We start from the raw sequence: 72,089 nt of genomic DNA on the forward strand, positions 1-72,089 counted from the left end.
TGCTTTACTTGGAATACTCTCCGTCCATCCCTAGGCTCTTACATGCCATTTACTATGCTAAAATCTTCGGAATCTTATTCCTTAAAGTGAACCTCCATGATTCACCTTAAGGTTAAGACACTAAGACTTCCGTCTTATTCTTCTATCAACCACATGTCGACGCATGACTTATGACTTAGACTGACTAAGTCATGCATCCCAAGCCTAGACAACTTATCCATTACTATTTTCATGTATCCTAGCCAATACTCAATCCTCATTCCCATCCAAACATGCCAAACGACTTTAAGCTAACTCTGGGGCTAAAACACCGTGTAACTATGCTAAGAACAGATTATCCATTATATATGGTAAACCTGTCCGGCACACGTGTCTCGCAAGAGGCACATGTACCTTATCCCTTTATCGCTTAAGACTACACACAGTCTATTGGTAACCTGTTTATATGAATAAGCACCATACTCTAATACTAACTCACTTAGACCCGGTCGATAGGACTCTTCCTACTTCTCAACCATTTACAAGTTTATCCCGACACTTAACAAGAGGATTGCATCCACAAATGCACCTCTATCCATCACATAGCTAGAGATAAATCCCGAGTCACGTCACGATGTCCATCATGCTTTCGCTGTGCTACTCTTACACTTTTCCACCACTTCACACATACTCTAAACCAGAAGTCAACCAATAGGTGACACCCGTCATCTCGGAATACAGGCCATGTCACTACTATGTTGGGACGCTGTTACCTGGTTCCCGACGTTACACAATACACTCTATGCTTCTCAACTACGCAACTATCTTTTTATTCTCAACAATCCATACGGTGCATCGCTACACAACACAGAGCACATGCCATATGTACTCTCTCCACTCTACGCCACACGTCACTATGGTGCACGTCACATAGTGGTCAGAATTAATATGATCAGAGGGATGCATCCATTTAGTTAAGTACATAAGTAATTAACAAGAGAGTTTCTAAATCATGATTTAATTAATATATAGGTATATACATTCGTTTAGAATATAATGATCATCATATATAGGGAGATAATTAAGTACTCATGTAAATAGCTGGTTTCTTGGATATATTGATCATATATTGTGATCTGGTGTTTGCACAAGGACAAGGTCGAAAGTCCATTGATTATTATCCATATATATATATATATATAGTGGTAAGAATATTAAATTAGAGATATAATATTAAGTATAAATGTGCATCGCATTTTCTTGCCTTGGTGCTAAGAACACGTTTTTTACCACCATGGTGGTACGGTGTAACCCCGATAAGAAGGAAGGTCACAAGCGCCCCACCTAGAAACATTTCACGAGTAGTACTGCGCACGCGGCACCTACAATCCCACCCATGTACATTTTACGTGCAATTCCATATTAGACCTAAGAAAAACTTTATTCTCAAACTAGTGTACAGCACATGACTTAATAAAGTGTTTAAATGATATAATTTGATTTGAAAAGTAAATTTTAAAATTAAAACCTTATAAATAAAACCATATAAGTTATGTAAATAATATACTCTATATATACACCAGCTGCTTGATAATAGAATAATTATAAACACAAAATGATAGAATTGGGTGGCAAAGAAGTATCTAGATAAAGGATATATAGGACAATTACTAATGTTAAAGGTCCACAGACCACCAATCATATAGCGACACATACATGACGTAACAATAGCACTTTAAAAGACGATGCATGTATAAAAGGAAAAAATAATAGATTATGTATATATACAATCTCTTTCAGCAAATACGCCTTGAACTTTCTAAGAATATCCATGGCCTCCATCTTATAGTATTCAAATTAGTTAGTCATACGAGCATATTCTTCCGAAATTATTTCGAATTATGCAATACACGTACGGCATGACAACATATATATATATATACACGTAAGAAGTTGAAAACCATGGTTAACTAATAGAGAGAATAAAAAAAAATTCATGCATATATATAATTATTGATTAGGGTTATAATAACTAATAACGTGTTGATTACAACATTCAAATATGATTAGGAAATGGTGCTTTGACTCCTTAATAATAGTTTAATCACTATGATGGCTTCATTTTTGTTTCCTTTTCCTTCTTATTATAATAAATAACGTGTGATCTAACACCAATTATTACTGTGTGGGGGATAAGTGTCATCCTAAATCTTCACTTATGTGAACCTTTCTCTTTCACTACTATTGCTTAATTAATTACAACAATTCCATGTAAGCCAAAGTACTATAATAGCTACAAATTAAAGGAAATTGTGTAACTATCAATATCATTAATGTCATTACAATGTGGATTAATTGGACTAATGTGTGAGCAAGAACATATATAATTTCTCGATCTATTGATTTTCTTTCATGTTCCATGATTAGAATGATATTAGAAGATAATGCTCATGTGATAGAATCAATGCCGAATAAAGATAGATAGTATCAAGACCCAACTCAAGAGAGTAAAACAAATATGGATCTTTCAAATCTACCCATAGTTTAGGTGGGAAGGATTGGTTTAATTTGATTGACATTCTGTATGCGTACCTAGCACTCAATTAAACATGACTTTTACATGAGTCAGATAACCAAAAGTTTGGATTACTATATGTAATTTGGATAAGTATCTCTCATTATTTAAATATAGACAAATATTGGTGGAATATATAAAAAGGCGAACATAAAAGGAAAAGGAACCATTGTTTTTATATTTCTGATCTCCTACAGGACGAAGTGGCCAAATTGTATGAGAGGTTTACAAGTCCTACGTACCATTATTGTAGATTGACAACAAAGGGAAGCTAGCTCGATCGAAACAAAGACTCATTGACATATAAGAATCCTTAAGTCCTTAGTTTCATCAATTGTCTGTCTTGGACAAAGTAGTATATGGAATTGTGGAGATATCTTTACAGTTTTTGTTAAATGAAAGAGAAAAGATAATCCCACATCGATTAGTTTATACAACCAATTATTACGTAACCCTCTAATAATTATGTGGCCTTGCCACTTTACTGAAAAATTTGAGAAAAGATAGTCGGCTCTAAAATATCAAACTTAGTTCTAAAATTTCAAACCCATTTCAAAACCAAAATGCCCAATCTGTCTCCCCAAAACCGTCTAACCCAAACCCTCTACCCTAAACCCTCTCCTACACCACACGATGGCGCCAATCACCGCATCTTGATATTGCCACCACCAACTCTGCTCTCCATTATTCTTCACTAATTAGCTTCTTTGTCTGATTGAGTCTTTCGTTGTACATTGCCAGCTCAATAAGTCCTCTCTCTCTCTCTCACCCAAAAATCTCTCAATTTCTCTCTTTCCTTGTAAAAATAAATAAAAAATAAAAAAGTTTTTTATGAATGAAATATGCTCACCTTGAATCCCTAATCTATCACCTGAAAATCCACTCATACAAAAATCTTAAAATTTCCAGCAAAAGCATACCCTAAATCTCTTAAGTGGAAACCCAAAACATCTAAAAGCCATATTTCTTAAATGAGATCAATTACATTCAAAACCATTAACAAAAACCCAAATCTCAAGAATCTCAAGCCCAAAATATTGGAAGCCCTACTTTATGATTGTAGGTGATTTGAGTCTGTTGCTCAAATGTTTTAATTCATGAGCAAGTTGGTTAATTTTGAAATGTTGACATTGGTGATTCCTGGTCGGGGTGAGCAACAGGTCACCTAGATTTGGGGCCGAAGGGCAACTCACCAAAGGTGGTGGGGCAACAGGGCTTGAGAGAGATTCTGACATAAGCAACTAGAGGGCTAGGGTACCTATCACCTACTAGAGTATATATATATATATATATGCTAAAAAAACCTATTTTTTCCCTCTTCTCTCAATTCTCTTCCAATCGCTCTCTTTTTCTTCTTTTTTCTTTTTCTTCTATTCTTTTTATCTCATCATTCTCTTTGATCCAACCAAGGCTCAAACAGGAGAGCAACAGTCATGGTTCTCTAGTGTGATGAGCCACTAGTTTGACCACCCAAAAGGTTCAACAGAGTTGCATGGCATCTCTAATTTGAGACATCCGTCCACCTATTTTTAGTAGAAAATGAGAGAGCCTCATGAATTGTCCAAGGCTCATCATCATCTTGTGGAACTACCATGAAAGCTTTCCCTTCAATCTCAAAACGACGACGAGGAATACTTTCACATATGCTTCTATGTGGTCAAGGTTGTTGTGGTTGATTAACAAGTGGTATGCTCCCACTCAGAGGCAAGTCACTCACAATTTGTAGAAATTTGAGGAATTTCTTCTTCATTCTCAACTAGACCACTTGAAGTGCCTTCCTCTTGACCCATTCCAAAGTCCTATAAATCTCACCCTTACTTAGAAACTCATCCTCTATGAAATCCATATCTCTTGACTCAATGTCAAACACACTTCCATTAGATTTTTCACATATTAGCACATAACCTTTAGAGTGTTCTAGGTACCTTTTAAATATACACTTCTTTCCTCTAAGGCCTAGCTTCTCATATTTTTGATAAGTATCTTGAACAAAACTTGCTTAGTCTCATGGCTACAAGTTACTCAAATTAGATTTCTCACTAGTCCATAATTCATATAGGGTGGAAGGTACTCATTTGGAGGGCACACAGTTAAAAATGTAAGGAACAATCAAAAGTGCATCCCCCTCTAATATAATATAGGTAGGTTTACTTGCGTCATCATAGACCTAACCATCTCAAGCAGTGTCCAATGTCTCATTTCCACTATGCCATTTTGTTGCAACGTACTTGGCATCGTCAGTTGTTTCTTGATTCCTTTTTCATCACATAGCCTTTTAATTGCTCAGACAAATATTCACATCCGCAATCAGTACTCAGAGTTTTAAAACTTTTGTCTAATTGATTCTCAACCATTCTAAGGTATCTCCTAAAGCACTTCACTGCTTTAGACTTATGAGAGATAAAGTAGATATGATCATACCGTTACAAATCATCTATAAATATGATAAATTAGATATCCTCATGTCTTGCCCTCACACTCATTAGGCCATAGATGTCTGAGTGAACTTATTGCAATGGAAAAGATGCTCTAGTGGCTTTTCCAAACGGTTTCCTCTTAACTTTTCCCATCAGACAATGTTCATATGTGGGCAACGTAACTTAGTGAGATCGCCTATAAAATCTTCTTTAACTAATATAGTCATTCTCTCTTGACATATATGGTCAAGTCTAACATGCCATTTATATTAAGAGCAATGCTATATACAGTCACTTTTGCGTACTCCCTGCGCACTCCACTGATATGATTGGCTGGATTAATTTTTTTTTAATATCCAACCAATCATATCACTGGAGTGCACAAAAGAGTGCACAAAAAGGACTGCACATAGAATTTTTGTTATATTAATCCAAATTATCAAATGCAAAAAGAAAAATAATAGTCTCATTCATACTTGAGTAATCCAAATCAATTATCATAAAACCGTATGATAGAAAAATGCAACCATAAAAAGCATTGCCCAAATATAAGGAAACACCATTGTTTTCAAAGACAATCAGAAAACCATGTTTGAAAACCAAGCCCTAATAAAGTAATTGTAGAAAGTAAGTTTCGTCGGATCTCAATAACATATATCACATCATGGAGAAATAGAGTGCGGCCACCCCACAAGTCCAACTTGTAGGTACGAAGTTCTAGTACTTCCACACTAGCTTGATATCACAACTCTTAACTGGAATCCAATGATACTCTACAAATCTGACTCAATCTTGCGTTATGTGCTCGGTTGCCTCTAAATCAACAGTCCACACAGGATAGGAATGAGCAACCATCACATAACTAGTTATAACAAAGCAAGAATGGTCAGAGTCTACCTTCATTGGTTCAGTGCAGTTACGAGTGAAGTGGTCTTTCTTTCCATAGTTGAAACACTCTAACTTGGACTTGTTCTTCCCATGCACGCTTGCCTCTCTTGCTACTCTAAGATGATCCTGACCCTTTTTTCACTTGTCCAGTAGCTACCCTTATCTTGAACTTCTTGTGTTTGGGCCTAGATGCCTTGCGTGAACCAGACTCAACCATGTAGGCTGAATGTTAGGGCTTAGCAACCTCTAGGCACTCAACCTCAAGTCTCAAGTGACATGACACATCATCAAAATCTTTGATGTCCTCATTGTGCATCATAATATGACTTATTGTCTTCCAAGAATTTGATAGTGAGCATATTAGCACCTAGACTTGTTGCTCATTAGTCAAGTTGTTTCTTGCCATTTTAGGTTCGTGGATCATAGTTAACATTGTCCTAAGATGTTGATTCATCTTGTGTTCAAAGTGCATCTTGTAGAAGTCAAAGCTCATACTCAATCCGCACAACCTCATAGCTGAAGTTCCTCCAAACTTCACTTTGAGTGCTTGCCACATCTCATGAGTAGTGTCATAGGTTTTGAATTCACACATGAGATCATTGTGCATGCCACTTAACATGCACGCAACGGTTCTTCCAAAAACATAAGCTTCATGATCTTTCTTGTATTGGTCCTAGTTCCCCTTCTTAGGCTTAGTTAGTAAGTGAGTTAAGACCTCCAAGACCTCTTGCTCATCTAAGACTTATTGGATCTTGAGATGCTAAATGTCAGTTCTCCCCATCCAATTTCTCCCCCTTGTTCAAACGACAATTTTACTATTGGATGACATTTCACTACAAAATATGCAAATGGGATATTACACACACACTAAGAAATATGTCACATCCATCTGAGCTAGAAGAAAAATAATACAAACATGCCATAAGATCAAAAATATGCTAGGCTTCATAATCATCTTTTGTGCCACGATGTCTAATTATTAATTCCTAACCCAATTTTTGAGCAAATTTAAAAAATTATATGGGAGATCAAATCCTCCTTAATCTCAACCATATTCCCACTATCTTAAGTAGTCATCTATCCCTAGTATGATGACCAAGAACTTTTGCTAAGCCTCTTATTTATTTTAATATGTATTACTATATTGGGCCAAGCAAAAAGAATAACCCATTAGGAAATTAGGATGGAATAGGAAATATATGAGATCTTGAGGAAAGCCCAAGCCTATGAGAAATTTGGCCTTGTAGTGGAATTAGGGTTTGGAGCCCATAGGATTAGGGCACATGCCTAACCCAGGGAATGAGTCATTTCTTGCCATATGTCATACATGCAAAAAGGCTTTCTTGTGAAGTAATAGTGTTGTGACACTTGTCATTATGAGGGGTGTTTCTAGAAGGAAGATGAAGAGGTATGGAAGTTAGAAACTAAGGGAAGCTAAAGGGTATGCACGGCAGCCATGGAGAAGATGATTTGGGTTTTTGCCATGTGTCATGCATGCAAAAGGAAGGTGAAAAATCTTATCTTAGGAAAGGGCACAATCTTGATTGGGAAGAGAATGCTTACATACCTACAAGGGATTCTAGAAGAATCTTGTAGAAGACCACTTGAGAGGGACGGCTAAGGCAAGTAAGTTGGGGCACTTTTGCCACCCTTGTGACCAATCACGCAATGTCCAATACATTGGTGGAAAGAAATATTCTTGGGAAAAGATTGACCTTTCGGCCACCATGCACGCACACACACTTCTTACATGCCACATGGCACACATGCACACTTGTACGAGATTGAAAAAGATCCTAATTAGATAAAAGACATTTTTGCTAAGAGGTTCATTGAACCAAGACACAAGATGAAGGAATATAGGGAATGGAAGTTTTGGTTTTGGAGAGGGAGGCGCCGCTTGTCCAAAAAGCTCTCTTGTGTTGCCAACACAATCAAATGATGGAGAAAGGGAATAGGCTTAAGGGTGAGCTGTCAAATGGCAGTTAGGTATCCATGCAAGGAAGTTTGGCTTGTGCAATAAGCCTCTTATGTCTATAAAAAGGAGAGGATGCTGAAAACCATATCTTTTTTAGTCACTTAGAGGATTTTCTTATGAAGTTTTCGACCACCGCCTTTCTTTCTACTTTCCATCACTTTCTCACCATCCAAACACTATCCACACCACACTCATTTCTTTCAAACACCATTTTGAGGGCAAGCAAAGTTAGAAGATACTTTCTAAGGAGGGAATCACATAAGGTATGAAGTAAAAATCACCATTTCTTTACACCACATACACGGCCATGAGAAGCAAGCTATTTCGGTTTTGGTAAGTTCACCATGAACTCATGCTCATGTATACACATGTGCTAGAGGAAGTTAGTTTTCAGTTTTGGTGGAGTTTCCCACTTAAGCTTACACATACACACACAGCTAGATTAGGGTTTTTCTTCTAAAGGGATGATGGCTCAACCCTACTTGCTTTAAGATCAAAAGCATGATGTTTTGAGGAAAAAGTGTCATGATTTTAATGTTTATTTTGAACTAGGGTTTTAGTTTATGAAAGGTTCAAACTTGAGAAATGGAGGTCTAAAATGTGGGAGCTTTTTCTTAGAAAAGATGTCAAGAGCACACACTCATTCACACGAATTAGGGTTTTGAATAACCGAACCTAATGATTGTTATATATATATATATATATATATATTCAGCTTGCTTACTTATTGATTGTGGATTTTGTAAGTAAATATCTAACTTGTACTTGATATTTTATGTAAATGCAATGTGAACTCACTTGTTGTTTGGTTGCATGATTATGCTTGATATAATGATGTTCTTACATGTGTTATAATTGGATCCTTGTGTGAATGTTCAACTTATGATTAAGTGGTTATTATGGTTAGTTTATATCATGAAATGGAATGAAAGGCCACATTTAGGATTTCGGATTTTCCATGATTCTTATCATACTCGTGGAGGTTGTTGCATTATTGAGTCTTTTATAAGATTGAACTCAAGAAATACCTGCTTTTTTCATAAGCATACTCACTTATATGTTTTCGGCTATACATGATGATTCATGAATAAAGTTTTGTTAAAAACATTAGAAAATTTTAAGTTCATGAAAGTCAGTGTAATGTATATTTAGGAATAATAAATTTCGGCCATGACCATTGATGAAGGGTTAGTATAATGTGATTAAAGGCATATGCTCTTGCATGCTAGTTTTTATGTGTTTCGGCCATTGCATGATGCATGTGAAGTTATGAATGTTCGCTTCTTATTTGTTGATCAAATGCCTTATAATTTATGACTAAGAAGATGGCTGCATGTTCTAATATTTTCAAGCCATAACGCGAAAGGTGCATGGTTGTGCTTGATTTCTCAATGTATGGTTATGATTGAGTTTCAGCATTTGCATGTGTCCAATGAAAGCACGAAATTTCATAGTCCATGTCACATGCTTTGGATTTTGTGAAACTTTTCTAAAAAGAAAGAAGAGTCTTTTAAAATTTTGTCATAACCCCAAATGCTAGGACGGGGGAATGCCCTAGTGGAACTCCTCTGTCCACTCAGGAGAATCTAAAATTGAGTGGTAACCCTTGAGTCGATGAAGCATAGTTAGCGAAGCTCAAATGATTCATAAAAAAAAAAAAAAAGGATCCCAGAGCGTGGTTGCACCTAAAGCAAGTGGGTAACATGCAGTGAAAGCGAAAATATGAACTGTCGTTATATTTATGATTAAAAGTAAGACATAGTGGTCAAAGTGCGCCAATTGTTGATGCAGTAACTGGAGGGAAATACACTATGCTTTGGGGAGCCGTGAAGTATCTAATTATATGTTAAAGTCAAAGATTAAGGCATTGAGCTCTAAGACAAGTTATGCTATGTTATGACCTCATATGTATGTTTTAATGTACAAGAATTAAATAATGAAAAGATGTTTTATGAAATAGGGAATGAAAGTTTCTGATGCATTTGGTATTCTTTAAAAGTCAAATGCATAAGTAAAGTTTTATGTCCATACATTAATTTTGGTTTGCTTTCATATGCGTACGATATCTATTACACCTTATTTGTTTACTTATTGAGATTTTTCAAAATTTCATTGTTGTAGTTTCCTCTATCATTCTCTCACTCAGAATGGTAGAAGTTGTGATAGGTACGCGAGACCCTACGAGATTAACAAATTCGTGGAGGACGAGTTTATTGTGGAAGCTCACCACCACTTCACTTTAAACCTACTTAAGGCCACGACTTAGCTACTCAAGAAAATTTTGGCAACCCTTAATGAGTTAGGTGCCGGGATGTTGCTTCTAGATCCTAGGAAGATTTTACAGTTTAAGGACAATATGAATTTCATGTCAGTATACCTTAAGCAAGCCTAAGACTCTACCGTAGAGGCAAATGAGGTCCTGCGGAGTTAGGGCTATTAGAACCAAACCCTCGAAAAATCAAGGAAGTCTTCTTGAGTTTAACGGAAGATGGGACTTTGGTTTTGGTCCACAGGACCTTTTGATGATAGATAGTTTGTTTTGATAACACTTGAAATGATGGTCACATATTTTGAGAGTTCTTTTGGAACAATTAAGTCCTTTGAAGGTTTTTATGAAAACTATTGTTTTGGGATTTATGTACTTCAGTACCATGATTTCTGTTTTATTTTATTTGACCTAAGTAGAATTTTCGCTGCGATATACTGCATACTACTAGATCAATAAGTGCATTGCATCTTAACTATTATGTATGAGCGGTATGTAGCCTTGTGTTATATGTCTCAACGCTTCAGTCACCATTCAATCACAAGCGAGGGTTGGGGGCATCACACCTAGTTACACATAAAGACAAATCCTAGTAAAACTGCAGTAAGCTTTTAGGCTAGTCTACAAGGACAACTACTCAAACTGCGATAATCTATTGGGCCAATTAAAAGACGGCTACTCAGACTGCAGCCACCTATTGGGCCAATCTACAATTATGGTTCTTTTAAGATAACTACAATCCATTTTTCTTATCTATCAATGCATTTACATTTCTTAATGGGGCCACAATAATTCTTTGGCTATACAATGTATTTAAGGGCTCTGTTTGGATCCCCAACCAAGCCCAATGCAGTTTACTTTTTAACATCTTCTCCCATCCAAACAAAAACTTGAGCTGCATCCGATTTGATTTAAGTGAGTTTACACTATAGATTGATTTATTGTTGCTGCCAAATGCCAGAGATACCATGCAAATTGTCAAAGTGATGACTGCAATAAAAAAGAAATATTTTGTCCATTTTGCCCTTACTTTACTCCATTCGGTTGGCTGTGTGGATCCCACAGGAAAGTTTTTTTTGCCCTTTTGAGTAGTTGATGACAACTGACTTTTTAATATGTCAGATGAATAGTAGAAATTAATGACGAGATCTATTTATATTACAACTTCTTATAAATATATATAAACTCATCTTAATATCCATACACACTTAAACTTATCTTAAGTAGACCCCACAAAACTCCATCAACCATCTCAACTCACTACTATTTATAAAAAATTCAACTCAACTCAACTCAACCTTACATCCAAACACATCCTTACAATTCTGGCTGGGGTCACCGTAATCACCTGGCTATACAGTATGTTTATAGTTCTTACTAGAGCTACCACAATCTTTTCAGCCTGTCATTTACACTAACAATACTAACTAAGACTACTTAGTGGAAACTTTCTATTTTATCACTAAAAAAATGAAGGCTAATGTCTAAGCATACAAGCCTAACAAACAAATAAGGATATATTCTCATGTTCATTTCACACATATATGTAATCACATTTAATCTAAAATGTTAAACAAAAGATCATATGAAATATAATAACATGGAATAACATTAAAACAAAACGGATGTATCCAGACAAATAAATCATGCTAATAAAACAAATAAATTTTTTTTCTAAAATGAGTAAATGCATAATAAATACATTTAAAAACCCCACCTAGACTAAGAGAAAGTCATAGCCCAACGACGCACCCAACCCCATGATAATATGACGTGGTCCAGGGTTTGAAACCCAAGTGTGCCATTTTCTCTATTTTCTTTGCGTAAAAAACTTTGGGCCAATAAACACTAGGCGACGAAATTAGCCTAGCATGTCTTTTTTCTTTTTTTCAAGGAAAACTAACGGGCTAGATTAAAAAGGGCCCAAGCCCATTTTTTGAACACATATGACTAGAGTCATCTTCTTCCTTATTTTAAGGGTAGTGTTCATATGAATAGTAGCAAAAACAAAAAAAATGCAGAAACGCCTGAGGTGTACTCAATGGTGCATGTTTTCCCACTGTGCCCAACATCACCACAGTGGGCAATGTTGTGGGTAGCAGCGACTGTGGTGTGCCCAACATCGTCTGGTGCATTGCACCTCTATTGTTGGTGAGCATAACACCTCTATTGATGCATGCAGCACCACTGGTGCTTGCAACAACTCTGCTAACTTCTCAAGAAACATTGGCAGGTCTTAAGCAACATAAAAAATGGCACTTGACAAAGTTAAAAAAAAAAATATGCAAAAAAAACTTCTGGTAAGCTAGAAGCAACTATTTAAGATGCTCTGATACCAATGTAAGAGTGCACAGCGGAATACCTCAAGCACAACTTTTTGAATATCCAATGTAGCCAAATAATCCAGCAATCCTCAATCGTCTTCTCTTAGTGGTGAAGTGTGCTATATAGAATAAATAAGAGTAACACTCAATAAACCTCACAACTTAAATGCTTACTTAAGAGAATAAATATAAAACAAAAAAAAATGGTGTGGGAAACGGTTGAAGAATGGCTATATATAGCCCTTCCTGTGCACCACTCACTACTGGCCTAAACAGCCTTTAATCCTCAAGAAGTGGCATGACCACTTTCAATTTGAAGCATGTAATGCAAGGCCATTAAGGTGATGCATTACATGTTGTTGTGGCATATGAAAGGAGAGGTTTGCCCATGTGGGCACTCCACCATCTCACATAAACAATTTTAAAATTCAAGTTCTTCATATATTGCCCTTTAGATGAACGTTGATCATGAGCTCTTGTTTCCTTTTGCAAGTGTTCATCATACACCTCTCCCAGTCATTAAATCGTCTAATAGCATGTGTTTCAATGATTGTTTCCTCGAGAGATTCGATCGTATGTTAGCTTATGTATTTGTAGTCCTTCCTAAACATGATGGATTGGCTAGAATGTCTCTTTTAATTTGGATGGAGCCAAGTAGAAACATTCGATAGCTTGGATCAAGAAATCATTGCATTTGCTTTAAATCCTTACCATAAGTGATGGTATAATCACAAGTGCCTCTTAACAACGAAGCATATATTTGTTTGCTACCAGATTTGCTTTACCCAAATTGTCCATTTTATATAAAGAGAAAATTATGGAAACTTGTACCACAATGTCAATCCTTTTTTGGTCGTACGTTGTCAGATTACAATGCAACAAAAATGTTGGGCATTTTGTTCCCTAAGGCCATACCAATATCAAGCTAGCTTCCTAATTGCCTATTCGGAAGATATCAATATTTTAATAGAAATGTTGTTTTTCATCAATATTTAAACTGGGAAAGGCATTCTACATTCCGTAATCAAAGAAACAGAGTGAACCTCTCCTTTCAGTCAAGCTCTACTTCAGTCCCCTCCCCGTACGCTTGAGTTAGTTATCGCTTCCTCTTCCTTGCCTCACCCAAGAGTAGCTGCGATTACCCAGCCATTTTGGGATGGGTGTGGGGATGATTGCTTGTCAATCGGCCTACCTCTCCTCTCAATCGAAGTGGAAAACATAAAGTTCTGCTTATTGCCAAAGACTTTAAATCTTGTCATTCCTACATTTTATATAACTACCATTTAAGTGGAAAACATATGAAACTACTTAAAATGTTGGACATGACAAGATTTAAAATTTAAAAAAAAATAACATTATTCATGTTTTGATTTGAAATTACTAGAAAATAGGATCGAAATCCATCATGACATCATTGATATATATGTGTGATCATATGTGTAAAACAAGTAGCATAGTTACGGTGAAAGTATCTTTGGCTTTATAAAGGTATATTGTTAAAGTTGTGGATTCAAGTTGAATTTCAGTGTGGACCGAAATTTCAAATCAGACATCCGATTAGTAGAAATCAATTAGCTAGATCTGGTATTCATCATCGTGGGTGGTGTTTTAGTTTTTTGTAAACAAAATTGCTTCCTTCTAATTCTAAAATTTAATTTATTTATTTTTTATTTTAAAAATCCAAACATCTGCTCAAATGTAAAGACATTCCAAATGCAAATTCAAGATTTTCCAGATACCTAGATGCAAAGGGTTTTCCAAAGATAGTTCTTTGTACCTGGGGCGTAGTTTTGATATGAGGTTTCTGGGGACATTTTGTACCTTGTGTCAGAGGGTTCACGTCACCCCCACAGTAGTCCCAGTCAAAACCTTTAATGTGGCATGGAGTCTAAAGTGTGCCATTAATGCAATGTGGCTCCTTGGGAAGCACCTCGACTGTGGATGATTGGTGCTTCCATTTTTCCTGTTTATCGTCAAATAATGGAGGGCTGTTCGTACTTCCCGTCTACTCACCGGCATAGATCCAGCATGACATTTCCCCTTCTAATTAGCCCTGCAAATTCCCACTAAACAGGTTCAATGGGAATTTACTTGTCTTTGAGTTGTCTTGATGATACGTCTTTAACAGGTCATAGTATACTTGATTGTGCCCGTCTGGCTCCCCTCATCTTCGTAATGGATGGCATTTTTGCTCCCATGTTTTAGAGGCATGTCTCTGACAGTTTGTTGTGAACTTGATTGCGCCTATCTAGCTCCCTCCTTTTGGGTAGTGTTTGACGGTTTCTCTCCCAAGTGGCTACATGTAGCGCGCATCACCGTATCTGTGTCCGTCTACTCTCATTCTCATAGTACGTGCTCTCGCGGAACTTCAATCTTCATGGGTACCTATTTAAACCCAAATCCTCCTTCCATTTTGAGTCCCTTCATTCTCTTTTCAAACCTTCGAACCTGTCCCCTTGCTCTCTTGCCTCCTTGCTTCCTCCATCCACTTCTTCTTGCTTCGTATCCCATCTCTATCCTTTGTCCCCAAAGCACCTAAGAATACTTCTCGTGGTGCTCCCCAGGGCACAAGCCTACCAACCCCCCTAAATCCTTTAAAATTCCTGGTGGTTGGACCCTCCAGAGGTCTGCACTAACTCCTAGCATTTTGATGGGTACAGCTAGAGATGAGAGGCCACTCCGACGATTTTGAGGTCGTTGAAGGCTTTTTCAAGGTTCTTGCTCCCCGTGAAGGGGCTGTCAACTCTAAGGGTTATGCCTCGAGGGTAGCATTGTACTCCAGCATGTTTACTTGCAGACTTCAGCTTCCCTTTTGCCAGCCGGTTCACGACGTGCTTGACTTCCTTCTTCTTGCCCCCATGCAGCTTCACCCAAATGGCTGAAGGGTTTCGACTAGTAGCTACGTTGTGTAGCAAACTCGCCCTGCATCTGGCCCCCTAGCAGGGGGCAAGGAGGGCTTAACCCCACCCCGCATTTCTCCCACCCTACCCCCACTTATATAATTAATATTTATATATAAATATATATTTTTTATTTTACAAATTGTGTATATATATATTATAATTTGTTTGACCTATTCACAAGAGTAGTAGACTTGTTCACAAGATTGTATTGCATTGGCCTCCTACGCCAACATTTATATATGAGGTCAAGGCAATACAATAGTTTTATTTGAGCAATGTGGGACTTGTGTATAAATATTTTTGGACTTATAAATAATTTTTTGATCCAATTGGGTATTAATACCATTGAAATGGCAGGATGGATGGGATGTCCGCCCCCGCCCCCTACACCGAGGCGAAGGGCCCTGTCCCCACCTCTCGGGGCAAGGTGTGGAGGTGGAAAACCCACCCCAACATATGCGGAAGAGGCGAGGTGCAGAGAAGGGGTGACCCCTTCCCTACATATGTAGGTATCACCCCTAATTTTAGTTCAATCTATTTACATAAAATAAATAAATTTAATTGAATCATGTTATATTAACATATTCCTAATTAATTATTAAACAAATCAAAACAAATAACACTACAGGACCCATTATCTAAATAGATTAAGTTAAAATTTGAAACTTTAACATGGTATAATGTTCTATTAGAATATACATAAAATTCTTATAAATCCAAACGGGGGAATGCTCGAACCGCTGACAATGAGCACAATTGGGAGCAGAGTATTTCACACCGAGTGGCAGCAAGCTAGCTACACCATTCCCTAGGGCTGTACAGGAACCGACGCCGCCAACCGCCACCGACGTCAACCGACCGCCACCGCACGGAACCGGCCGAAACCGGCAGGGAACCGGTCGGCCGCCGGTGCTATTTTTGTAAAACCGACGTCGGTCGGTTCGGCAGCGGTTCACACCCCTAAAAACCGCTGAACCGGCCGACTATTTATATTTATATTTTTTTAAAAAATATACTTATCTAAACGGCGCCGTTTCACTCATTTAAGTGGAACGGCGCCGTTTAAAGCCCATTTATTAAAAACATTACCTATAGGCCAAACGGCGCCGTTTCAATCTAAGGTTAAGAACTTAACCCTTTCACTTTCAGACTCTCTCGAGTCTTCCTCACTTGAACCCTCACTCACGCCGCCTCTCCCTCACGCAGTCACCCTCACCCTCACGCACACCTCACCGGCTGACTCACTCTCCAGCGACGAGCGGCACACCTCACGGCTCACGTTCCTCACGGAGTGCACCGCCGCACCTCACCGGCTCGCCGCTCACCCCCACGGTAAGATTACCTTTTATTCTTTATTTTAATTTCAGTTTTTCTATTTGAGTATTTTAATTTCTATTTATTATAACTAATTATAATTTGTGTTTATATAAAATTATAATTCTAACATTTTAATTAATTATCAAAAAAAAAAATAATTCTAACATTTTAATTTGCACTGGACAGTGGACGGTTTGGCATTCTTTTTAATTTATTATCATATTATTTGAAACATTGTGTATTGTGTATGGACACTGGACAGGGATATTGAAGTTTTGAATCCACGTAGTAGCACTGTGAAGCCTAATCCGAGACTTATTGAATCTGATTAAAATCAAATGGTTTGGTTGTGAATTAAATTTTTAATATTGTGGAATGTGAGCCAGTGAGGGTATTTATCAAAAAAAAATCTGTGAGCCAATGAGGTTGATGACTGATGAGTGATCCAAAATATAGATTAGAGTCTTAGACTTGTGATGTTTGCCATGTTGCAAACTAGCTGCTGTGTAATTGACAAATTGTGTTGGTTTTTTTTTTTTTTTGGTTTGTTTTAATTGTTGTGTAATGAGTCATGACGTGATGTATATGATTTTTCAAATGGTAGATGGATTCTTCTTCAAGTCCAATTGATCTTGATTCGAACTCCCAAACAGTTAATTTGGAAGAGACCCAAACACCAAGACCCCAAAGTGGCCCTAAAAGTAGTAATTGTCCACGTCCTAAGAAACGGAATGGAAAAGATCCGCCAATTGTTTGGGACCATTTTACAAAAGTTGAGGGTTGTGCGGTAGATGATCCTAAGGCCAAGTGTAATTATTGTGGCAAATTATATGCTTGCCACTCTAAGAGGAATGGAACTTCAACCATGCAAAACCATCTATCTTCATGTCCCAAGAATCCTTATAAACGTGGGCCATTGGATAAATACCAAAAAACATTGGTAGGTGAGGCAACTTCGGAGGGGGTTGGAGAGAGTGAGAGTGTCATAAGGAATCTTGTTATCCACAAATATAGTGAAGAGGCTGTGAAGTTGGCACTTGCGGAGATGGTAGTTATTGATGAATTACCATTTAGATTTGTTGAAGGGCAAGGATTTAAGAAGATTGTTTGGTTGCTTGAACCTAGATTTAAGGTGCCATGTCGAGTAACGGTTGCAAGAGATTGTATGAAACTTTTTTCATCTGAAAAGGCCAAACTTAAGAAGTTGTTTAAGGATGGGGGAATGAGAATTTCATTAACTACCGATACGTGGACATCGGTACAAAATCTGAATTATATGTGCCTAACTGCTCATTTCATTGATAATGATTGGAAATTGCAAAAGAAAATCATTAATTTTTGTTTAATCCCTAATCATCGAGGGGATACTATTGGAAAATATATTGAATCATGTCTTCTTCATTGGGGTATTGATAAGATATTTACTGTTACTGTTGATAATGCTAGCTCAAATGATACTGCAATTTCATATTTGAGGCATTTTTTGACGGGGAATGTGTTGGGGGGAAAGTATATGCACATGAGATGTTGTGCTCATATTCTAAACCTTGTCGTGAATGAGGGTCTTAAGGAGTGTAATGACGCCATTACAATGGTTAGAAATGCGGTTAGATATGTGCGCTCCTCCCCTGCAAGGTTAGAGAAGTTTAAGAGATGTGCAGAAAAGGAGAAAATTGATAGTAAAAAAATGTTGTCCCTTGATGTGCAAACCCGATGGAATTCAACTTACATAATGTTGGAGGCGGCTGAAAAATTTGAGAAGGCTTTCAGGCGGACGGAGAGTGAGGATCACAATTTTCTCTCTTACTTTAAGGATGGAAATATTGGGCCTCCTAGAGTTGAGGAGTGGGAGACAGTGCGGGTATTTGTAAAATTTTTGAAAATGTTTTATGATGCCACTTGTAGATTTTATTGGTCTTTGTATGTCACGGCAAATACCAGTTTTTTGGAGATTTGTATGCTTCAAAAAGAGTTGGTTAGGCTGAGTGAAAGTGATAATAATTGTTTGATGAATATGGCCGTGAGCATGAGAATTAAATATGATAAATATTGGGGTTCATTGGATAGGATGAACTTGATGTTGTTGATTGCAGTTGTGCTTGATCCACGTAGTAAGTTGGGGCTTCTTACTTTCCACCTGAAAAAAATTCATGATGAGTGTCGGGCTGAGGAGTTGGTGTTGAATGTGAGACAGTTATTATCAGATTTGTATGCGGAGTATAATGATGCTTTCAGTTCTAGCTCGGTTAACTCGACTGAACATGTTCCCCCTCTGCCATCTACATCCACAAAAGTTAGTGAAGACAATCATGAGTCACAATTTTTTGCTGAGTGGTTGCTAGCATCGAGTGCTTCTAGATCTACATCTGCCAAAAGAGAGATTGAACGGTATTTTTCAGATGGTTGTGAGGCATTCATCCAATCTTTTGACTTGTTGAACTGGTGGAAAGTTAATGAGCCTAATTATCCTATTCTTGCGAGGATTGCACGAGACTTATTGCCGATGCCTGTTTCCACGGTTGCATCAGAATCAGCATTTAGTACGGGAGGTCGTGTACTTGATCCTTTCCGGAGTTCATTGGCTCCGAGAACTGTTGAGGCACTTATTTGTACTCAGAATTGGTTGCGACATCCATCAACCCCAATTGATATTCGAGAGGCCATGGATAATGTTGAAAGCTTTGTGGTAGAATCTGGTAATGTTTTTCTCATTCAATTTAGTATTTACATATTCATTTGCTTTTATAATTTAATTTAAATTCTTTTTCATTATCATAATTTATTAATATTGATTATTTGATGTTTTTCTATATAGAGTTAGGAGCATCGTGCATCACAATTATTGATGACTGAAGAGTGAAGACTTGAAGAATGAAGATTGCTCTCTTATTTTAAGACAATTTGGAATCTATATTTTAAGACAATTTGGTTTTGTTTTGTAATGTGTATTAAACATTTAGTGGAGTTTTTTATTTATTTGCTTTTAGTTAAGTAGTATAGTATATAAGTAGTATTAGTAATTATCAAATAAAAGTATATAAGTAGTATTAGTAGTTAGTTATTAGTTACTAGTAGTATAAATGACATTAAAATAAAAATGAAATTGAATATTTAAATTTAATTTTAAAATTTCAGCAAATAAAAGCCCACAAATGTTGATGATTTTAACTACTGAATTGAGCCCAAAAAAAGGATGAATTGGACTTTAAAAAGGCCCAAAAGGTCCGGCCCAAACCGCATAGAACCGACCAACCGACCGTGAACCGGCCGGCAAGCGGTCCGGCCGGTTTTACCCCTTTACACGGTCGGTTTCGGCCGGTTTCTATGCCTTTGTAAGGTCGGTCGGTCGGTTTCGGTTTCTTTAATAAATCGATGCGGTTAGTCGGTTTTTCACCCCTACCATTCCCGGAAGGGACCATGACCCGAGATTTAAAATTTCCTACATAGTTGGGCCACCTCAATTAAATAAATATTCTCCTTTTTAAGAAGGCGGAAGAGGGGAAAGAATGGGTGTATATTCGTTAAATTAGATATGAGTAAAGCGTATAATCGGATTGAACAACTTTTTCTGCAGAAACTCTTGGACAAGATGGGTTTTCACTCACATTTCATTCAGCTCATTATGGCTTGTATTGAATCTGTTTCTTATAAGATCCTTATTAATGGTATTCCTACTGATTCTATTCACCCTGCGCATAGATTGCGAAAAGGTTGTCCCCTCTCTCCATATTTATTTGTGCTTTGCGCTGAGGCTCTAACCTTGATGTTACAGCAGGCTGAAACTCAAACTCTATTGAAGGGGATCCGAGTTTGTAATAGTGCCTCCCAGGTAAGTCATTTGTTCTTTGCTGATAATAGTATTATTTTCTGTGAAGCCTTTACTTCAGCAAATATGCATATTCAGAATATTTTAACTGTCTATGGGTTAGCCTCAAGTCAACAATTATATTAGGAGAGAGTTACTTTTTAGTCGAAACACTGATGAAGTGGTAAAAAGTGAGATAAAAGATATTTGGAGTGCCCAATCCATTTCACATCACAATAAGTATATTGGTCTACCTTCTTTTGTGGATAGATCAAAATACAATACTTTTAGAGATACTAAGGATAAAATTTGGACAAAACTGTAAGAGTGGAAGGAAAAACTTTTATCTCAGGCTGGTTGTGAAGTACTCATCAAGCTGTTAAGCAAGCTATTCCCACATACATTATGAGTTGCTTCAAATTACCTAAATGTTTTTGCAAAGACCTTGAAGGTATAATTGCTAGATTTTGGTGGAGACAAAAAGATCAAGAAAGAAGGGTACCAAAATTTACTGGAGACTTGGGTTTTCGTGACCTACAGGCTTTCAATCTAGCATTATTGGCAAAGCAAGGTAGCGCCTCCTCCAAAATAATGGCTCTTTGTTTTCTGTAGTTTTTAAGGCTAATTTTCCAAATGGTGAATTTCTATCTTCAGCATTCAGCTCTAAACCCTCGTATGTTTGGCGCAGTATTTATAAAGCTAAACCTGTAATTAAATCAAGTTGTTTATAGCGCATTGGAAAGGGAGATCAAGTTAATATATGGAAAGATAATTGGTTGAAAAATTCACCAATCGAAAGAGTTATCACTAGTTGTGATTATTTGCCCGTTACTGCTTGTGTGAAGGACTTATTGGATACTTCCAATTGAGGAGGGTGGAATGCAGATTTAATAAACCAGGTATTTCTTTCTTTTGAGGCCAATGAAATACTAAAATTCCTCTATTTTTGCGTTGGGGTACTGATCAGCTAGTATGTTGCACAAAAAATAGTTCGTTCAGTGCAAAATCTGCATATCTTCTTGTTATAAATTTAAAACATACTATGGACTCTAGTTCTAATGAAAATGATTCATCACTACGACTATTTTGAAAGGCTTTGGAATTTACAGATCCCGAATAAAGTAAAGAATTTCGTTTGGAGAGCTTGTAGTGACAGCCTGCCTACAAAGACAAAGATGTTAAAACGCAAAGTAATTGCTACCGGCCGCTGTCCCTTAGGTAATGAAGTAGGAGGATTTATTTCATATCCTATTCAAGTGTTTGGCTGTTCAATACCGTTTGGCTATTCCAACTGCCTAATTAGCTTGGTTGAATTCGACGGCTGCCTTATTGAAATCGGAACCATGAGACAATTACTTATCTTTCCTTCAAAAGCTACAAAATTGCACAAATGGCAACAAAGATCAACTATCTATATAGATCTGAAATTGAAACAGCTAGAAGTTGGACCAGATCTTCACACCAATCTGTACCACCAGCTTTTCCTAAACGCTTCTAATCTTCCCATACCAAGACACCCCCAAAACAATAAACGAAAATAAATCACTCATAGAACGTGACATTGTCATAGAAAATTCAAACAATAGTTCGAGAGGAATTCAGCATAAGTTGAACCAAAGGCTAATAGGTTTTCGCTACAAGCAAAAACCCAACTACATAAGCACGAACTCTAGACCAGAACCTACGACTACTGCATTGACAATTAACCGATTTACAGGTCTAAAAGAGCATAATACAAAACCAAATTAACCACCGAACCCATACAAGGTCCTCCCCTGCCTCTTGAGCGCATAAACCACATCCATGGCTGTCACCGTCTTCCTACGAGCATGCTCCGTATATGTCACGGCGTCGCGGATAACGTTTTCGAGAAATATCTTGAGAACACCACGTGTCTCCTCGTAGATGAGGCCGCTGATCCTCTTGACGCCGCCTCTCCTAGCCAGACGGCGAATAGCAGGCTTGGTGATACCCTGGATGTTATCCCGAAGCACCTTCCTGTGCCTCTTGGCTCCTCCCTTGCCCAGTCCCTTGCCTCCCTTTCCACGACCCGACATTTCCACACGCAGACAGATCTAGGGTTTTGAATTGGGATTTCTTTTTCTTCTGCTCTGGAGAAATTTCGCTGTGTGCGGTTGATAGAGGAGGAATGAATATAAATAGGAAACACCGGTGGCGGGTGAGATTTGTGTTTTCTGAATGAGAAGCAGAGGGATGGATTTTCAACTGTTGGATTAGGGAAGTTATGAACGGTTCATAAAGTCGATCTGCGTCATCCACTGTGGATGATTTTAAGTCGTTGATAGCGTTTCAATCAACGGATGATTGTTGTAAGATAGTGTTTTCGGAGGATTGTGCTTTCTCTCCAGTCGCTGATGTGGCGCTATGTTATGACTTATGAGCACCTTTGAGTATGGCCTTTCGTGTCTTTCGACTTCTTCAAGGAAGAGCGGGAATACGGACCGTCAGATAAGTGCGTTCGGGATCGCTGTGAGTGCTCGATTCATGGAGTGGACGGTTTGATTTAAAGCTCGATTTCATTATTAGAAATTTGGAATATATTAGTTATTTTGTAATATTAGAGTATAATTTTATTTATATTTTTTTAGAATAATTAACAACTTTTCAAATGTTGAGTATCAAAATGTAATATCCTACCAATGGATTCAAAAATGAGGCGGAATAAAAATATTTTTAGGTTCTGTTTGGCTACTAAGATTTTTCATATGAGAATTTTGAATTTTAAGATTAAATATTAAAATATTATATTTTAATATTATTATTATTTTGAGATTTAAAAAAGTTAAGAAAAAGTTGAATTATTTATTATATTTTATATGTGGATTTGAAAAAATTGTAATGATGAGATATAAATTTTATGTTTTAGATGAAAAATTCTAATAGCCAAACCGAACCTTTAATTTTACAGATAAGGTACGGCTGAGTACTGCCAAGTTTGAATGTTGAGTTTTGTTAAAATAAGTTGAGTTTTTTTATGGATAATAATGAATTGGAATCATAGAATAAGTTTTTTGGCTCGCTTAAGATGAGTTTAGATATATTTATAGGAAGTTAACAAATGTTGTAGGTTTTCCGTATAAAAAGATGTTGAGTTAAAAAATGTTATAGATTTTAAACTCTCACATGTAAATAGATTTTGAGTTAAGTAATGTTTAGTAATTTGAAAGTTATATGTTTAAAAGTTTGATTAAATTTAAATTTGAACTCAATTCATTAGTTGAGATGAATCCATGTTCTAAACGAGATTGAAAGTTTATAAATCACGATTATAATTATGAATAATTATATTTATCATACCCACACATTATATCTTTTTTTTTATATTAAATATGTGGTATATAAATAATAAATAAAATAACTAAATTAGTTTAAAGGGAATAAAATAAAAAATAGAATAAAATTATTTTAAAATATATAAATATATGATATAAAATAATGAGCAGCATCTCTGTATAATTATCTACGGTAATTTTTCACTTACACGTTTGACAGCACATTGATGGACTCTCCTTTTACACGATATCGTCAACATCCTCACCAAAAGATGTGTGTGTGGGTGCTCATGAACACAATGATTACCACTATAGGGTGTTATCGGCCTGGTTTGAGGATTTTTGGATCGAATCAAAAATTTTAGTACACCTTTATACCGAATTGAGATTGGACCAATTATTCTTATTAATCGAATTAGACTAACAAAATGCTAAAAATTACTGCTAATATATATTTTCAGCCCATCTATATAAAAAAACCTACAATATTTATACTTTTGAATATAAAGTATTTATCTTTATTTACATATTTTGTACTTAAAAGTTAAAATAAGCCTAAATAAAGTTGTAGAAATTATTAAAATTATTCATATTCATCATGAGAATTAGCAATTATAATAATAAAAATTAAAAACAAAAAATAAAGAAAATGAAATTAAAAAATGCAATATCATCCAAACTCTAAATACATGTGATTAATGCTGATATTTTAGATAAAAATTACATAATTAATTTATATAATTACTATATAAAAAATATTTTAAAAAACTAAAGATATACTTCAGTCAGTCCAGTCTGATAAATCAAAATTCTAAGATTATATGTTTCGAACCAAACCATTCGATCTAGTCAGTCTTTCCAGTCTAGACCAGTAAACTTACACCCATGACCACTAGTCAGCCCCACACATCTTGTTATTCCATACTTTCTATAGGTACACAGTTAGGGTCCGTTTGGAGTTGCATAAAAGTATAGGCATAAGTCTTGAAAAATATTTAAATAGTCTTAAAAGCTCTGTAATGAAAAAATTAGGTTATTTGTGTATTTCATATTAAAGTACTTTTTAATCGCAAAGAAGATAAAAACTACCTTTGAGAAAAATCATTATTCTAATATTTTTCCATAAACATACTTTTTCAGATAACCCAAAATATAATTCAAATTTTAAAAAGACTGTCAATGGGCGAAAGTACCCATACAGCTTTTAGATAATTACAATTTTTAAACTTTTAAAGATATGATCATAATTTTAAAAAAAATCAAATAATCGTAATTTCTACTTTAGAAATTACTTTTTTATTTATTTCCAAATAAATATAACATGTTCGAAAATGTTTTGAACATATAATTACCAAACAATAAATAACTTTTTAATAATATAATTTATTACTTAAGCTATGAGTTATAAGTCATAAAACTATTAGCTATATTTCCCATTATAATCTCAAACATGTACTTAATATTGTTGTTAAACTTTTTGATTTCAAATCTTTTATAATACCAAACATCATCTATATGGTATAATTTAATTTATAAAATTTGAATTTTAGAACATTAGCATTGATGTAATCAAATGCAAATGCAAGCCAAAATTTAGCTAACAACTCCACTAAATTGTTTATATTGGAAGAGGCAAATGTAAATTTTTTACTTACAATATATAGTAAATCATTTCTACATATTTGTATGGTTACTGTTCCCCATCTGTGGAATAATTTATGAATAATTTCTCTCTCCTCCCACGGTTAGTTTGGTTATATAAAATAAAATTATTTTATCTTATTTCATTTCATATAATTATTACAACTTTCTTAAATTTTTAAACAAAATATAATAAACAATCCAATTTTTTCAATTTCTAAAAATAAAAATTATATTAAAAAATTATATTATAATAATATTTTATTCAACTTTTAACAAAATATTTTATCTTATTTTATCTGAACAATGTAATTAAATGAGGTCCTCTCTCAGTCACTCAACATAAAAGCCCTTCCCTCTCTCTATAGAAGCTCATCTAAGAGTTATTTTATTTTATTTTTCACGAGGACCATGCACAGAACCTCTCTTTCCTCTCCTTTTTTTTTTTTTTTTTTTTTTCTTTTTTAATTTTTTAATTTTTAATTTTTTATGATTTGAAACCAGCATTGGATGTTGGAGGAATACCTTGTTGATTTCTAAGACATTGTCTGCATCAATAATTGCTTTGACACTTACTAACGTATCAAAGTTATTGAAGAAGTATTTTTCACCCAGACCCTGACATTCTCTACAGCATCTCCAAATGGAACACTAGTATAAGAATTTAGTAGTTATTAGTGTTAAACATGTCCACTAAAAATATGATTGTTTAAATAATAATTTAATTATAATTTGATTATTAATTAACATATGATCGATAAAATTGTAAAATATGAGAAAAATAAATTAGATAAAAAATAGTTAAAAATATTTTATTATTATTTTAGCTAATAGATAGATAATCCAATATGAGAATATATTTTAAATGGAATAGGCAAAAGGCAAAATATGTGATATTAGCTAATTTTTAAATTTGCATTTGCCTATTCCAGTGATAGTGTTCTTGTAAATTAAATTATGATATGTAGGTGGTATATGATGTAAATGACTCCAAATAGAAGATTCTCATCCAACCTTTCTCAAATTGGCAAGTAATCTCCATGTACTAACATGGATATAAGTGACACCGAACAACAACTATAGATCTAACCAAGGCTCGAAAAATTGGAAACGGATTTAGAATTGGATAAGAACCGATTCAATGAATCAGACGATTATTAATGATTTTGAATCAAATATTTCAATATTGATAAAATGTATTAAAAATCATATTTGGATGGAATTCAAGCGTTTTATATCATGTGAGTATAAAATATAAGTTCAGTTTCGGTAAAAATATGATATGAATATAATTAGTTTCAATAATATGTAATTTATGTATTTAATATCAATTATCAATATTTTTTTGCTCTATATAGGAAAAAGATAAAAACCATTAAGTTGTAGGTGAAGCTACACCCACCAAGAGAAGCAATCAAAAGTGGTCACCGAAAGTGAAATTTTGTTTTAAACGTCTTTTTAAACCCCTTAAACATTTAAAAAAAAATCACACTTATTAAAAAGTAGTTTCTTAACCATTAAATAAAAATAATAAAGAATAAAAAGTAATTTAGTAGAAAACGTTGGTTGATATTGTCGTGGGAGTAGAGTTTTCTCTAAGTTATAAACACATGATAAATGTAATAATTTATGTATAACCATAAATTTCATATAAAATTCTCATTCAAACACATTGATAGGAGTATTTAAATTTTAAAATTTAATTTTCAAATCAAATTATGCTATGTGAATGGTGTTTAATATAAAAGCTTTCAAATAGAATTATTCTTTATATTATTATGTTTTAAATTGAGGGTCTTTCTATAAATTTATGTTAATTTATAAATTATTTTACAAAACATCCCTCATTTAAAATAAAATTATGTAAGGAATTGTGAAAAGAATTGTATAGATATCATTTTCTCCTTATATATTGTATTTTATACTATCAAAACAACGATAAATGATATTTGCAGTCTTAAAGTGTGGAAGTTTTACACACTTCTTAAAAAAATGAATAAATTTAAAGTTTATATAAAAATATTCAATTTTTTTTGTGCATAACTTACTGCTGGTGTAGCAGTACTCACAAAATAATAGCTTGGACCCAAAGTAAGTGTTGCCCAAATGACTAACACAAGAAAGAATTGAATTGGGTTATATTTAAAAAATTAATAATTATAAATCAAATACACAATATAAAAATATAAATAAAATACGAAGCAGAAATAAATATAAAGAATAAGGATAAAAGAGAAGCAAACTCAGTATGTTAATAAGGTTTGGCTCCACAGCCTACGTCCTTGCCTCAAGTTACCTATTAAAAATCTCTAAATTCACTATTCAACTTCCTTCAGGTAGAGATAGAAACATATTATATCTTTGACCAAAACCATTACAAAGGATCTGTATAGAACACCCTCTACACTTGTAATCACCTTACACGTAGTGATTCAACTATTTTCTATATATAATACTTTCTACACACATAAGGTTTATACACACCCTTTTATTGATACAAGAGTTAATAGTGGGTAGGTTATCAGAAAACACTCTTTAGTGAGTGAAATAAGAACAATACAATATAAACTATATCTCTCTAAAAACGAATAAAGATTAAGGTTCAATGCTTAGATAAGAGAGAATGAAAGCTTTGAATGAATGTTGTATACTTTTGGTGTTGTAAATGTCAAGCTTTCAAATGATCTATTTATAGGCATATGAGACTTCATATTCAAATTTAAAAAGATTTACATGTTAAAGACAACATCATTCATTTTTTTCAAAAAATTCAAATAAAATGTTCTTCTTTTTTAAATTGTCAAAGACAACATCTTTCATTTTTCAAAAATTTCAAGCCTAATATTTTACTTTTGACATATAACAAAAAGAGTACACTTTACTTTTCAAAATTTTCAAATAAAATCATCTACTTTTTACATAAGTCAAAAAGAGCATCAATCACTTTTGAAAATATTTAAATAAAGTATGCACATGTGAAGGATGACAATTAATTATCTTTAATATTTTCAAAATTTTCAAACAAAATCATCTACTTTTTAAATAAATCAAAAAGTGCATCAATCAATTTTGAAAATATTCAAATAAAGCATACACATGTGAAAGATGACAATCAATCATCTTTCAAAATTTTCAAAATATCCATGCACATGTGAAAAATATATTTTAATACTTTATGATAAAATATTAATTTTGAGTTTTAATCATAACTTCAAATTTTTAAGAGATTTACAATATTACTTATAACTTTAATGTGAATTTGTTTCCTTCTTGCTCATGCTTGGTTTCTTTATGTGCTTGACTCTATTGTGTAGATAACTTGAGTTTGAGTATTCTTTATTCTTTGAATTTATTTGTTATCTCAAAATCCATGTGTAAATATATAATTATATGAAACTTAAAACATTAGATTCAATAGTAAGAATAAAATTAGGTTTTATTTGGTTATATAGATGAGATGAATGAAATAAGAAATATGTAAATAATAGTAAGATATTTTGTGGGTAATAGTAAAATTTTTTGAGTTAACATGTTTTATGAAATTTTAAAAAAAGATAGAGAAAAAATTGAATAAAAAATAATATAGTTAAAATATTTTTTAGATATAATTTTTGTTTTGTATTTGAGAAAATTGAATTGTATTTTGTGTTTTGTTTTGAAGTTTGAAAAAATTGAATTATATTTGGTTTTAAAATTTGAGAAAATTATAATGATTAGATAAAAATAATTAAAAATTAAAAATTAAAAAATATTTGTGTTTAAACAATATTTGAATGTTAAGACAAGAAGATATGTGGGTTAAGATCACATATAAATGAAAAATTTTACTCATTATTCTCGTACCATACGTTGTATATAATTTTTTTTTATCTTATTAAATATGTAGTGTATAAATGATAAATAGAAAAAATGAATTAGTTTAGAAAGAATAAAATTAAAAATAAATTTAAATAAAATAAAATAAATATAATATTTGATGTGTGGGACGATGACTTATAAGTCACAAGTCTGGGTAAAACGGACTGAAGCCGTAAGTCAGGGTTTAGGTTTTGGGTTTTTGGTTGGTTCATTGCTCTTCCGTGACTCCGTCTGCCGCTACACCTGACCGCGGAGTTGTTTGCTTTACCACCACATTGCACCGAACCGACTACAGATGGCGCTCAGGCCCGGACTCATGAGGCGGTATCTATCAACTTCGTTATTCTCCTCTCAATCCTTTGCAGCCACCACCGCTACTGCTTCGGCCTCTGTTGCTAACACTGCTAGTGATAAACCTGCCGTTGCTCCTTCGACGACCCTATTTGTCTCCGGTAATTTTTTTCTTCAGCACAATTACTATTAGGCCGAGTTCCTGTCTACCATGTTGATTTGATTGGTATGGGTTTTGTCTCTATTAGGTTTGTTGCATGCCGAGAGGATGCTCTGTTCATCTCGGTGATTCTTCTATTTTAGAGTTGTGATTTCCAGTATTCCGCTTTCTAAAGAAAGGGATTTGTTGTATTGAATAGGTCTGGAAATTGGATTTCCATGTTATTGTAAAATGTTGAGCTTTTTCCCAAAACAAAGATAAGCGGGTTCTAAATTTCTAATAGCTAGTTGGTCTATTAATAGAGGAAATCTCCATCTTCTTTTAAATTATTATTCATAGACATTGCTCCTTATACCTTCCGCTTGAAGCTAATGGATGGTTAGGGGTAGGTTTTCTTATTCATGTTCAATTTTTTAAAAGGATGGTGCACCAAATTACATTCTTAACCGTGGTTGGTGCTAGTCAGATACTAGTATTAGCAGGAAGTTATGGTTATATGCATGATTATAGCCTCAAAGAATAATTCAACATTTGTGCTTCAGGGCTTAATAAGAGAACCACGTCAGAGAAACTTCAGGAATCATTTGCTAAATTTGGTGAAGTTGTTCACGGTAATATCATGTTTCTTACTGGTGCCACATTATTTTTATTTTCTGTCTTTTTGCTGTATATGGAGCAGTGCATTCCTCACTTTGTAAGATTTTCATTTTGTTAACGTGAACCCCAAACTAAATACAACTAAAACTCGATTACATTTTGGATACCAAAATTGTCAGTTGCTTTGGAGGTGTGATTTCTATTTCACCCTGTTTTTTGGTCAATATTGAGCCATTTACGGACCATCATAGTGATTTAAGGCCTTGAGTTTGTCTGGGAGGAGTGATGATTTACCCAAACCAGGAAATTCTAATTCAGTTAAATAAGTGCATCTTATAATTGAATGATCAGAAAAATTCCTTTCCGTGTCTCAAATATCTTCGATTCTTCACATATCATCGTGGCCTTATGGGAACTTTTGAGTACACAATTATATGGAGGCATTATAACGAAATGGGAAAGGACAAATGGGCAGTATAATTGAGTCGCATGCCACTTATAAAATAATGAGTCTTCTATGACTTAACAGATAGGTGGCCCTCGATGTGGAGGAATTGGAGTAGTTAACATAAAAGTGTTTGGATAGGATTTACTGGGGTCATTGGATTGGCATTTAGCCTGTTCAATATTTAAGTTATGATTTTGGTCGAAAATCTTCACTGAAGAAAGGTAGCTGTTAAGTTCATTATCATATGCCAATGAACTCTAGCTCTCAAAGGCGCTTTGTAACTGCTGTATGAAGGGTGTGGTCATGGTTCAAAATTTAATGCATCTGTAACTTTACCCATCCAAAATGTCACTCACACACAAACACACACACACACACACACAAACACATAAAAGTCACCTTTAGGTTTATTATTTTGTTTCTCAATCATGCATTGGTTTGATCATGACCATTTTGCGATCATGATCTTAACTGTTCATATAGAATTCTTGGTTATTCATATCTTGGTTTTTATTCCCTATGTTCCAGCCAGGGTGGTTACGGACCGTAATTCTGGATACTCAAAAGGCTTTGGTTTTGTGCATTATGCTACCTTAGAAGATGCAGAGAAAGGAATCAAAGGGATGGATGCACAGGTCTGTCTAACTTGAAATTTCTGTTGACTCTCTTCTTGATTTTATTTTTATTTTTATTTTTTAAAAAATAAGAGGATAAGATGGTACCAGTGTCTGAACCATTTTAAGCAATTTGGTGGAAAACATATCTGATTTGTGCATATTGACCATTGTATATGCTGTTTTTACCTTATAGGTTTTTGCTATTAACGGATAGTTTTGATGTTTAGAAGTCATGAAGAAAATTATCCCGAAGGATTTTAAACAAGAAATGTCTGTTGACTTGAAAGTTGTTATAGCAATACTAATTAATTGTGATTGAGAGCTTTCCTTTTGGTAGTCCTAATTACATTACAGAACTCAGTTGCTTGGAAGTTTTGCCATGGAATTTCGTTGGACCAAAGTTGGATTCTCTCTCTCTCTCTCTCTCTCTCTCACACACACACACACACACACACACACACACACACAGAGACACGAGGATGCTTGATTTTGTCTACAATATCAGACCGAACCATATTTTTGCCATTGTATTGTAGGTGCAATTTGACTAGATTTCTTCTTGGCACAAACTTGGTCAATGTTTTCTTGCTGTGCTTGGTGTTGCAGTTTCTTGATGGATGGGTAATTTTTGCTGAATATGCGAGGCCAAGAACTCCTCCAGGACAGTCAGCATCTCCAGAAACTTACCAACATTTCCCACCTACAAGATGGTGAACGGTTGAACCATTAATTGAATTGCGAGGTATACCAACATTTGAAAGGAGAACTTGCTGTTGTTTATGAAACTCTCTGGTTTGGCTCAGGACATTTGTTGTTTGGACGAAATCTAAGCCGCTGCTTCCATCCGCTGAGTGATGGAAAGCCATAAAAACACTAAAAGACTTTTTATTATTTCGAAATTTTAGGGGAACTTCATTGTAATTCGTAACTCTTTAATTTTAAAGATAATTCTATCGGATCCTTTTTTCCTAAATAAATGGATTATCTCGATTATTCTCGAGAATTCACGTAGCAATGTGATTTATCTCAACCGAGTCATTTTCCCACGTTTATTTCACTTCCACTTTCCTTCCTAAACTCCAGCACACTTCCCATAGCCTTCAGTAAGTATTAACCAATGCTATCTACGGTAGTGTTTTTTTTTTTAAACGATGTTTATTATTAAAAAATTAATTTTTTTATATAAATTTTATATTTATTTATTTTTTAAAAAATAATTACGTGGTACTTGCATATTCATGACTGTAATTATTATTTTTTAAAAAGATATATTATCTCCTGTATATCCTCGACCAGTTCACTTTACCCAATCCGTTAGAAAATAGGGCGGGCAACGTTGCCAACGCCTAACCCGGGTAAGCCCTTTGCAACCTCTCTCTCTCTCTCTATTTTTTTCTATAAAAATTTTATGTGCAGTTGTTTTTATAGACTCATTTGTACACTCCAGTGATAAGATTAGTATATATTAAAAAAAAATTAATCCAGTCAATCATATCAATGGAGTGCACAGAGAATATGTAAAAGTGACTGTACGTAACATTACTCTTTTTTCTAATCGAATGACACCTCAAGTCATGAAAGTGTCATTGCCCAGTAAAATCACTACTTGTTCACTTAAGAAAAATTCTCATCTCATTTTAATATTACAATTTTTTTAAATTTTCATACAAAATAAAATAAACAATTTAATTTTTTTAAAACTTAATATAAAAATAAAATAAATAATTCTAAATTTTTAAATTTTAATATAAAAATAATATTAAAATAATTTATTTAACTCTTAACTTTAATCTTAATTTTTCTCTTCTGCCCACCTCGAACTCGTAATCACAATCTTCAGGCCCCAGAACCACCGAAATGGTACACTCCACACTGACGAGGATAACAAAAAAAAAAAAGGACGAGCCCCATACGCGTGAACCAGAGACACCCAGTGAGCCAGTACGCCGCCAAAGCCACCCAACTCATAGGAAACCATTGGGACAGTCATAGAATCTACCGGCCGACTCTTTCCCGTCATCCTTGTACCACCTCGGGATTAATGCATGTTGACCAAATATGATAAGATAATAAAAGTCAAAACCCATGCATGTCGTAAGCATAAGTAGGAATGTATCATATTTTCATCAATATTGAGGATGCAATTTGTTTTAGAAAACTCAGGTTTATTATGTTTTGCGTGGTTTATTATGTTTTGCGTGCAGTGTGCTTTTTATTGAGTTTTCCAACTCTTTTATTTTTATTTTATGAGAAAACCTTAAAACTGAATGAGGTGTAAATAAAAGATTTACATTTTCAATTCAAAGAGAGACATGTCTGCAATTACATAAACTTATCATAAAGCTGGACAGATATTAACATTTCTTCATGTCGCTCTCTCCTCATTTTCAGAAAACTCTCTCTAACTCCTCAGTCTCAGCAAGTTCTCTCTCTCCTCTGCAAGCTCTCTCTCTCAGCAAACTCTCTCCCTCTCTCTCTATTCAACCTCGATTTTCCGTCGTCTCTCTTTCTTCACTTTGTGAGAAATTAAGCTAAAAGAAATAAAATTCATCAAGATGAAGTTGGATTTGTTGTGGGCAATTACTGGGGCTTTATTATTGGGTGGCCGGGTTTTTGTATTTTGTGATATTATATTGGCAGATTGGGAGAAATGGCATGCCCTCCCCCTCCAGGTGATTTGGGTTTGTCTTAATAAATTTGTAATCGCCATTGAGAGGCCGACGTGCTTGAGAGACAGAGAGAGAGAGAGAGAGAGAGAGAGAGATAGATCTCCAAGGTGGAGACTGGCCCATGGTGCTCTGCATTCCATTTGATCTACTTCCGTTGTATATATGGTAAAAAAAAATTAAAAACTGACGTGACTGTGTCTCATTGGGGGTGTAAATTCCCCTTACACACCACGTTCAGCCAAAAGAGCCTTTCTTATTTTTATACTTTTGACCACCCAGGTGAGGAAGGCGACCGAGATGAACAAACAGACCAAGCTTAAGACGGAACCACCTAATATTAGTTAGATCTATGCAAGTTTGATTTATATCTTAGTTAAGCATTTTATTATTTTTAGCATTAAAACTCTGATTATGTCTTTATCTTAAGAGTTAGTTTATTCTTGAATTCTTTTCATGAACTAATGAAATGCCTGCGAGTCTCTTACTTGGCTTCAAAAGCTTGGTAACCCCTACGAAAGGGAATTTTATGAATTTTACTGAATCTTCCGTCGTAGGGCCATGAGGCAGCTGGCCTTCTTCCGTAAAGACAAACAATCAAACCAAATAGAAGGGTGCTTGCGGTGATAAAAATGTTGAGGCAAGTACCACCATTAAACTAAAAAACGTTTTATACTCCTAACTATTAACATTAACACATCACACCCTTAAACTATCTAAAAATTGCAATATGCACTGTTTGTGGCAGTTGAGATTTTGTCACCACAATCAATTTTCACCTATTTGAAAGTGTTATTATAATTTTTTGGTAGTTGATGGGTGCAATGCGTCAACATCGATAGTTAAAGAGTGCAATGATAAGTAGAAAAATTATACTCATCAGGTGTGTAGTGTAGAGCTACTGAGTAGAATAAACCCAGCTTGTTTCCAACTCTTGAATTTCTTCAGTTTTCATCAAACAAGCAACAACTAAGATGGGCTATGGACTAAAAGTTCCAAGGGAAATTGGAAAGAAAGCTTTTCACATTAGAAATAAAATACTTGTATCATACTGAACCATTAATTAGCTATTATACTGAAACTTCCACACAAACTGCCAAAGTGTGCTTGGCTTGGATTTAGGTAATGACTGAACGCACTACAATACTGTATGGGTCTTAATGATGCTCAATACTCCTCTGTGATATTAAAAATAAGAAAAAAAAAAAAAAAGAAAAAAAAAAACCTAAATCGATATAATGGGAAACAGCAAATCAAGTGATGAAACACACACAACCTCAGTATAAGTCTGGGTGAAATTGCCCTTGTGCCCTCTGTAGATCAAGCTTCAAGCTGTAGTTGGTAAGCTGTATCAAAAGAAGAAATTATTGTCACCTCTTATAGTCACCTAGTGTAAACATGGATCCCCATATAAGAGTTCCTACTTACTCAGGGAAGCGCAGGGGCAATCTATTCTTATCATGTTGTTGTTCTAATCTATCCCCATGATGAATTATTGAGTTCGATGCCAAAACATATAGTGAAACACAATCCAACCCACTACTTGTCCCAAATTTCAATGTTGCCTATCAATAAAACAAAAGTCGGCAAACATATGGACAATTGATCTAGTTCTGAACCTTCTTGGCTATAATATTCTTCAGACAACCCATATTACTCTCGTAAGAGCAGAAGTACCATCATGACAAAGCCTATATTATTATAGCAAGGAAGAGAGGAGAAGTACATGCGTTTCCTGAAATTAAACATGTCAAGTTGGTACCCAAAGCAAAATGTAGGTTGATTCCTTTCCAGATTCAAGAAAATATTCAAGCTCAATACTATTTGAGCAATGCTAAATAAAATATCAATTCATTAAAATGTTGCAGAAATGACAAGGTAAAAGAAGGTCACCTCTAGACTTCGAACTTGTTCTTGATACTGACTTAACAAATGCTTTTGCTGTTCCACTCCCTTTATCCTCTCTTCATGCTCCAAATTGCGTTCGTGCTGGATTGCAACAGCTCTCTTTAAAATCTGGTTGTCATTTAACAAGCTCTGCAGATGTTCCTTTAGAGAAGCATGCTCCAGCTGCTCCATGAAGATAAGTGTACGGAGGTAAATATGCATAATTGAAACAGTAGGGAGCATTATAATTTGGCATCCTCCTCATACAGAGATGATTTAGAGATGTACGCCTTTTATTACCTCCTCTGACGCCTTTGAGGGGGCAGTTATACTTTGTTCAAAAGCCTCCAGAATTCTTGCTGCACGGCCCCTGGCATCATCAAAATCTGTTGCACTCATCATCTCGTGCACGAACAAATCCACCCATTTGGAACTTTCTATTGAATTTCCATAACTGATGGTTGATCTCATTTCCTTTACATCTTCAACTTGCTGATCCAATATTTGACTGCCTGGTTAACACACATCCAAAAGAAGGAAACGTGGTCTAAGCCTACCGCAGATACATTTAGGAAATTAATCCAATGGCTAAGAAAACTAATTAAGGGAAATATGATAAACAACTTACAAGCAGCTGTGCTTTGACCAGGAACGTCAGCACAATTAACAAAAGTTGTGGAATCAAAGCTTTGTGATTGATTTCTTGCACTAACATCAGCAAAAGAAAGTGCACGTAGACTCTCAATAGCATCTTCAACCTTATGATTGTGATTTCTACAAACTGTTTCCACCAACTAATACAAAGAAAAAGAAGATATTCAGACCAATAAAGCTAAACTTCAAGAATTTTTACTGGAAAAGTAATAACTCCGACATATTCTCCTCTCTCTGGCCAACATCTACCCTTTTTTTTCCAATAAAGAACGCGTTAATTGCATGTTTCTGGATATCAAGAATGCAAGAAATGTATATAATGGTACCAGTACAGGTAACAACATTAGTGCTAACTAAATATGGTTTAGAACACCCCCAAACATCTCGAATCCAGAAAAACACTGATAATAAAATTCCTTGTTTCTAACAAAGTGAAGAAAAACCGCTACGTTAGCATATTTTTTATGGAATTATAAATTTGACGAAATGCAATTCATACGCAACACCAAAGCATAATACTACCGATTTAAAAGAACAACTCTTTCTAATGTACAATAAAAATTCTAGCAGCAGGGTGTTTAATTCTAGGGAAAGAAATACCATAATATCTAAAAATCACAGAAAAAATACCTCGGGGTCCAAGTCAGGGAACATTTGAAGCAGAAGAGGGACCGTGTCTTCGGACCCGGATCCAAAACTCGACCACCTAGGTCTCTTTGCAGCGGAGCACGACGTCGGAGACGAAGATCCGAAAATCTCTTCGAATCCAACACGCTTCCCGCATACTCCTACAGACATCGCCACTTAAACCCTAGTCGTCTTCGGATTAAAACCTGGAAATTTACAGACCCAAAAAACGGAAAGCATGATCTGAAACCCAGAAACAGGAAAATATCTGTTTTGTATTTGACTTTCACACTTGCATTATTATTATGATTTTTTTTTCTTTTCCTTTTTGGATTTCTTTTTTTAGAATAAATATTAGTTCTTTGCTGTATGATTTGGGTTATATTATCCTTTACTTATGAGAGAGGAAGGACGCGAGCGGAGGACGAATGGTGGGGTTTGGTGTTGATGGGATTTCGGAATCAGAGGAGGCTTTTAAACAAACGTCCTTACCCTCTACAGTAACCGGTTGGTGCAAAGACAAAGTACTAACTGCGAAAATAAAAGCGGCCTGTGACTCTGTATTGCTTTTTTAAGTTTTGATTCGGTGGTTGTCAGATTTTGGTGCTTGAAAATGAAGGCCATGTGTGTGGGCCCCCGATAGACTACTCTTATGTCATTTAGCCCACAAAATCCGTGCCTAGGATTCCAAAATCCCTGTTCAATTCAATTCCTTCGTAGCCACCAAATCATAACAGAGTAGTTCATAGTGAAATATAGAAAATAAAGAAAACATACTCGTTCAAAATAGTGAAAAATTGAAAGGTTGTAATTGTTATAAATTATCTTGAATTGTATGATCATATTTATCTAATTGTTAAATATATAGTATATAGTGCTAGCATAGTACTAGTATAGTGAATTGATCGACATATGCGTAATGCATAGTGCTAGCATAGTACTAGCATAGTGAGTTGGCCGACATATGCATAGTATTAGCATAGTGCAGCATAGTAAGTTAGCATAGTTCCTTTTGTACGCCTATATATATCGTTGAATTCTTTAAGAAATATATAAGTTTCATAACTTCTCTGAACTCTATCTATCTCTCCTTTCGATAGTTTTATAATAGGAATATAATATTTAATTTTTTTGAGTTATTCGTTTCGAACTTTTTTTTTTAATTGTATAAATGATTTTCAAGACATCTTTTTATAGATAGAGGCGATTAAAGAATATTTAATTGTTATACATGGATTAATAATATACATTCATGAATTTAGAAATTATAAAAATATGCATAAATGAGATAAAATTCAAAGAGATGTAATCCAAATAGTCATCCACCAAGTTTATGTATGCATTTATAACACTCCTTGTAAATGTTTAAAAATAGCGTAATAGGTGGAAAGGAGAGAAATGATCATTCCCAGCCCGCTTAGACTATTCGAGTCTCGATCGATGCTGTATGGAGCCTCTGACGATGGTACAGTGCAGCTGTACGATGTTCATGCATTCATCCATGTCAGTGAACAGTGAATATATGCAAGAAAAATGAAAGAGATAGAGACACACAGATTTACGAAGTTCGACATTGGACCTATGTTTACGGGTTGTTTGGAGGGCAAATACACTATAATATGTATATTTTATAGTCTCTTATAATCTCTCATCCTTACTATACAATAGAGATCTAAGCTATATTTTAAAGGAGATCCTATCGCTAGAGTCCCTCTTGCGAGGTTGAAGAAGTTGAAATCGTTGAAATTGAAGCAATAGTCCCTCTTCTAAAAGTCATCTAGATGCCCCATTTATCCTATGCTCCTCTCTTGCTTTATGTTCGATCCTTTCTCCTTTATGTCACATATCTACTTTTCCTCATGACACATTTTTCCTTCTTCAGCTCTTTGTCCCATTCTTCATTCTCTCTTTCTTCCTTCCTGATGAGTCCCCTCACATTGGGCTGGGATTGGAAACCCAGTTTGAGCCTTAGGATATTTTATCCTCTCCAGTTGCCTGCGATTCTTAAGGCCAATTCATTTCAAGAGAAGCCATTGGAAAATCTTCAAGATAAAATATGCGACTGAGGTAATTCGTAGAAGTTTGTAACAAAATAAATTTTGGGAGTGGATCCCTTACTTTTCGCTTGTGTTAAGCGATAAAGATTTCCCAAAGCGAGGCTAGGCAGAAGATAGGCTCGACCTCGTAAGGTGCGAGGGCGGAGCTTGGCTTGGGCATGAGATTTGCTCGACTGCGTAAGGTGCGAGCACGAAACTTAGCTTCTATGCGTGAGAGATGTGCTTAACTATGTAAGGTGCGAGAGTGGAGCTCGACTTTGGTGGGAGATGTACTCGACTGCACAAGGTGCTAGCGCAGAGCTCAACTTCTATGCTTGTGAGGGTGGTCGGGCAGTCAAGGGACTTGCTCACCTATTTGAGCGCTTCGGAGGCCGGGAGGTCCCTGAACTTTCTCGCCTGTTGACTTGTTATGAAAATGGTGATAAGCTGGGCAACTGAAATATTGGACCCATTTCTTTCGCGAGAGGGAGGTCGTGCAGTTCTTAAGACTGAACTCGTCTTGTTGTCTTGAGGGAAGTCGAGCAATACATTTAGACTAAACTTGCCCTTAGTCTTGTAATCTTTAGAGGAGGTCGAGCAATACATTTAGACTAGACTTGCCTCATTGACCTTCACCATCGCGAGGGAGGCTGAGCAGCACATTTAGACTAGACTTGCCCTAAGCCTTGTAATCTTTAAAGGAGGTCGAGCAATACATTCAGATTGGACTCACCTCATTGGCCCTTTCTGTCCCAAGGGGGGCTGAGAAGTACATTTAGACTGGACTGACCTTTAAGTCTTGTAATCTTTAGGGGAGGTAAATAGTTGTGGCAGTTAACTATGCTATAGAAGCCAAGCCGGTTAGCATATTTAATTTCCAATCACAAGTGTGAGATTTGCGCACTTGAATCATGCCGTTGGAGTATGACGAAGGTTTGAGACGTGCCGATGAGGCCCATAAATTTAGAGAGATACAAATAAGGCTATTTTAGCCACTATAAAAAATCTTTGTTTGATTGAAATTAATGGCCACTGGTTGCTAATTTTTTCTCTTCCTCTTTCTTCATTTTCCCTTCTTTATTTTATTTTATTTTATTTATTTATTACCTCTAAGACGTATGCTTGTCCATGGTTTCTAACTGTATGGTCATTAGGGGTAGCTTTGGAGGTGATAACGCCAGGCTAGCTGGACGAATGGGTTGGCCGAGTGCATGGTGTGGTGTAGTGGCCAAAATGATGCCATGCAACACATGTAGCCATGATGTCTATGATGCCCATGCAAGTAAGGCTGGGATGGAAGGTTGAAGCCATGGCCGAGTCAAGTCAGTTGCTGTCAAAGGGAGTCCGCTACTGGCTTGGCCAAGTTGGGATGGTGTTGGGGGGAGTTAGGAGGCAGGGGCAAGTTAGGATGGTGCAGGGGCTGTGCATAGCCAAATCAAGTCTCCTCTAGCTAGGATGAGATGCATGTAAAGCCCAATTACTGCTAGCTTAGGCTGAGGTACTTCCATCCATGGTGTAGTTCGCAGGACAAATTCTGGTCGAGGGGCTCTTTTTTAGAGACAGAAGAGGTCGGTAAGCCAAGTGGGGCCGTGGCAACATGAAGAGTGGTTGGCAACGGTGTTTCCCACGGTGTGTCTTGCTTATGGTTTATTGTAGATAAACTACACTTTTCTTGAATGTGTTAAATTATTGATCTTAACCAAATGCATTTTCGACTTGCTTCGTGATTGTAATGATCTTTGAGTGGTTGGAAGACGTGGCAACTAATGTTTGCTTGACAAATTTGCATGAAATATAAATACCACCATAAGTGAATAGGTATCATGTTTGTGATTCCTTCATACGGATTAGAAAGGTAACTTGAGTATGCATAACCAATTAATTGGGGATTCAACCATTTTGGAGGTAGCGTAGAATATATTTGACCCAATTCCAATGCTTTTGTGATGATGCAAAATTGTATGTTGCTAATAAGTTAACTGAAAATGCAATATTAGGTCATGTACAATTTGGAAGATACATTAATGTACCAATTGCATTTAGATAAGGTATTTCATGACTAAGAATTTCTTCATAATCTTCTTAAGGGCGAAACATGTCATTTTAGACATCAAGTGACTGGATAACTATTGAAGCACTTAAATGATGAGTTTTGCCCATGTAAAGATTCTTTATGAATTTTTCTTTATATATTGACCGATGCACAATAATTCCAATTAAAAAGTTCTTAATTTGCTGACTAAGACAAAATTTTATTTTTCCTTGGTTATTTATTTCTAACTCTTTTTTTAAAAAAAAAAAATTCATTTGCAGTTTTCATGAACTCTTTTGAAGTCCCAATAAGATTTAAACATGTACATATACCGCAACAATAGAAACTTTAAAATCTAGCTTTTTAGTGAAAATATAAGGACAAACTGGATTATTTTCAAATCATTCTTTTATTAGATCACTGAGATTATTGTACCAAATGGTAAATGTGTCCTATTGTTTTAACCTATATAAAAATATTTGTAACTTGATTAAAAAAATACTTTGAGATTTTGAATTACATGCTTTAGGCATTTTATATTTTTCAAGAATTTTCATATATATATATATATATATATCATTATTTAATATATCTTTAAGGTTTATGGCATAAACCTAGTACATTATTATTCAATGATCCATATAAATATGTTGTAACAACGTCTATTAAATGTATATCTAAATTTTCTATAATTCTCAAACTAATAAAAAATATGAATATAATTGCATCCACTGGAATATTTTTTTTCATAGTCAAAACCAGGTTTCTGCGAGAAACCTTATGGAACAAGTCGTGTTTTGGATATTACAATTTCATTTTTCTTATTACGTTTACGTATAAATACGTATTGACATCTAACTAACATCACACCTTTAGATGTTTGGACTACAGGTTAAAATACTTCACGCTTTGCTAGTGGCATTAATTATGCACGATTTGCTTCTTTCCATTTTGGCCAATCATTTCTATGCCGACATTCTTTCACGGTTTCTGGTTTATTTTTATCATCACTTTTGGTAATAAAAAGATGTTGTCGACAATCATTTTATTTCTCTCAAATAATTATCTCGTACTTACATAATGTATCGAGATCTCATTATTTCTAGGTGCCTTTTCCTCTTTAAGGAATAACTCTTCAAGAGATTCAATTTCAGGAGATTCTTCTTAGGAAGAATTTTGTACAGAAAATTTGGATGGATATATTATTCTCGTTGCCTGTTTTGTGGGTATCATAGTCTCTTCAGGAGCACTAATTTATTTTACTTGTGTTTTTTATCTTCTTGTGATTCTTATCTTTTGTAACAATGGTTTTTTAATGCTTTGAACGTGTTTTAAACTAATTAGCTATTGTATTATTCGATTGTCTTACAAGAACGTTGATCTTTGTCAAAGTATTAGTAGTCAGAATGTGAGACTTCATTATTTTCTTATTGTCAATAAATGAATTCGGTAATTGATTTGTAATATCTTGCAAATGAATGATCCTATGAACTTCTAGCTCTTATTGATTTATACAATGATCAAGATAAGTTAGTGTCAAAGTGTTCCATGTTATTTATTTTTGTACTTCTAGCAACTTTTCTCCCTTTAATGGAGGGAAAACTGTTTCATCAAAATGACAATATTCAAAACGAGCCTTAAAAATATCAATAGTTAAAGGTTCAAGGCAATTAGTGATTATAGGAAAATCAAAACCAATATAAATTCTAGGTCTATGTTGAGAACATCTTAGTGTGTTTGGGAGATGCAATCAGAACATATATAGCACAACAAAAAGTACGAAGATGAAAACAATTTGATGGTTGGCCAAATGTAAGTTGCAATGGAGAGTATTTATTATAGTCAGTTAGTTTTATTCGAATTAATGATGCAGTATGCAAAATTGCTTGTCCCCAAGCATAATCAAGTAATTTTGTTTTCAAAAGTAACGGTCGAGCAATTAATTGAATATGTTTAATAAATGACTCAGTTAAACCATTTTAAATATGTGTATGAGTAACAAAATGTTCAACATTAATCCCAACTGACATGCAATGATCGTCAAAAGTTTTAGATGAAAACTTTATTGTATTATCCAATCAAATAGATTGAATGGATAATCATGAAATTGAGCTTGTAATTTAATAATTTTTATAAGAAGTCTAGCAAATACAACATTTCAAATAGAAAGTAAACAAACAGATGACAAATTAGTTAATGCATCTATTAAAACCAAAAAATATCTAAATCACCTACATGATGGATGTATAGGTCCATATATATTTCCTTGAATTCTTTGTAAAAATTGTGAGGATTCATTAATTACCATGGAAGGGGATTGTCTAATAATTTCCTTTCTTTGGAATATGTACATATGGATAATCACTTGGTAAAAGAATCTTTTGGTTCTTTAAGGACGTCCATATATATGAATTCTCAATTATTCAACGTATCATAATTAATTCCGGATGATCAAGACAATTATGCCAAAGTATAAGGATATTTGGATTATGGCACTTCAAGAGCACTACAACATGTTATTCAATTGCTTTCATTGTTATATAATATAAACTAGAAGAGAAATCTGACAATTTTTTTAATATGAGCTTCTGGGTCAAATTTACTGTTGTAATTTAAAAATATTGATCACTGTCTTCATTGGTGGTTTTAATATAATAACCATTATAACGAATATCTTTAAAACTGAGTAAGTTTCTTCTAAACTTGAACAATATAAAACATCATCAATACAAAGTTTTGTTCATTTTAATAAAATAATATTGGATGTTTCAGAGCCTTTAATTAGGTTTGATAAATTAGATATTGTATTGACGTTGGCTCCATTTAAAGTTAAATATTGAAAATATTTCTTACCATTAAGAATTGTATATGTTCTACAGCAGTCTATTAGACAAATATATTTCCCAATCATCTTGAAATTGGTTAATGCATCAATAGAACCCATATCTCATTACAAAAATATGTATACAGATTGTATTATTGCAAAAGAAAATTTAACATGATATATTAAAAGATAACAATTCAAACATAATGCGATTACATAATAAAGAGAGAAAATTAATTGTTGTGCTCATATGTGTCAGTAAATAAAAAAATCATTGTCTCCATTAAGATCTATAAAGAAATTAGAAACATCAAGATGAGCTAGGTCTATCCCATTTGGGTTATTAAAATAAATTAGATGATATTTTGGATCCCTATGGCTAATAAAATTCATTTCAACATATTTTTATTTTCCCTTCACGAATGCTCAATACATGCCCACCAAATATTTAGACGTACAATGGGTATGTGACTGATACCCTTTCATGCCAGACCAGTGATAATTATGTACATATTTCTTTATAGGCTTATTCTACAACCTTTTTTTTTTTTCATTTTGCTTTGTCATGGTGTAGTTCTACTTCTTGTGGTATGTACTATTTTTTTAAAAAAGTTTTGAGTACACTCTCATTGATCTCGATAGCTTTTTCTACCACGAATAGGATTTCCTTTATCATGATGAAATGATATTTTATTCGCTTCAAATGATAGAATAGAAACGTTTGGATGAGATTGATGGTTTTTTATTAACAGCTCGTTGTTTTGTTCATTCATAAGTAAACAAGATACTAGTTTAGAATACTTAATGAATTTTTGCACTCAATATTGCTACTACAATAGCGCATTTTAGGCATGAATATGTTATATATTTTATTTCAAACATATCCTTATTAATGACTTTTTTCTACACAATTTTAATTGTGAAATTATTTTTTGAAAGTGTAGAGTTGTATTCACTAATAATCTTACAACTTTATATGCATCCAATCATAACTAGTTTTTGAAAAAATCATAGTCTTCTAGTATTCGTACTTTTTCATTAAAATATCCAATAAAATTAATGGATCTTTAATTTTGAAGTATTTTCAATTTTTCATACAGATGGTGGTGAAAAAAATCATTGTTTTAGTGCAACCTGCAAGTATGCCCATTTCCTTCCTTACTAGTTTTTTTAAGATTCATTGCATCAAGATAAATTTCAACATCAAGAATCTATAATAAATAATTGTTGTCAGAAACATCAAATGCAACAAATTTATGTTTTGTAATATTTGACATAATCTATAACAATTATATTAAGAGTTAAATGAGAAAGAAATATTTAAAATCAACCTAACATATAGAATTTAAGAATATTCATCACATTGATATAATAACAATATATGTATATAATATCACATAGATCATATTAGGATTTTAAGTTAACAATAATTTTTTTTTGATATTCTCGAGACTAGGGTTTCTTTCTGAAAAAGAATTTTTGCGTGCAACTAGGGTTCCTATGGCAACCGTTGATGGCCCCATGGCCAATTCGGTTGAGCGGCTATTTCTCGTTGGCATTCTTTTGCAGACATGGTGATGGACTCTCTGCAGCCTCTCTCTCTCTAAGGTTACGATGCATTTTTGGGCTCATAAGGCTATAAAGGGGGATAAGGCTATAAAGGGGGAGGTGTGGATGATTTCTTCAAAGGATGAGCTTGACAGATCTGCTGCGCCATTTCAGTCTTTTTTTGTACTAAAATTCTTACGTCAAAAGCCATTTTTAGATGCAATTTGATTGTTTATTCCTTCCAGATGGGGACTGATTAAGCAACTGGTGGTTTTGACTATCAATAGGCTAAAGATTGATTTTATTCACATGACATTAGAAGAATATTTTGTTAAAGCCTTTGCGTAAGAAACTTGTGAGATTGATGGGATTCAATATTGAGATTTTCACTGGAATACGAAATTTCAAGAAGATCAAGAACCGGTGCGTGTTCTAGTGTGGGTTTTCTTGTCGGGTTTGCCATCGAATTTTTTCCATGAATTCTTTTTTTGTAGTATCATGACACCTATTAGTCGGTTTCTTAAGAGAGATAACCCTACCAAATGCGCTACTCATACTAATGGGGTAAAAGTGTGCATTGATATGGATGTTTCTAAGGATCCGTTGAAGGCTTTGTGGATTTGTACTCCTAGAAATCCTAAGAGTTTCTATTAGGAGATTGAGTATGAAACGTTGCCGACGTATTGCATGTGTTGCCGTGTGCAAGGTCATAATGCTCAAACGTGTAAATGGGTTGGTAAGAGGTGTGATGTTGATCAAAAATTGAGGAAGGAGGGCCCTAAGCCAGACCATGCTTGGGTTGTAAGAAGCAATCTAAGGGTCAATCAGATGCTTGTTTGCTGATAGGGGAGTCAGGTAAGAAGGGGGAGATGTTGCCAGGGGATCAAGGAAAAATATTGGAGTCTAAAAATGTAGTTGTGAAGGGTGCTAATACCATGAAAGGAAAAGAAAAAGTTGTTGATCCAGTAATCTTTTGTAATAGCCTGCTAGAAATTCAATTGTGAAATTTCTATTAACTTAGGAACTTCGTGAAAACCCCATAAGTTTTCATGAATCCATTAATCGTATAGGTTTTTATCTAACTACATAGTTAGTATTATTATTTACTATGGTATCAGAAGTGTGTTTTTGATTATTGGAGATAGTTAGAAGTGTCAAAATGTATTATGGTTTGTGCCATTAGACTCGGAGGGTTATTTAAAGTCTTACGGCGCAATAACATTTTTTCATATTTTCGGACAAAACGTCTGTTCAAAACTGTAGATATTATTGGATAAAAAGAAATATCTTGAGGTAATTTTCATGAATATTATTGGGTAAAAATATTTTGAGTTGATTTTTATAGATATTATTAGATAAAAATATCTTAAGTTGATTTTTTGTAGATACTATTGGATAGAATATTATGAGATAATCTTTTATAGATATTTTGGGTAGGAGAAAACTACACTCAACTCTCAACTCCAGCCTCATCTCTTCCATATCTCATCCATAAATATCTCCAGCCACCTCTCCCCACGAAATTATCTTCATTTATAATTTCCATTGAAAGAATATCAAACACTCTCTCTCGGACAGCTTTTAGGAGGTCTTTTGCACACCCATTTCGAAGCTTTTGTAAGTGTTTTATCATAAAGTCTCCTTCATATAAGTTGTTCCTTTTTGAGTCTAGTTTACATGGATATCTTATTTTACCCATTTGAAAATTATTTGGTCAGTCAAATATTATATAAACTATAGAAAGGTCATTCTGGGAGATAAATTGGAGAATATGTTATAGTTTGAAGTTTTTGACCAAGCTAATGGATAGATATTGGTTCGAAATTTTTATGGAGTATTGTTAACATGTATATGTGACTATTGGTTGAGGATTTTTGCATGATTAAAGGTTTTGATGAAAGATTTTCTTAGATTTAGAAACTTAGAAACTGGAAGAAGAAAAACAGTTTCTGTTTTGAAAAAGTTTAACTCTTTGGTGGTCTAAACCTATTCTAATGACTTTAATAATTTTATTGGAGGATCCTAAGTATCTTATATACATGTTATATTATTATTTTGAAAATATTTGATGTTAGTTTCAAAGATATGAAATTTTATGCAAAGAGATATTCAAATAAGCAAAAGCGTGGATATTCTTGGCTAAATTTATGTTTTGGTTAATTTCTAACCATGTGATCTTGAATTAGAAACTTATATATGTTTTAGGACATCTTTTAAACCATGTGATGGTTTGGTTTGAAGATCATATATTTATAAGTCATAGATCAAGAGATTTATCAAAACTAGTTGAGGAAAAAGTTTCTGTTTTTGGACTAAGTGTAAAACCAAAAACTCCAAATGTTATTTTGTGATTTTGGTGACTTTAGTTTGATGATTTAAATCATGGTTGATATTAGGATGATATTATGAATATGTTAGAAGTAAGATTTGATTTTTAAAATTCTTGGAGATGTTTTGATTTAAGGTTAAAACTTGTGATTCAAGTGTTTGGATCTTTTTACAAAACAGTTTGGTGTTAATTATTAGCTTTTTCTAAATGGATGTTTTAAGTATGGTTTTGAACTTAGGATTGGAAGATGTTTGTTGCAAAATTTTGGTTTAAGCATGAGTTTTAAAATTGGAAGGAATTGCAACAAAAATCAAGGAAAATGACCTATGGATGTTTTGGCCATAGTGTGTTCTTCATAGTTATGTTTTATTTTAAATTTTTCTGAGTTGATATTTAAGTTTAGGACAAAATTTACATGAGAAATGTAAATTTTGAAAACTTTTAGTGTTAGTATGCAAAATCCTTAAGTTATGGGTAAAACGGTCATTTTCCCACATGTAGAGAGTAAAATGAAAATTTTACTCTTTAAGTTAGTATTTTCCATATTTCAAATTATTAGTAATTTAGTTCTAACTTTTAGAATCACTAATTACAGTTCTTCGTGATCGCACTTGAAGTTTTATAAGAAACGCGAAAATCGAGGTAAGTTAGCTTTTAACTTACTAGCAATCTACTGTGTATGTGTGCTAAGTAAAGGAACTACAGTGTATGTATGTGTATTATCATATATGTCATGCCATGCCAAGTTATCACGTAATTGTCTATTATACAAAATTTATTCTGTCATCAATTTTTATCTGTTACATAATATATTCTGTCATGTATTACTGTACCTTACAAGTACGTCATGCTAAGTATGCCATCTATTACATGTATGTCAAGTCATGTAATATTCACTGTTACAAGTATGTCATGTTAAATATGTTGTATATTATATGTTATGCCATGTTACGAAATGTTTCTATCTCAAGTTGATCATGTATTTCAAGTTATGTTCAAGTCACGTTATGTTACGTTAGGGTTTCAGTCATTTCATATTCCAGTCACGTTTCATCTTGATTACTTATGTATGGGGTCACAGCAATTGTGGCGCATACACTACGTGAGACACAACAATTGTGACACGTAAAATACATGGGGCCACAACAACTGTGGAGTATGTATTTAAGCAGTTAAAGAATAAGTTTCCGTAGAATACATGGGACCACAACAATTGTGGAATATGTATTTACACGTAGAATACATGGGGCCACAATAACTATGGAGTATGTATTTTTCATGTTAAGTCAAGTTTGTGTAGAATACATGGGGCCACAACAACTGTGGAGTATGTATTTACATGTAGAATACATGGGGCCACAACAACTGTGGAGTATGTATTTTTCATGTTAATTCAAGTTTTAAAGCAAGTTCATACTAAGTCAAGTTTCAGATCAAGTTCATGTCAAGTCAAGTTCAGTTCATATTTCAATTTAAGTTATGTCAATTATGCTATGTTGTACTCCAAGTTATGCTTTAATTACTTATGAATTTGATTATGCATTTATACTTTTATTGTCATCCATGCATCATTAGCTTGTGTGGAAGTTTTTTGTTAACTTACTGAGATTTGTAATCAAATCTCACTTTGGTAGTCCCAACTACCATTCCCCCCGAATGGTAGATCTTGTTACAGGACCTGAAAGAGAATAAGGAGCTGATCAACTAGACACAGTTGACTAAGTGATGGTGCAACATAAATGTTGATATAGTAATTAACATAAATTACTACTTGTACGATTGAGTTGCATCTCTACTACTTTTTGGATCATAACCATTTTGGACTAGTGTTGTGATCTTAGTTGTTCAATGGATTTTTATGTATGAAGTATGTTTTAAGCATTTGGGGTATTTTCAATTTGGTGCATAGTATTGCTAAAGAAAAAATTTATCCGCTGCGAATATTGCATATTGTTAGATGCATGTTAGGAATATTGCATCTTATATGTCATGAACGGGGGCAAGTAACCTTGTGTTGCATGTCTCGACGCTTCAAATGTCCGTCCGATCCCAAACTGAATTTGGGGGCGTCACATCTTTGATGAAGAAATCAGGGCCCATGAAGAGTTGGCGTTACTTGTCTCAATTGAGAATAGGGGGGATCCTGATGTGGTGGTTGGTCAGGTTGAAGGAATATCGCATGACAAGGTTCATGACTGGGTTGAGGCACAATGTCATGATCGAGATGATGTTTCGGAAGTTGATCAAGAGGTTCTAAAGAGAATTTTACTGCTGGAATCTAGTGAACCTTCTCTTTTGGTTCAGGATCGTACTTTGAGGGGGTTGGATAATCCTATTTTTCATGCAGGAGTGCAAGACTATGTGGTGACTGAATCGCAGATTAAATGGTGTGAGGTGTACGATATGACTTATGAGCATGGCTATGTTGCTTTATGTTCAATTAGGGATGATGGTTCTGAGGTGCAAATTTGCTCAGATACATAATCAGATGGCATAATAGAACATTTGGTAAAAGAGAAGCAGGTGATTTCAGATTCAAATATGCACCAAGAGAAAAATGGTAAGACTAAAGGAATTAAAGTGAGGTGTTCATCAAGAGTTAAAAGCAAACCCTCTATGAGTTTCTCTTTTTTTTTTTTTTTGGAATAAACGAGGTATTGGTACTTCGAGTAGGAGTTTAAAGAAATTAGTTTCAGAATTACAACTAAAAATCTGTCATTGTGGAACCTATGGTTGATCAAGCTCGGATTCTTTTAAGGAAAGATAGATTGTGATTTGCAAATTTTTGTTCTAATGTCACAACTTAGGAGAAATTGTGGCTTTTCTGGACTCATGAAACTGAGTTGACAGTGGAGAGTATGGGTGATCAATATATCTCAATTATGGTAAAGGAAAATCTTAAAGAGGTTTTATTTACATTTGTTTTTGCAAAGTGTTATTATCAGGAACGTAGGAGGTTATGGAGTAGTTTGATGGATTTTAGTTCTCAACAGGTGCCATGGGTTGTGATGGCGATTTTAATATCATTCGGAATGATAATGAAAGATGTGGTAGTAGGCCGAGGCTTACACTTGATATGTATGAGTTTAATAGTTGTATTGATGCATGTGGATATTTTTAGTTGCAATCCAATGGCCAGTAGTTTTCTTGGTGCAATGGTCATTTAGGCCTTAGTAGAAGCTGAGTGCGATTAGACCGTGGTTTTATAAATGCACTTGCTTTGGGTGTTTTTCAAGATGCTCATTTGAAGTATTTATCCAAGACTTCTTCAGATCATACTCCTATCGTGCTTTCTTTGGAGAGTCCATTGGTGAATTATGGATTCCCTTCATTTGAATTTCAACAAATGTGGGTTTCACGTGATTTTTTCTTGGATTGTGTTTCTCAAGCTTGGGGTGGTGAGATGGTAGAAGGTTCAGCTTTGATTAATTTTATGTTTAAGCTAAAGCAATTAAAAATGGCTTTGAGAGATTGGAACAAAAAAGTTTTTAGTCGAACTGAAGTGCATATTGAGAAGTTAGAAGATTGCATTAAAAGGATGAAACAGGATTTATGGGAAGGGAATTTTGAGGATATTGAGGTAGATTTAGTTGCTTCACAAGTTGAACCATCTATTTGGATGGATCGAGAAGAGCAGTAGCTTTCACATAAGGTGAAACAAGGATGGTTGAAGAAGGGTGAAGCATCTTTGACTTTTTTTCGTTGTATGAGTCAGCAGAAGTAGCAACAGGTGAAAGAAATGAAGTTGTATGATGGTTCTATTCTCTTGTCACCTGAGGCAGTTCATAATGAGACTATTTCATATTTCCAAAATTTTTTGGAAGCTAGTGATAGGTGTTCTTTGCCTTCCTTGAAGGGATTGGTGCAACAAGTTATTCAACAAGAAGAAAATGATGTATTATGTAGTATCTCGATTTCAAATGAAGTTTTTGATGCAATTCTTTCTATTCCAATTGACAGTAGCCTGGGTCTGGATGGGTTTGGTTTGGGATTCTATCGAGCTTGTTAGCATATAGTAGGTTGTGATGTTGTGGAGGTTGTGGCTGAGTTCTTTATAGGTATGGTTTTTCCTCATTTTTATACAGCTTCTTTTTTGGTGTTAATAAATACTGAAAGTAGAAAATCGGCAAGTTTTGACAAGTTCAAACCTATAAGTTTGTGTTCCGTGTTTTATAAAGCGTGTTCTAAGATACTGGTTAATTGACTCTTCCCTTTATTAGATAAGATTATTTCTCCTGAGCAAGGTGCATTTATACTGGGTTGAAGCATTTTTTAGAACATTAGTTTATTGCAAGAAATGATTTATGACATTAATACACCATGTCATGGTGGGAATGTGCTGATGAAAATTAATATAGTCAAGTCATATGATAGTGTTGATTGGGAGTTTCTATTGCATGTTTTGAGATCTTTTGGCTTCTCAGAATTTTTTTATGTTCTTATTAGACATTGTATTACTACTCCATGGTACTTGGTTGTTATGAATGGTATCCCAAAATGATATTTTAAAGGTGGGAGAGGTCTGCAGCAAGGAGATACATTGTTGGCGTATCTGTTTATTTTAGTTGAAGAAGTCTTTACTTGGATGCTCAAAAGAGAAGTGGAGTCGGGGAAAATCACTCTGTTTTCTCATCCTAGAGGTGTGTCGATTATTGCTCATCTCCTCTATGCTGGTGTTATTGTTTTGTTTCCTAATGTGGGAAAAGCTTCATTGCGAGCTATCACTAAAGTTTTACACCAATATGAAGAATGGTCCGGTCAAGTTGTGAATAAAAGGAAGTCCTTTATTTTTTTCTCCAAGCATATCTCAACAAGTCAATGGCGCATGCTGCTTCGAACTTCGGGGTTTTCAAAATGGTGTTTTCCTTTTACTTATTTGGGAGTGCTTATAGTTTCTGGCAGGTTGCTAAGTGTTCATTTTGAGGATATTATTAATAACATTTGAAGTCGTCTTGAAGGATGGAAAGCTAGATTGCTGTCTAATGGTGCTCGGTTACTTTTATTAAAACATGTGTTACAAAGTCTTTTGATACATTGCCTTTTTGTGCTACAAACTCCTAAAATTGTGATTGAAGAAATTCAAAGAATCATGAGTACATTTTTCTAAAGAATTAAGGATGGAAAGCCAAAAAAAGAAATGGAGTTTGTGGGGTAATATTTGTAGGCCGGTAACTGAGGGGGGGCTGGGTCTTCATAATTTGCATGATGTGCAGATTTCTCTCCACATGAAATTGGCTTGAAATTTGTTACAAGGGTCTTCGTTATCGACTTTGTTTCTCAATAAATATGTTGGGGAGAAGCATATTTCATTGGTTGCCATTAATAAAGACTCGAAATTTTGGAAGATGTTAATGAAATGCTTTCCGAAGGTGCTTGATAATTCAAAATGGAAAGTAGTGATGAAAATGTTTCTTTTTAGAGGGATAATTGGTCTAGTAATGGGCCTTTTCTTGCTCAACAACAACCTAGTGAATTACTTGACTTATCTTTGAAGGAATGTAAAATTGATGTTAGTTGGAATGTAAAGTTGTTTTCTAGATTAGTGGGGATAGAGAAAGTAGCGGAGCTTGTAGAGCAATTGGGCAGTATTAAACCTGGTAAGGATTTGTTGATCTGGTTGCAAAATCTGAATGGTAAGTTCTCTACTTGTAGTGCATGGCTATGTTCGAGCTATAACTCCTAAATTTCCTTGGGAGAAATGGGTGTGGCATACTGCTATCCCAAAGAAGATTTCAGTTACCATGTGGAAGGTAATGCACGAGTGCTTGGCAGTGGTCATTCCAACAGTTTCAATATATGATTGTTGTTCTTCAGGTGACTATGAGGACATGAATCACGTGCTCGAAACAAGTGAGTTTGCTGAAAAGATATCGAATATTTGCTTTGTGCAGGTTGGTATGCCAAATATGGATGGTAGGAGATGGAGAGATCACTTAGAGTGGAAAGTTGGCACTGTCGTGCGAGATGTTCATCTCAGAGTGGTTAGTTAATTGGTATAATTTCGTCGATGATTACTTGGAGGTTATGGTGGAGACGGTGCAAGGCTAGGATGGGAGGGATGCTAAAATCAGAGAACTCAGTGTGGTGTTCTATTAGACATTGGGTTTCATGAGTTGTGCTTAGACTCAATGACTCAAAATCTTTTATCTCGACGTGATGAGGAGGTCATACGTTATTTGCAGTTGCCATTTAAACAATCAAGTCAATTGGTTTTCAAGCAGGTGCGTTGGACAAGGCCAAAAATTGGGCGATGTAAGTTAAATGTTGATGGCAATTCATTCGGCAACCCAAGTCCTACTGGTTTTTGTGGAGTAATTAGAAATGATAAAGGAGAGTTTGTTTGTGGTTTTGAAAATTATACTGGGTATAATTCTAATAATGCGACAAAAGTAATGGAGTTGTTGTATGGCCTTCAAAATATTTGTTCATTGGGTGTGAAGCAAGTGGAAATTGAAATAGATTCAATGTTGGTAATTCAATAATTGCAAACAAAACGATTTGGATTGTGGTATTTGGAGGATTACTGGGATGAGATTCTTAAAATGCTATATGGGCTCAAATATTCTATTAACCATTCTTATAGAGAGACAAATGCAACGACTGATTAATTAGACTAGAAAATGGGGTTTTTCCTTATATTAGAATTGCTCGTTAATAATGAGTTTTTTGCAGGGAATTTAGGATTGTTTAGTTTATGGATTTATTGAATAGTTTTTTCTAAGTATAATACTAGTTTTTGATTCATGGGTTTAGATTTTTTGAATAATTGTTACTCTTAAGTGTTGAGTTATTACCACGGTATTCCTCTGCCATAAGTGTAGGGGTGTCAAATCGTGTTAACGGATCTTGTTCGTGTCGTGTCAAATCGTGTTAACGGGTCATATAGGTCAACCCTAACCCGACCCGTTAAGCTTATCGTATCAAAATCTCAAACCCTAACACGACCCATTAACATAACGGGTCGTGTCGTGTCAACCCGTTTTGACCCATTAATAAATATTACGAAATATGTTTTTTTTTATAAGTAAACAAATAAATTAAGAAAATATTACGAAATAGGTTAATACGACACAATACAATTCATTTTAAACTATTTATATAAATACGTTGAATAGGCCTGAAATTAACCTTTTTAACTTGATTAAATTGAGCAGAATTTTATATAAATGTTAAAATTACAATATCTATAAAAATTATAAAACTAATTATAAGTCCAAAACTACAATCCAAATAATAAAAATATCGAAATTGAAATTCTAACAATTTTATTTTTAGATATAAGGGTATAATTGTAACTTTAACTTTCTTAACGTGTCATAACGGGTTATAACGGGTCAAAATGGGTTAACCCGTTATCAACCCGTTAAGCAATCGTGTCTTAACGGGTCAACCCGTTTTGACCCGAACCCATTAAGGTTAAACCCTAACCCGCTATTATCGTGTCGTGTTCGTGTTGGGTTAACGGGTCGTGTGATATATTGCCACCCCTACATAAGTGAGAGTTTATTAATAAAATTGAGGTTCCATCCTTTTCAAACAAAAAAAAATATTAAGATTTTTATAAAATGACTTATATCGCGATAAGCAGATATCAATATTTATAAAATAGAAACTTACAGTGGTTAGAAATATTTCACAAGTATCTTGTTAAATCACTCGGTGGTTGGGGATCTTGGCATTAAGGTAAATGATGTGTTGCATGATACATGGCCAAATTGTGATTTATTAAGAGAGTTGGTACTAGAAAATATGGTTGATCAGATCATTCAGCTTAGGGTCCGATTGCATGTAGGAGAGCATATTTGTGTATGGAAGCACTCAGTGGATGGCAATTTCACTACAAAATCTACTTGGCAAGTTGCTTGAAAACAAGGGACAATATGTCCATGGCAATGATAGTTGTGGCAGGATTTAGTGTAAAAAAAATGTCATTCTTGTGCTGGAGGGCTAGAAGACGTTCAGTACCTGTTGATGATGTTCATTAACAAATTGGGATTCCCCTTGTCTCAAGATGTCACTGCTGTAAGCATGCACATGTAGAGACTCTTTATTATATTCTTTGTGAGGGGGAGGGTGCTAGAAACTTGTGGAAATAATTTGCAGAGGTTTGTAGAATACAACTGCATCATGTTCAAAACTGGGATGGTATGATGAATTATTGGTGATTAGAGTGTTAGTTTCTAATTAGGTGGGTTGGATTTGTGGTGTCCTTCCTATCATTATTTCTTGGAAATTATGGAAAGCTAGGTGTGCAGCTAGGATGGAGGATAAAAAGTTTAATTGTTGGGCAATTATACATGCTATTAAAGTGACGTTAATGGCTTTGAACAACAATGTCAAATATTTTAGCAAAATTGGCCTGTATGATGATGTAGTTTTGCAGGAGTTATATTGTACAATTATGCCGGTCCGAGTGAAGTTGCCAAAATTTATTTCATGGACTTCGCCGGTTGAAGAAAGGCTAAAGTTAAATGTGGATGGGTGCGCTGGTGGAAATCCTGGGTTTTTGGGTGGGGGTAGTATTATTAGAGACGCTCATGAAAAAGTTATAGCCAAGTTTGCTCATTTCTATGTCCATGATACTAATATAATTACGGAGTGTAGAACGTTGCTTGATGGGTTGAGATTATGTAGGCTGCTGGGTTGAGAGACCTATTGGTGAAATCCGATTCAAGTGTAGTAGTGAGATGACTCATCTCGGGTATTTGTTGTTATTGGTTTCTATGGGATTATTGGGAGGAAGCAAATGAACTTGTTCGATTGCTTAACGTTGGATTTCAACACAATTTTATAGAAGCAAATATGGTGGCGGATTTCTTAGCTAAAGATGGTACTAACGGTAGAGTTATAGATTTTACTGGTGAAGATTTGATGCAAGGTCGTCTTTGGGGTTTAGTTCGTATGGATAAATTGGGACTTTCATATATCCGACATTGATGTTTGATATTTGAAATGGTTTTATTGAATATTATAAATCATTAGTGTCTTGCTTGTTACTACGGTATTCCTCTGCCATTAGTAAGGATTTTTTAATAAAATTGGAAGGGGATCACTAATGGACATGTGACCTTCGTCTATTTAAAAAAAAAAAAAATCAAAAGCACACAACAATTGGCTAGAGTCTCGTGTTGATAACGTATTATAAAACTAAAGAGAAGTAGCAAAAAAATTGAAATATTGCAATATAAGACTTAGCTCTGTAAGAGCTCAATATCATTCACTTCAAATTTCTTGTATGGTATAAATGATTATCAAGACACTTTTTAATATGCATATGACGATAATGAATATGAAAATATGATACATGAATTAATTAGATACATTCATGAATCTAGAAATTTCAAGAGTTGATTCATGAATGGATTAGAATTATAAGAGGTGAAATCTAAATGGTCATCCACCAAGTTTATGTATGCATTTATAACTCATATGTACAACCTTTTTCAATTACATATTAAACACATGGTATTTTTATAAAATAGAGTTGTAAAATATTACTACTTTATTAAATTTTTATTAACTTAAAATATTGTTATAAAATAGTTATAAATGAATTTTCTTTATCATCACTCAAATAAGATTTCTATTATATCTGATCAATTGGAGAGAGAAAGAGTCTAATATGATTCCTCGGTAGCTTTTCCAATTATCGTGAGGGGTATAAAATTGTATATAATTCTAAAATATAATTTTCAAAAATTTTATGTGTAGTTATTTTTGCGAATTTTTTGCACACTCTATTAATGTGATTGACCTTATCAATTTTTTAATATAAAATAACTGTTTTAGCCAATCACATCAATGCAGTACACAAAGAATACCTAAAATTGATTATATGTAGCAGAACTCGATAGTTTTACATGTTTATTCAAAAAAAAAAGTAGGCTGTACTTGGCATTCACTTTGTTTGCCTTGTAAGTTAATGAGAATACAAATCCATCTATGAATAAGATGTATAAGAAACTCTTAACTTTATAAGAAGTTTGTTATTTCATAATAAGTTGAGAATTTCTTGTTCATACAATTTATTGTCAAATTGATGTTTAATGACATGACATCATTCATTTTGATTTTACTTATTCGGTTTTTTTCAAGATAATAAAAGATGAAGAATGGATACTAAAAGAAACTCAAGAATCTCAAAATACTTGAAAAAAAGAAAGAAAGAAAAAAGTCAATCAAGATTTTAATAGAACATCATAGATCTCATATTAACCTTTCTTTGGAAACTTGTAATTGAAAACCATGCTCATTCAAAATTGTGAATGGACACTGTTTTATATAAAATCCACTTACTGAAAACCAAATTGTATAGCCCAATTCAACAGCATATTGAAGCCCACCATGAGGAAAGTTCAGGGAATGAGATAAAGGAAAAATCTAGTTGCAAGCACAACTGCACACTAATATGTATATCAATTTAATGTGATTAGTTAAAAAGTAGATTGTATTGAAAATAATGCTAATTTAAATTTTAAATATGAAATAATTAGTATTAGTATGCAAATTAGTACGTGACTTTATTTGTACGTAACAAAACTCATAAGACAAATAGCCTACCAAGGGACATGACATAAAGCTTAAGAAGAATTAAAGGACGGGAAGAAAGTGAAAGAGGGCAGCAATTGAGAAAGAGACTTTAGCAACCAAAGTAACTATAGACTTGATCTTTATCTTTAACCTCTCCTCCCATCTCTATTCTCATTATAGAGTAAAGTGAGGTTACGAGAGCTTGTACAATTACCAAATATAGTAAATTTTAGCTCCAAAAGACCTATAGTCATATGCCTTAGTGTCGAATCAAGTAAATATTGGTGTCTCCCTCTCTTTTTATGTCTTTTGCACAAGTCATGGATGAACATTCCAAACACTTCAACCACCATCAAGCACCACTATGGCTCATTTGATCGTACTATTTGCATTTGGCATTGACGAAATAATGCATCAACAGCCAAATTTATTTCTTTTTGAGAATCCAATTGAAAATGTGATTTAAGCTCGAGTCTTGCAAAGAAATATGAAAAAATCTATTTGCAGGCGCCGTATTTTACCCACTCAACACATGCTAATGTTAAAGTATTCCACATTAGTAGGTTTAAGAATTATTGATTTTTTTTTTAATTTGAATGTGTTTAACAATAATAAATGGTGTGTTAACAAACTGGATTGTTTGTGGAAAAACTCAATATATATATATGTATACACATATATAAATATAGTATGAATTATGTTCTTGTGTGCTTTGTTAAATAGCTATCTATACCAGTGGTGCAAAGGGGGTTCATCATTTTTGTGGAAGGTTCAAGGAATCATTCTTGAATTGCTTGTTCATACTTCTCTCTTTTTGTACTCATTTTAGGTTGCTTCCTCTCTTACCTTCATGCCTACCGATGTTTGTTTTAATTAGTCACCAATAGTTGGTTGAATAACCCGTAGATAGTAGTGTAACGGAAATTATGCATATCCAATGGCTTGAAAAAATAGATAAAATAAAAAAAAATTATAGATTTTATATAGTTTGGCACAACAGCTATTTCCATGGAACTTGGAGGTGAAATTTTACTAATGAAATAGCTAAGATGAAGTTTTACACTATTTTGTAAACTAACTTATATCCTTATTACCCTCAAATATAACTCACAACCAAACAATGTACTCTGGTTTCAAGCTCAAACAAAAGTTGTTTCCATCATTCAAATCATAAAAAGTCATTTTAACAAACTAAACTCTAACTAGTCATCGCTTGCATCAAAGGTGCTAACCAATATCCTTTTTACTAACCTTTTGATTCATGTAACTTACATTATAATAAAACTTAAGTAATGATAAAACTTAAGTAATGATTATTAATCTTAGGACAACAAACAAGTTATTAACTTATCAAAATTGAACTCACTATGCAAATCCTATATTTACTTGACAACTTCATATCAAAGCTTCAAACCCATGACTGCTCATAATTACATTCTGGTAGAAACTTATATCAAAAACAAATGACATTCTAATTCTAACACTTGAATTTTAAACAAACTTCATACATCCAAACAATTATACTTTATTTGCAAGCTTATCAAAAGTTTGTAAACGCCATTAAGTTATAAAAAATCTAACTTACAATGATCAAACTCAAACTATCATTGCTCTTCTCAATACTGCACCCCAAAGATATAAATCAACATTTACCTCACAAATATACTATTTTCTTCAAGGAAAATCTTCCAATAACCCACTAACTTAATTATCTAACACATATAAAATAAAGAAAGAAAACTTGCTTACCAAGGGTTGAAGTTCCCAACTATAGGTTGGGAAACTCTTCCACTTCACTACTCACTTGGTTCCTCTAACTAAAATAAATTAGTACTTGAGGTGTTAAACTTGTGTGTGAGTGAGGAAAGACCAAAGGAAGGGAAGTGGGGTGTGGACGTGGGAGGGCTAGAGGAGAAACTTTCACTTCACTGCACCTTTTCTTCACTCGATTTTTCACCAAGGTTTTGTTTGGTCTTTTGTGTGCATAGAAATTTACTTAGACTAGTATGTGAGTCGTGAGGGAACTTAAAGAAGAGGGGAAGATTTCCTTTAGTGTAGGTTGGACTCATGGCAATTATGGTTTTGGATAGGTTGCTTGCAAAGTTAGACTTGTGTGTGGGAGAAAACAAGCAACCAATTTTTTTTTTTTTGTTTAATGTTCGTTATAGAGACATGTTGAACGAACTCTCTATTTGAGTTTCGCTCGATCAACTTGTAGTGCAAACATTGAGTGAACAAACCAGGTCAAAAAATTTTCCTGAGGGTGAAGACCTTAGACCCTTAAAAAATTGTAATGAATCATTGTCGGGGTTGAATTATCAAATCAAACTACTACAAGAATAAACCAAGCTCCATAAACTCAATAGAAAGCTATTTGGATATGGTATAAGTGTTGGAGAGTTGCTCTCATGGAATTAATCTTAAAATTTCGATGTTGGAGCTCATACAATGTAATCACCATCGAGCAGTTTGTTTGTAGACTTAACATCTCTATGGATTATTGTTGTCTAAGCTACAAAGTGTTGATACGACAATAGCGGCGATTCTTAGCTCCTACTTTGTCGTTGGACCTTGGTTGCCAACACCATCTCCAGTGACTCGGCCAATGAGCTGCGAAGAACAAAGTTTCAATATACATGTGGAATTATATCTCTAATATGCAATCAAGATCTTTGAGTGTTAACATTTTCTGGAAATCTTCTAGCATGTTTAGTTTACGCTTTGAGGAAACATATCTGAAATATGTTACAAGTTTTAATTTCCTCCTTAATTGCAACATTCTTAATGATTGAACTTTCTTCTATTAGAGTTGCACATTTACTAAAATCTTTCATAATTTTCATTATGGATTCAAGTGTATTTATACATGGCTTTACCGGAGAATATCGAATAAAAAAGGAATCAAAAGTAGTTACAAGGCATTGGAGGGAATAATAGCAACATTCCCTAGACAACAACATTCCCTACAGTTGCTCTAATATTTTACCATCCTGTACATGTGGTCTAATAGTGTTATTTATGCTAATACACCCCCTCGATTCCAATAGGGCATCAATTATATTGAGACTCGATCTAAAATTATAAAACTTATCAACAACTATTTAGTAAAAATATCTGCAATTTGATCCTTAGAATTGATGAAGGAAACTACAAAAGACTTGGCTGCAACACGATCCCAGACAAAGTGGAAGTCGATGTCCATATGCTTGGTTCGGGAATGATATACTAGATTGGCGGCTAAGTACATGGCCCCAACATTGTCACACCATAACATGGGAGAGCGAGAAAGAGGTAGACCAAGTTCACATAAGACTATTTGTAACCAAATGAGTTCAGTAGCAGAGAAGGCAATTGACTTGTATTTGGCTTTGGCGTTGCACCTTGCCACTGTTTTTTGCTTTTTGGAGCTCCAGGAGGTCGCAAACCAAAGTTAATTGCTTTTTACATGGTTATTGTGATTATCTCTAGTTTTCTCTTATCATTTTAAATTATGTTTATTATTTGTTAAACATTTTATATACAGTCACTTTTATATAATTATTTTTGGGCTCTATGATTGAGCCAGAAGAAGCAAGCATCCTGTTTGAGAGATATACGCTACATCTATAGAGTGATAGTCCCAGGGGTGACAACGTGTGTTTGTAGATCTTGTTTGTCCAGTGTCAAGTCATGGACATTTGATTATATGGGTTAATCTGAATATGACTTGTTAAGGTAAATGGGTCAGACTTTCAAATCTTAACACGGGCCATTTAAATAAAGGATTATGCCTTACCACCACCCATTTAATAATTAATTAAAAATGAGTCAATATGACCTGATTAATTTTAACCTATTTTATGTAAATGGGTAGTTGAACTAACCTGCATAATTTATTTATCTCATTAACATAATTTTGCACAAAAGTTCAAATCTATATGTATTAATAGTCACAATATCTATAAAAAAACAATAATTATTCGGTTAAGAACAAAATTGTTTGCTAATTATTTAATTTTAAGTTTAGTTTTATTTATAACTTTTGATTAACAATCTTCATATTTGTTTTATTATATTTATCTAGATAGTTTATACATGTTCATAAACTTTTAGGAATATAGTTTTCTCTTATCTTTTTAAATATTTATTTTTCTTATGAAATTAAAAATAATACTAGAAAGATAAAAATATAAAATTATTTGAGTTTCTACAAACTTTTTGAGTCGAACATAGTTTTAAATGAGTTTTTTTTTTAATATATATATATATATATATTTTTTTTAGCAATCAATCATGATACATATGTATTTACAAATAGCTAATCTAATAAATGAGTTGAGTCAGATATAAATATAATTAACCTAAGCGAGTTGCCGAATAGTCTCATTAATTTGAAGTCCTAATGACAAGTTCATCCATATCATAAACACACACACACATACATACATACATATATATATACACACTAGGTGAAAACAACGTGCAATGCAGGTTTGTTTAGCTTATATTTATTTATTTTTTGTTAAGAACTAATTTTTTATTAATAAGAATGTAATGTTTTTGGTTAGTTATATAAATAACGATGTAACGTTTATGTAATTTATAAATAATTACACGCTGTGATATATTATAAAAGAAAAGCATTAATAGAAGCTACAATATGGTCCTATAAATAAACATCTTCCATAGTTTTATTAAAGTTATTTGAGATAATTTTAATTCTAGGATGACAATCCAACATCGCCTACAATTTTATGAAAGTTGTTCGAAATAAATAGAATGAAAACATTTTCATTTAATCATAACAAAACTTCTAGATCTCATGAATTAGAACATCTTTATTGAATCAAATCAACATTTAAAAGAAAAAAAAATCTTGTATTCACTTTTTTCTCGATTCAAAAAATAAAATGTATAAAATTAACTCATATCTATACCAGTCATCACATAAAATATGTAACAGCCCGCTAGAAATTCAATTAAGGAATTTCTATTGACTTTAGGAACCTCGTGAAAACTCTGTAAGTTTACACGAATCGACTAATCGCATAAATTTTAGCCTGTCAACATAGTTAGTGTTATCACTCACTATGGTGCCAGAAATGCGATTTTAATTATTTGAGATAGTTAAAAGTGTCAAAATACATTATAGTCTACACCACTAGGCTTAATTGAATATTTAGAATTTTTCAGTACTAAGTTTATTACGTTTATTTTTGGAGTGAATAGTAACCTCGGTAAATGTACTGAGCGCAGTGTTTTCAAAATCATAGTGTGAAATGTCCAAATTAGGATAGCGATATTTTATTTGGACACTTGGCAAGATCTTAACCACACATAATGAATAGTATTAGATACTTGGCACAAAGAGAAACCATTAGATGGAATTGTGAAGGAAATCAAGGTGTGAGATCATGACACCTAAGCAAAATACACATTTAGAAAATATCTTAAGAATAGAGATTTAAAATACACATAGAAAGATTTTAGCCACCTTACTCTTCCAAGTCTACTCCACATTTGGAAAATATATTGAACTGATTTTTATAGATATTATTGGATAGAATATTTTGAGATAATATTTTATAGATATTTTGGGTAGGAGAAAACCACACTCAACTCTCAACTCCAGCCTTATCATCTCCTTTATCTCTTCCATAAGCATCTCCAGCCATCACCCACGAACTTATCTTCATTTACACGTTTCTTTAAAAGAATATCAAACATTCTCTCTCGGACAGCTTTTAGGAGTTCTTTTGCATGCCCATTTCGAAGCTGTTGTAAGTGTTTTATCATAAAGTCTCCTTCATATAAGTTGTTCCTTTTTGAGTCTAGTTTACATGGATATCTTATTTGCCCCATTTGAAGATCATTTGGTCAGTCAAATATTGTGTAAACTATAAAAAGGTCATTCTGGGAGATAAACTGGAGAATATGTTATAGTTTGGAGTTTTTGACCAAGCTAATGGATAGATATTGGTCCGAAATTTTTATGGAGTATTGTTAACATGTATATATGACTATTGGTTGAGGATTTTTGCATGATTGAAGGTTTTGATGAAATATTTGCTTAGATTTAGAAACTTAGAAACTGGAAGAAGAAAAACAGTTTCTATTTTGAGAAAGTTTAACTCTTTGGTGGTCTAAACCTATTCTAATGACTTTGATAATTTTATTGGAGGATCCTAAGCATCTTATATACATGTTATATTATTATTTTGAAGATATTTGATGTTAGTTTCAAAGATATGAAATTTTATGCAAAGAGATATTCAGATAAGCCAAAGTGTGGATGTTCTTGGCTAAATTTATGTTTTGGTTAATTTTTAACCATGTGATCTTGAATTAGAAGCTTATATATGTTTTAGGACATCTTTTTAAACCATGTGATGGTTTGGTTTGAAGATCACATATTTATAAGTCATAGATCAAAAGGTTGATCAAAACAAGTTGGAAACAAAAATCAATAGAAATAGCATATGAGAATTTCGGCCCTATGGAGTTTTAATAGTTGTGATTAGTTTTAAATTTTTCTAAATTGATATTTGAGTTGAGGATAAAATTTACATGAGGCATGTAAATTTTGGTGACCTTTGGAGTTAGTATGCAAAATCATTAAGTTATGGGTAAAACGGTCATTTTCCTACATGTAGAAAGTAAAATGGAAATTTTACTCTTTAAGTTAGTATTTTTCCATATTTCAAATTATTAGTGATTTAGTACTAACTTTTAGAATCACTAATTACAGTTCCTCGTGATCGCGCTTGAGGTTTTATAAGAAACGCGGAGATCGAGGTAAGTTAGCTTTTAACTTACTAGCAGTCTACTGTGTATGTGTGCTAAGTAAAAGAATTACAGTGTATGTATGTATGTTATCATATATGTCATACCATGCCAAGTTATCATGTAATTGTCTATTATACAGAATTTATTCTGTCATCAATTTTTATCTGTTACACAATATATTCTGTCATGTATTACTATACATTACAAATATGTCATGTTAAATATGTTGTCTGTTATATGTTATGCCATGTTACGAAATGTTACTATCTCAAGTTGGTTATGTATTTAACTACAATTGTGATGCGTAAAATACATGGGGCCACAACAACTGTGGAGTATGTATTTTTCATGTTAAGTCAAGTTTATGTAGAATACATGGGGCCACAACAACTGTGGAGTATGTATTTAACTGCATAGTGATGTATAGAATACATGGGGCCACAACAATTGTGGAGTATGTATTTTTAAATGTTAAGTCAAGTTGTGTAGAATACATGGGGCCACAACAACTGTGGAGTATGTATTTAACTACAAATGTGATGCGTAAAATACATGGGGCCACAACAACTGTGGAGTATGTATTTTTCATGTTAAGTCAAGTTTGTGTAGAATACATGGGGCCACAACAACTGTGGAGTATGTATTTTTAATGTTAAGTCAAGTTTGTGAAGAATACATGGGGCCACAACAACTGTGGAGTATGTATTTACACGTAGAATACATTGGGCCACAACAACTGTGGAATATGTATTTTTTCATGTTAATTCAAGTTTCAGAGCAAGTTCATGCTAAGTCAAGTTTCAGAGCAAATTCATGCTAAGTCAAGTTCACTTCATGATTCAATTTAAGCTATGTCAATTATGCTATGTTGTACACTAAGTTATGCTTTAATTACTTATGAATTTGATTATGCATTTATGCTTTTACTGTCATCCATGCATCATTAGTCTGTATGGAAGTTTTTTGTTAACTTGCTGAGATTTGTAATCAAATCTCACTGTGGTAGTCCCAACTACCATTCCCCCCGAATGGTAGATCTTGTTACAGGACCTGAAGGAGGATCAGGAGCTGACCAACTAGACACAGTCGACTGAACGACGGTGCGTCGTTAATGTTAATATAGTAGTTAAATTACTACTTGTACGATGGAGTTGCATCTCCAGTACTATTGGATCACAACTATTTTGGAATAGTGCTGTGATCTTAGTTATTCAATGGATCTTTATGTATGAAGTATGTTTTAAGTATTGGGATATTTTCAGTTTGGTGCATAGTATTGCTAAAGAAAAAAAAAATTATCCGCTGCGAATATTGCATAATGTTAGATGCATGTTAGGATTATTGCATCTTATATGTCATGAACGGGGGCAGGTAACCTTGTGTTGCATGTCTCGACGCTTCAAATGTCCGTCCAATCCCAAACGGAATTTGGGGGCGTCACAAAATATTTTCTCATATATAGAATTTATTCACATGGAGAATAAATATCTGAGGTCATTTTCAAATTTATTTAAAAAAAAAAAAACAAACATGCATATTTTCAAAGTCAACCTTAAGCCCAAGACTCATAAACAAATTTAATTTTACGAAGACTCTCATGAAAATCGACCATGGTTCATAATATTTCCAAAAATAAGATCAAATCCACCCTTATTATTAAACCCACGTGGAAAAGAAAAAAAAAACTATCCCATATAATTGGCTATAAATTATAACATAAAAGGGCATAAATGTAATTATACTAAAAATATTAAAACTTCCCAAATTAATGAAGTCCGTTTGACTTAGCCACCGTGTTTGCTCCACACACACGTCAACCTTCTACTTGTAAAAACACACCCTGCCAAGCTAGCCACTGCCGCATATCTTCCTCCTACACGTAGCAATGCCACATGTAAGCCTCTGTTTTCACCTCACCGAAACAGAGTGGTGTAAGTTTGAGCAGGATTACCCATATCGGGTACTACGGAACGTGCTGCCCTTGAAGGGCTACATGTAAGTGGCAAAAGGAGGAGGAGGCGGTGGAGACACGTGGGGATATCTCGGTGAAGATGGTGAGGGAGAGTCAGCATCTGCAGCTTACTCTTGCTAGGAGGCTTGCTTCCCAAGCTAGTCTCGCTTGTGAGCCCTTGCTCATGGTTGAGGGTGGACCGGTGCCGACTTCGGATGCAGAAACTGTTTCATATCGTCTCAGGGTACTCTCTCTAGGCCGCGCATGCATACATATTCATTATTATTTTTCACATTGAGCTACTATCTAGAATTTATATACTGCTTCATTCCATCTACTTAGCCATGTGGCCTTACAAATATATTGCTATACTATAAAGTTAATTACCTGTGATCATTGTGAGTTACTTAGTAACTCTTTAAACTTCTATTGAATTAGCTCTACCGCTATTTGGAATGTTTTTAGCGTTTAACTTTCTCTACATCATCTTTCAACAAATGTAAATTTGCTTGTTGTTCAGGTTAGTGGTTGCTCATCTTACACTGACAAGATATCAGACAGTTTCTATAACATATTGGGAATGAAACTGTATCTGTGGCTGATGTGTAATGATGAGGAGGAAGGTAGGCAGGTGCCACCATTAATGTCGCTTAAAGCAATTGACCCTAGTGAAACGTCTATGGAGGTGATGCTTGTTGATAGACGTGGGGACTCTCCCCTTAAGGAACTTGAAGACAAAGCTCAAGAATTGTATTGTGCTTCAAAGAATACCTTAATGTTGGTGAAGAAGCTAGGCAAACTTGTTGCTGCGAACTTGCTCTATTTTTTAGAAGCAAAATAAGGCTGACTTCAACGTCGTTCCTGATAGTTGGCGTCGTGAGAGTGGTGTAGGTACGGTGCTTCGCATCACGGCTGTGGCAACTAAGCAGAGATTGCCATCCAATTCTACCATGACCTTCTCACTTGACCTCAGAGATTCTTCCTTCTCGTGCAAAGCTTCATCCCTCTGCATCTCGAAACACTCACATGTATTTTTTATTTTCTAGGTTCTTTCCGTTTTCGTGTTTTCTTGTAGTTTTTGTTAAGGGAACATTTGACTGCTTGGAAAACTGAGGAAAATGCTAAATAGTCGAAAATCTAACCCTTTGCATTCGGTTCCCATGTCGTTTTGGTTTCCAAGGAATTAAAGAAACTCGAGTTAAGGAAGTTGTATTCATAATATACAGACTTTAGATGAACATCGTTAAAATTAACAGAAAAACATAAAAAAAAAACCGTTAAAACAATAAAATTCCATTAGATAACCACTTTATATATATATAAATATATGAGATTAAAACATAGGAAGGCCGAAAGGACAAATATTTTAGGGATCATTTTGAAGATTGTAAAAGTCATGTACTGATGGACAATTTAAGTTCCAGAATCCATAATCATTTTGTCTAATTCTGCCTTAATGAAAATTTTTTATGTACATGCTTTCCACATGCAAACAAGCATTATAAAAAAAAACAAAAAAGGAACCTCTTCATAAATACTCATATACCTCACGTAATGATTGGAGATAATTCTCCAAATATGCGGAGGGGGAGGGTGTCTTAATTCCCACCTCATATATAGCTCCACCTTATAAATGGGGAGATGCAAACGAGGGAGAGGGAATTCCTTCATACACATGGTGGAGGCACCTTTACTGTAAATGGGAAAATATTTTTTGTGACAATATAGAGCAATGCAAATTAATCCACTTACGACAAGTCAATGCTTTTGCGACGAGATATATGGATGGTAATGGAAATTTATTTGTGACACTAGTGAATTTTTGCATCAATATAAATGGACGCAAAAAAAATCCATTTACGACAATCAAGGGAGGTTAATTGTGACGATATATACATGACAAAAATGAGGTTATATGTGGTGCTATTTTGTTTTTGTGACATTGAACTCTAGTCACTATTAGGGTAATTTCCTACCTTTGGAGACGATTTTGCGTCGGAGTGGATATCCTTTAGCGTCGACAAATATCGTCGCGAAAGAAATAATTTTATGTTTATATTCATTTTTCCAACGATGCTAAAAAAAATCGAGATATTTTTTGCAACGATTTTAAGTGACATAAAAAGCTTTTTTCTTGTAAGGCGAGGAAGAGAATTTCTCATTTATTGCCTTCAACTTTTAAATGGAGATACTACAGCGAGAGAAAGACGAGTGTGAAGATCTCACTCACCTCACTTTGTAAAGAAAATGAGTTTTTTATATACAAAGGACGTTCACAAGTCGAAAGCAAATATGAGAGATCATTAGGATTTCAAAAGAAAATTATATACATTATATTGCCATCTTATGAAATATTTATTATTATTGGATGATTATTTATTAAATAATTATTTATTATTCAATCGTAATAAATATGTTACATCTTATATAGTAAGATAAAAGCAGAATGAGAGTCATGTAGTGTGTATCGTTACTCGATTAAAAAATTAATTAATTTCCAACTTTCCCAAAAAACAGAAATAGGAAACAAAAAGAAGACTTGCCACTAGTGGAGCTTCCTCGAGTGAATATGAAGCAATAACAAGGATATGCTTTTTACGTAGTTATTGTGATTATCTCTAGTTTTTCCTTATAGTTTTAAATTGTGTTTATTATTTATTAAAAATTTTATCTGCAGTTATTTTTATATATTTTCTGTACATTTCATTAATGTGACTAGCTAAGTTATTTTTTAAAATATAAAATAATAATTTTAATTAATTATATGTAAATAATATATAAAAATGATTAAAGAATATTCTTTACATGCAATATTTTCAAAATTGTTTTGGGCTCTATGATTGAGCCAGAAGAAGAAAGCATCCTGAAGGCCCCATGAATAGTTTAAAGCTGGGGCGAGCCCAGAGGCGCATGCACCCTCATTATCGGTGGCCAGCTAAGAAAATAAAGAAAAAGTCTTTCCGCGTGCTCCTTTTTAGTAGAATCTTCATTTCCTTCGTTGACGAGTTGTCGTTGGCCCCAACCTTTCCTGAGCATATTAATTTCCAACTGTATAAAAGCTCTGGACACTTCGAGAAGGGGGGGAAAAAAAAAACTCAGATTTGATAGTAGAGAAGGCGAGAAATGTCTTTTGCTCGTCTAATTTCTCATTTAATAAAATAGGTTATTTGATTTTTTGTTAATATCTTTATAAAATTTACATATATGTATATCAATGATTATATTTTTAAGGATTCAAATAATATGTTTACTATATGAAACATGATTTTCACTAATCTCTTTAAATGTAAAAAAATTCTCATTATAAATATAGACATAACAATATAAAAAATAATAAATAATAAATAGCAAATGATTCAAGTTTGGACATGTGGAGTGAAGTTTTATACGAGTTGAATCGTTTGGCAATTGATCATAATTTAATAAATGAATCGATACAATTTAAATTTTAACGACTGATCTCGATTAGCTTTATTCATTTACGACCCTATTTAGAATTTCTTAATTCCTTCTCTTGCAACTCTAATTTATATTAATAAAAAAATAATGTTATATATAATTATAGATTGTGTAAATGTTGTGTATTTATTTTAAAAAAGATAATGTTACATCTATCAACAAAAGCTACCGACCTTTTGTATTGATAGCGTCAAAGCAATTTTTTCATTTTTTGTTTTTTTATAGCATTTTTTGTGTAGTTTCTTTTAAATAAAAATAAAAACACAATAATTAAAAAAAAAAACTCAAATGCTAAAAAAAATCTCATTTCTGTTCATATAATCGGTACAAATCTTCGGTGATTATATTATTATTTTTTTAAAAAGAGTGGAATCTATTATTAAAAAATTAATTTTTTCATATGAGTCTTATATATATTATCTTTTTAAAAAAAGAATGTATGGAGTTTGCATACTTTATAACTGTATATATTATTTCTCTTAGTAAAAATAGCCCTGTATTTTAAGAATTTGAACTTGATTAAGATATGTTAACACCAATGAGGATTTTTTAATAAACGAATTAATTAATCTTAAGAAAATCTTAGATCCGTTATTTAAAGAGATCAAAATCATATGTATTTATTAAACTTGTATTAATTTGCATAAATTTGAATTCATTACATTGCAATAATAATATCTTAAGCATTCACAAATATAATAGGATTTACGATCCTAATTGCAAATCTTATTGAATCTTCATAAATACGATCCTAATGTACATACAAATTATAGATGAATTCACATGTTATATTAGAAATAATTTATTTTGTGAAATTTATAAGAATAATTTATTTATTCATCAAAGTCATAGGTAATCTTTTTATAAGGTATATATGATTTAGGAAAAATCTTCTTGTCATCCTCACACTTCACACACTACACTTATTTTAATTTTTTTTCATTTTTTCTATAATAAATATGTAGTGTGTGGATGATAAATAGAATAATTTAATTAGTTTAATAAGAATAAAATAAAATAAAAAAATAAAAAATAAAAAATAATATTTTAATATATAAAGTGTGTGGTATAAGATGATGTGTAGTATTTCTCTATGATCTATCTACTTCGATTAGCTTGTCACATCATGTGATCACTATCGTCAACTACAATTACTTGCCGACTGAGTGAAGGGAGAATAGGTCCCAATTCCCGTATTCCAAGCCACGTATGTACCCCAACCCTATCATGAACCCCATGAGCACTTCCACTTTTCTCTCCTAATAAAAAAAAAAAAAAAAATCGATTTATTATCCTCTGCATTACACATTAATATATAATTTATTATATTAATATGTGATGTGAAGATAATAAGTAATATTTATAAAAAAAATACCTTGCCAATCTAACTTTAATCCCATAGTTGAATAACTCGAGATCTTCTT

General features: G+C 33.8%; 3 protein-coding genes across 5 annotated transcripts; 1 reads left to right on the plus strand and 2 right to left on the minus strand.

Moving 5' to 3' along the window:
- Positions 1-21,986: 21,986 nt before the first annotated feature.
- On the minus strand, positions 21,987-22,598 carry LOC122277753 (histone H4). The gene has a single exon (XM_043087882.1). It carries the CDS (start codon positions 22,507-22,509, stop codon positions 22,198-22,200), a length of 312 nt encoding a protein of 103 aa, XP_042943816.1. The 5' UTR covers positions 22,510-22,598; the 3' UTR covers positions 21,987-22,197.
- A 6,788-nt stretch (positions 22,599-29,386) lies between these two features.
- LOC122275162 (organelle RRM domain-containing protein 2, mitochondrial-like) lies at positions 29,387-32,372 on the plus strand. Of its 3 annotated transcripts, none has more exons than XM_043084134.1 (4): positions 29,388-29,696; positions 30,238-30,306; positions 31,269-31,375; positions 31,894-32,017. In XM_043084134.1, exons 1-4 carry the CDS (start codon positions 29,540-29,542, stop codon positions 31,906-31,908), a joined length of 348 nt encoding a protein of 115 aa, XP_042940068.1. In that variant the 5' UTR covers positions 29,388-29,539; the 3' UTR covers positions 31,909-32,017. The 3 variants fall into 3 exon arrangements, with proteins under 3 accessions (XP_042940067.1, XP_042940068.1, XP_042940066.1); XM_043084132.1 differs by having other exon boundaries at positions 29,390-29,696; positions 31,964-32,372; XM_043084133.1 differs by lacking the exon at positions 30,238-30,306 and having other exon boundaries at positions 29,387-29,696; positions 31,964-32,372.
- A 2,644-nt stretch (positions 32,373-35,016) lies between these two features.
- On the minus strand, positions 35,017-37,707 carry LOC122275085. Its single transcript, XM_043084023.1, has 5 exons — positions 37,195-37,707; positions 36,539-36,704; positions 36,211-36,422; positions 35,917-36,093; positions 35,017-35,369 (listed from the first exon to the last, which is right to left on the minus strand). The coding sequence occupies exons 1-5, from the start codon at positions 37,360-37,362 to the stop codon at positions 35,301-35,303; spliced, it is 792 nt and encodes a 263-aa protein (XP_042939957.1). The 5' UTR covers positions 37,363-37,707; the 3' UTR covers positions 35,017-35,300.
- Between the last annotated feature and the right edge of the window lie 34,382 nt (positions 37,708-72,089).

Source organism: Carya illinoinensis, chromosome 9, assembly GCF_018687715.1.
Source record: "Carya illinoinensis cultivar Pawnee chromosome 9, C.illinoinensisPawnee_v1, whole genome shotgun sequence".
Lineage (NCBI taxonomy): Eukaryota > Viridiplantae > Streptophyta > Magnoliopsida > Fagales > Juglandaceae > Carya > Carya illinoinensis.

What these genes read in the sequence shown, in the direction of transcription:
- LOC122275085 (XM_043084023.1), bottom strand. Translation starts at nt 37,362, where the DNA reads ATGTCTGTAGGAGTATGCGGGAAGCGTGTTGGATTCGAAGAGATTTTC. An exon ending in TCCCTGACTTGGACCCCGAG is followed by an intron (nt 36,705 to 37,194) that starts GTATTTTTTCTG and finishes TCTTTGTATTAG; the next exon opens with TTGGTGGAAACAGTTTGTAG. An exon ending in CCTCAAAGGCGTCAGAGGAG is followed by an intron (nt 36,094 to 36,210) that starts GTAATAAAAGGC and finishes TTCATGGAGCAG; the next exon opens with CTGGAGCATGCTTCTCTAAA.
- LOC122277753 (XM_043087882.1), bottom strand. Translation starts at nt 22,509, where the DNA reads ATGTCGGGTCGTGGAAAGGGAGGCAAGGGACTGGGCAAGGGAGGAGCC.
- LOC122275162 (XM_043084132.1), top strand. Translation starts at nt 29,540, where the DNA reads ATGGCGCTCAGGCCCGGACTCATGAGGCGGTATCTATCAACTTCGTTA. An exon ending in GACGACCCTATTTGTCTCCG is followed by an intron (nt 29,697 to 30,237) that starts GTAATTTTTTTC and finishes TTTGTGCTTCAG; the next exon opens with GGCTTAATAAGAGAACCACG. An exon ending in ATTTGGTGAAGTTGTTCACG is followed by an intron (nt 30,307 to 31,268) that starts GTAATATCATGT and finishes CCTATGTTCCAG; the next exon opens with CCAGGGTGGTTACGGACCGT.